The sequence below is a fragment of the Mustela nivalis genome (assembly GCF_964662115.1).
Source record: "Mustela nivalis genome assembly, contig: HAP1_SCAFFOLD_1161, whole genome shotgun sequence".
Taxonomy (NCBI): Eukaryota; Metazoa; Chordata; class Mammalia; order Carnivora; family Mustelidae; genus Mustela; species Mustela nivalis.
The window spans coordinates 106,610-178,698 of record NW_028135503.1 but is presented as its reverse complement, the minus strand read 5'-3'; the positions used below and the strand labels follow the sequence as shown (position 1 = coordinate 178,698).

Here is a 72,089-nt window from a genome sequence, read left to right as displayed (position 1 = left end):
ACCCTGGGGAAAGGACACCCTTGCCTTCTCCAGCCCTGAGTTTGCTAGGTGAGTCCCCTACTGGCTCCGAGGTTGGGCAGAGGGGGCTGTGGGTGCCCACAGTTTCACCCTGTGCCTGATGCCAGGAGGAGCAAGTCACATAGTGTTCTTTGTGGAAAGTGTCCCTGGAGGGTTCACCAGTCGTGTGTGGCCCTCTCAAGGTGAACAGGGAGCAGCTCAGCCAATCCATGTGGGGAAATAACGCGGGAGCTCAGGCTCCCGAGTAAAGTAAGGAGGACAGAGGCCCTGGGGGTCCCTCACATGCCAGCAGGGTGGCTCTGCTGGCCCCACCACCCATCCCGGAGGGCACATGGCAGCCTGGGCTCAAGTTGGCAACAAGGCAACATCCAACCCCAGCTGGGAGAGGCCCGAACCCTGGGGTTCCCTCAGCCTCTGGGGAGACCCATCGACGGCCAGGCTTACCTCATGGCACCGTTTCTCAGGTTCTATAGATTTTTCATACATACAGGGAAACCAAACAAAACACTAGAATTTGAAGGAAATTGAATGCAGTGCTAATTTGGAATATGTTAAGGAGTTAGGATTAGAAATTGTGCACAATTCAGAGACACCTGGTTGGCTCAGTCAGTTAAGCATCTGCCTTCAGCTCAGGTCATGATCCCAGGGTCCTGGGGTTGAGAGTCGTGTTGAGCCCGGAGTCGGATTCTACAGGGATACTGCCTCTCCCTTTCCCTCTGCCTGCTGTTCCCCCTGCTTGTGCTCTCTCTCTGTGAAATAAATAAAATCTTTTAAAAAATTGTGTACATTTCACATTCTACTTTTGTAAATAAAACAAATATAAGTTGTATTATATGTTAAGAAGCAGTGTCTTCTGTCACTTACCTTGCTGGAATATACTAAATCCATGAAATTATTTTTTTTTAAGACTTCTGTTTTACTTATTCATTTGAGAAAGATAGAGAGACAGGGACAGAGCGAGCACAAACAGGGGGAGAGGCCGAGGGATACAGAGAAGCAGAGTCATTGCTGAGCTGGGAGCCTGATCCCAAGACCTGGAGATCACCACCTAAGCCAAAAGCAGGTGCTTAACCATCTGAACCAGCTGGGTACTCCCCAAATTAGTGATTCTATGTGAAGCATACTGATTGTCTTTTAACTGAAAGCCATAGGCAGGGTTTGATGGCATGTTAGGGAGAAGAAGGAATATGAGCAAGGGAAGGGGGCATTTCAGGTCTCTGGTCACTGTGCCAGGGCAGGTGTCATGATGGGTTGTATTGCATGAGGGGTGGGGGGCAGGGTCACCACTCTTGGTCTCTGTTTTCAGACCTCTGGCTCCTCACAGGGCCCAGAAGGTGGGACTTGGGCTTTTTCTCCTGCAGTTACTTACATGAATTTCCCCAGTGGCAGCTTTGCATCAAGAGGAGCTTGCCTACCTTCCCCTGGGGCGGCGCTAAAGCTTTCCTTGTGCGCATCAAAGTTTCTGCACAGTAAGGTTTGATTGGATGCTGTGTTTCAGCATCTCACTTCGCAGGGGCCAATTCCTTCCTCTTGTCCCCGGACAAGTGTCACAGAACCCAGGACAGGATAGTGGCCTCACCCTGGAACTTTGCATCCTGAGTTAAAGTGGAGACTAATTCCTGTCAGGGCTCCAGGTTCCTGATCTGGACACCAGCTCCCCCAGCTGAACACTTGTCTTGATCTCACTCTTCTGAGGGACCACAGAGCAGAACAGACACAACAAACCTTCCCCATGGGGCTCCTTCTGCCATGAATTGGTGGACTTATGGCCGCAGACATAAACACACTTTAGGTACATGGGTTTCTCAAGATGACCCAGGCAGATGAGACATCTACTTCCTTCTTTAAAATGTTCAGCCAGACCCACTCTCTGTGGAAAAACTTGTAGACTGGAGTTTCCCAATGACCGAAATGACCATGAGTGCTTGGGTTCTTAATCTTCTCTACTTGCATGTCTATACATGTTATGTAGCTACTACATGTCATCCCTCTCCTAGGAAATGACACACAATATAAAGATAAATGACTCTTGGCCCCGAACTTCTGATATTTGAGATACTAATGAGAATAAAAAGCTTGGTTGGTCAATCAGCCTTGACCTGAGCTGGTGCAGTGAACCAGATCATGGGTGTCCAATACTGTAGCCACTGACCACCTGTGGCCATCGAGCACCTGGAGTTCAGCTCCTCTGAGTTGAGATGTACTCTGAGGGTAAAATGCACACTGGATTCTGAAACTAGAAGAAGGAAGAAGAAGTGAAATTATCTTATTGAGATCTCTGAAACAATTCTCATTGACATAAATACATGTGGAAGGGATACCATTTTTCCAATTATAATTATTTTTACTCATTTCCTTTTACTGTGTGTGATGTGGCTACTAGAAAATTTGTTGCTGACGTAGGTGGGACACATTAGATTTCTGTCAGGCATTGCCAGACTCAACTCCCGAGAGTCTCCAACTTGGGGAACTGGTCCCACCTGGCTGCGACTCAGAACCACAGCAGCCACTGAGGGGTCAGTGGGGAAACTCAGTGCAGCATCTCATAGAGCAGTCTGAGCTATGATCTGGTTAAGGAATAGAAAGACTTGGTCCTCTCTTCAGTGTGGGTATTGAAAATCTAGTTCTGCCCACAGCTCCTAGAGCAGAGAGCCCGAGTGTATGCAGTGTCTCTAGGTGCAGACGCTGTTTGGAATTGAGTTGGCCTCCAAAACACTTGCTGTATTAGTAAAATACTTTATTCCCTGTACTATGCTTTCTCATATTTGCTTTTTGCAGAACCCTGAGAAGTAAAAAAAAAAAAAAAAAAGTTTCACAAGATTGGATGGGTCCTCTATGAGAGTCTTCCCTGGTTTCCTACTCCCTCTGAAGGTGACTTGGTTCGGGAGTGAGATCGATCTGGATGGGATCTCTGTTAAAGGGTTCTCTTTCCACTCTACCATACCAGCATTTGCCTCTTGAATTTGATTCATTTTAAGTTAGTTCTAGGAGAGAATCAATTTACTGATGACAGAAAGGTGGCCAAAAATGTTTTTATTCAACATTGAATCAAAATTTAACATGGTGCTACACTTTCAAGAAAGTTGAATTTGAATATTTACAAATCTCAAGAATTGCCCGAGGCCAATAATTATAAATTTTTCTCATCTTTTAGACAAACTCAGACATGTGTATTTGACTTCATCAATATTTCTCCATATGTATTCCTCCATACATATTTGGAAAAAATTCATGCTTCATCTTGAAACCACACTACAGAAGGTAAAATTCCCATTTCAATTTCACTAATATTTTCTTAAGATTAAAACCTCAGCTTTACTAAGCAATACTCACCCTTCACTAATATCTATATAAGTTCTCTTTCACTTTAGCTCAACTATTTAGAGTATGTGGGCCAGGGTGATGGCCATACCACCTATTTGCTAAGGAATCATGGGGAACCAAGCCAAGGGGGATGGCATTTGGCTCTGCTTCGTTCCCATCCTATGAGATAGATGCTTCACGTTGATTTTATTGCCACTTGGTGACTAGAAAGAGGAAATCCCTTATTGCTATCACATTTTGCTTCACAGTTAAATATAAAAATACAGGCGTATCAAAACCATGAAGCGATTTTAAAATATATTTGAGAATCAAGACACGGGAGGTTCAGATCAACATTTTATAAATTATACCTATTTTAAATATTCTTATTAAGGAACCCTCGGTGATATTTGAGAGGATATTGTTGCTGTGCCTCACTCATTTTGGCCTTTATTCCTCAAATATAGACAGCTCTGATGGATTTTAGTTCTCAAGTGACTGGCAGACACTGGAACTTTTGGTGAATGGAGCAGTCGTAAATGCATCTGGCCCCTAGGTGGAGCTATGTCACAGACTATGCAAGCTCTTCCCTCTTCCCTGTCCCTACTCAGTCTAACTTCATCTGTTCTGCTCTCTGAAATGCCCACCAGAGGGCAAGGACCCATCTGAGTCTGCAAGTGCTCACAAGACAGTTAAACATCGCCCTCTCTTGATAACTAGGGTTGTCTTCACCCCTTGCTGCTCACAAGACTATTAAAAATTAGTGCAGTTTAAACTCATAGGTAAATGTTCAGCCTTCCTCCTTTCTTTATCCTCTTTTTAGGGAGGAGAGGGGCAAAGGAAGAGGGAGAGAGAGAATCTTAAGGAGACTCCAGCCCAAGGAGTAGCTACATGCAAGGGCTCCATCTCATTACCCGGAGAGCATGACCTGAGTTGAAATCGAGGGTCAGACATATAAGTGCCTGAGCTACCCAGGTGACCCATGAATCCTTAATGACACGGCAAACTCAGCTAAATCCAATCTCCCCTTAATTATTCCTTAATTATACCTGTAGGAACCTTACATTTGTTCCCAAGACAAATCATTTCTTCATGTTGCTATCCCAGGACAATTTATAAATGCTGCTGCTTCTTTCTTCTCTCTTTCTCTTTTAAAAAAATATTTTATTTATTTATTTGACAGATAGAGATCACAAGTAGGCAGAGAGAGAGAAAGAAGGAACCAATCTCCCTGCTGAGCAGAGAGCCCGATGTGGGGCTTGATTCCAGGACCCGGAGATCATGACCCAAGCCGAAGGCAGAGGTTTTAACCCACTGAGCCACCCAGGCGTTCCCCCCCCCTCTTTTTAAAGATTTTATTTGTTTTTAGAATGAGAGGATGCACAAGCAGGAGAGGAGCAAAGGGAGAGAGGGAGAGAAAAGAGAGATAGGAGCAGACTCCTTGCTGAGTGTGGAGCTACAGAGGGCTGCATCCCAGGTTCCTGAGATCATGACCTGAGCTAAAACTGAGACTCCAACCCTCAACCAAATGAGTCACCCAAGTGACCCAACTTATAAGCACTTCTAATAGAATCAGTTACTATGTTTTTGAATGGGTGTGGTCTTACATTATTTTGAATGAGACAAATTTAAGAGAGAGCTTGGTCTGTGGTCTTGATTTTGGATATCAACTACAAGGAATATCCAGTAAAAAGTAGATAACAAATAGTTTTATTAGATTGATGTATAGTTTACTTTAAATCTTGAAGTCAGTCAGATTTACCTTTTATTATCTCCTGATTTTCATGCTCCCTACACTCTCCTGCTTATCTAGGAGTATTATAAAACAATATAACATAATTGAAGGGAGAAAACTTGATTGTACCTTATGCAAAGAATAAAACAAAAGCCATTTCTTGAGTTGTGGTGCAGCATCAAGAAGGGGAAATGAGGGGCGCCAGGGTGGCTCAGTGGGTTAAGCCGCTGCCTTTGGCTCAGGTCATGATCTCAGGGTCCTGGGATCTAGTCCCACATTGGGCTCTCTGCTCAGCAGGGAGCCTGCTTCTTCCTCTCTCTCTCTGCCTGCCTGTCTGCCTACTTGTGATCTCTCTCTGTCAAATAAATAAATAAAATCTTTAAAAAAAAAGAAGAAGGGGAAATGAGAAGATGATATAGAAATTATTCATAATTTCCCATCTCAGAAGTCAAGTCTATAATTCTCATTATTCTTTTACAGTTTCAAACATTTCCAAACTTGTGGTGAACGAAAGAAAGCACATATGAAACTCGTCAGATGCAACATGGGGAAATGGTGGTGGTATTTGATTTCAAGGCACACACCCTTCTAGCAGGCTGTAAAGGCTGTGGGTTCACACTTTTGTCAGCCACCCCCAGAAGAAAAAATCATACATTTTATTAGCATTAGCAGGGGGTGAAAAATTGTGGGACATGGCTGATGAGTGCTAATGTGTCTGTGAATATGAATTTCAGTTTGGATAAAAGATGCAGGATATTCTACTGCAATTTTCAATGTCTCCTTTCTATTATACTCTCTTGCAAATTTTTCAAAAAGGAAAGGCTATTGTCCAATTTCAGGTGGTTTGGGGCATGTTCCAGTTTGTCTAACAATGCTTGGAAGTACATCTTTGTGTCATGGAGAAAAATAGTTGGGGAGAAATGACTGGGTCCACAGAGTGAGCTTTGAGAGAACACTTCTCAAAACAGTATTTGCTACTTTAAAAAATTGTGTATATCTTCTAAAAAAATGTGTATATATCCTTACATCAGTGGGGTCTATGACTAATTCCATATACATAGATATCAACCCTTTAATATTGGATTAAAAGACATCAGTAGGAATCCCCATTTTTCTTTCTTTTTTAAGAGAAATGATTTACATGTATCTTTTAGAGAGAGAGAGAGCATAAGTGGGAGGGGCAGAGAGAGAGGGAGAGAGAATCTCAAACAGGGACTCAATCCCAGGACCCCATGACCATGACCTGAGCTGAAACCAAGAGTCAGATGCCCGACTGATTGTGCCACCCAGGCATCCCTAGGAATCCCCATTTTGCTTAAAGGGACTTAACAGACATGGCTTAAGACAGGGCTTCTCAACCTCTGGGTTGTCCTTTGGGACAAGGCAACTCTTGTGGGGAGCTTCAGGGTGCCTTGTAGAATGCTGAGTAGCATCTCTGGTCTCTACCCACCAAATGCCAGTAACACCCAACCTCCCATGTACTAAGTCATTACCAAGAGTCCCCTGGGTCCAAAATCCTCCCTGGGGACAACTGGAAGCCAATGCATGTGTCCCAGAGAACTGGGAAGCTATTATTTCTGGGTACAATATTCTATTATGTACTTTAATTGAGTAAAAATACTATCGGACTAAAGAGGCATTGACAGAGTATGAATACAGGAATAGATAGAAAACTCCAATGTCAGCCTCATTGCTGTGTAAGCACCTGGAGGCCAGGTAACAAGGGGAGGAGAGGAGATCCCTAAATTAATTTATTTTAATTAATTAAAATGATTGATATTCATTCATTCTGTTCATTGGTTTCTCACATTCTCAAGAGGGTGGCTAAAGAGAGAGCAAGATGGAGAATTTAGATATTGTTGAGTAAACTGTTACTGAGCCACTACCATCCGTGCCTGGCAACGTGTATGGAATTTCCTCACACACTGACTCACTGGGGTTGGGAATCCCAGGCACAGATGTGCTTCTCAGTACTCAGTCTGAAGAAGTGGCTTATTTCAGGATGTTCATAAATCAAAGTGCAGTATAGGCTGGGATATCCTGAGAAGCACTGTCTAGTAGCATTCCCTGATGGAAATGATCTCCAGAGGCACTGTCCAATGTGGCAGCAACCAGGTCTGAGAGGCTCTTGAGCCCTTGAAAGGTGGTCACCTTTCATGTGTCACATGTGGAAATCTTCATATTTGGAGGATATTGAATTAAAAACACATGAATTTAGGGGAGCCTGGGTGACTCAGTTGGTTAAAAGACCATGTCTTGATATCAGCCCAGGTGTTGATCTCATAGTTGTGAGTTCAAGCTCTGACTTGGGCTCCACACTGGGCACGAGCCTCCTTAAAAAAACAAACAAACAAAAAAGAACCCCAAAATATCATTTATATTTACCTCACCATTTTCATTTTTCTTCTTTCCAGTGTGCTTCATAGAAAACCCCAAACCACCAAAGTGCCTTGCATGGAGTCAGCAACGATTGACATTGGCACTGTATAGGTTTATTTTTAATTAATTGTTTTTATTAACATATAATGTATTATTTACCCCAGGGGTACTGGTCTGTGAATCATCAGGCTTACACACTTCACAGCACTCAGCATAGCACATACCTTCCCCAATGTCCATAACCCAGCCCCCACTCCATACTCCCCTCCCCCTAGCCACCCACAGTTTGTTTTCTGAGATTAAGAGCCTCTTCTGGTTTGTCTCCCACTCAATCCCATTTTGTTTCATTTTGTCCTTCCTTATCCCCCAAACACTCCACTCTGCCTCTCAAATTCCCCATATCAGTGAGATCATATGATAATTGTCTTTCGCTGATTGACTTATTTTGCTCCGCATAATATACTCTAGTTCCATCCACGTTGCTTCAAATGGCAAGACTTCATTTCCTTTGATGGCTGCATAGTATTCCAGTGTGTGTGTGTGTGTGTGTGTGTGTGTGTACACACACACACACATATATACATATCACATCTTCTTTATCCATTCAACTGTTGATGGACATCTAGGTTCTTTCCAGAGTTTGGCTATTGTGAACATTGCTGCTATAAACATTTGGGTGTGCATACCCCTTCAGATCACTACATTTGTATCTTTAGGGTAAATACCCAGTTGTGCAATTTCTGGGTCATAGAGTAGCTCTATTTTCAACTTTTTGAGGAACGTCCATGCTGTTTTCCAGAGTGGCTGCACCAGCTTGCATTCCCACCAACAGTGCAGGAGGGTTCCCCTTTCTCTGCATCCTCTCCGACATCTGTCATTTCCTGACTTGTTAACTTTAGCCGTTCTGACTGGTGTGAGGTGGTATCTTACTGTGGTTTTGATTTGTATTTCCCTGATGCCCAGTCACGTTGAACACTTTTTCATGTGTCTGTTGGCCATCTGGATGTCTTCTTTGCAGAAATGTCTATTCGTGCCCTCTGCCCATTTCTTTTTTTTTTAAATTTTTTTTTATAAACACATAATATATTATTAGCCCCAGGGGTACAGGTATGTGAATCACCAGGATTACACACTTCACAGCACTCACCATAGCACATACCCTCCCCAATGTCCATAATGCCACCACCCTCTCCCTAATCTCTCCCCCCCAGCCACCCTCAGTTTGTTTTGTGACATTAAAAGTCTCCTATGGTTTGTCTCCCTCCTGATACCATCTTGTTTCATTTATTTTTTTCCTACCCCCAAAGCCCCCATATTGCATCTCCACTTCCTCATATCAGGGAGATCATATGATAGTTGTCTTTCTCTGATTGACTTATTTTGCTAGGCATAATACCCTCTAGTTCCATCCACATCATCATAAATGGCAAGATTTCACTTCTTTTGATGGCTTTATAGTACTACATTGTATATATATACCACATCTTCTTTATCCATTCATCTGTTGATGGACATCTAGGTTCTTTACATAGTTTGGCTATTGCGGACATTGCTGCTATAAACATTCGGGTGCACGTGTCCCTTTGGATAACTATGTTTGTATGTTTAGGGTAAATACCCAGTAGTGCAATTGCTGGCTTGTAGGGTAGCCATATTTTCAACTTTTTGAGGAACTTCCATGCTGTTTTCCAGAGTGATTGCACCAGCTGGCATTCCCACCAACAGTGTAGGAGGGTTCCCCTTTCTCTGCATCCTCGCCAGCCATCTGTCATTTCCTGACTTGTTAATTTTAGTCATTTGACTGGTGTGAGGTGGTATCTCACTGTGGTTTTGTTTTGTATTTCCCTGATGCCCAGTCACGTTGAACACTTTTTCATGTGTCTGTTGGCCATCTGGATGTCTTCTTTGCAGAAATGTCTGTTCATGTTCTCTGCCCATTTCTTGATTGGGTTATTTGTTCATTGGATATTGATTTTGGCAAGTTCTTTATAGATTTGGGGTACTAGCCCTTTATCTGATATGTCTTTTCTGAATATCTTCTCCCATTCTGTCAGTTGTCTTTTCATTTTGTTGACTGTTTTCTTTGCTGTGCAAAAGCTTTTGATCTTGATGAAATCCCAATAGCTCATTTTTGCCCTCGTCTCCCTTGCCTTTGGCAATGTTTCTAGAAAGAAGTTGCTGTGGCTGAGGTCGAAGAGGTTTCTGCCTGTGTTCTCCTCTATGATTCTGATGGTTTCCTGTCTCACGTTGAGGTCTTTTACTCATTTCGAGTTTATCTTTGTGTATGGTGTAAGAGAATGGTGAAGTTTCACTCTTCTACATGTAGCTGTCCAATTTTCCCAGCACCATTGATTGAAGAGACTGTCTTTTTTCCACTGTATATTTTTTCCTGCTTTATCAAAGATTATTTGACCATAGAGTTGAGGGTCCATAACTGGGCTCTCTACTCTGTTCCACTGGCCTATGTGTCTGATTTTATGCCAGTACCAAGCTGTCTCGGTGATCACAGCTTTGTGGTAAATCAGGCAATGTGAAGCCCCCTGTTTTGTGTTTCTTTTTCAACATTTCCTTAGCAATTCGGGGTCTCTTCTGATTCCATACAAATTTTAGGATTGTTTGCCCCAGCTCTTTGAAAAATGCCAGTGGAATTTTGATCAGAATGGCATTGAAAGTATAGATTGCTCTAGGCACTGTAGACATTTTAACAATGTTTATTCTTCTGATCCATGAGCATGAAATGGTCTTGCATCTGTTTGAGTCTTCTTCAATTTCTTTCATGAGTGTTCTGTAGTTTCTCGAGTACAGAACCTTTACCTCTCTGGTTAGGTTTATTCCCAGGTATCTTATGGTTCTTGGTGCTATAGTAAATGGAATCGATTCTCTAATTTCCCTTTCTGTATTTTCATTGTTAGTGTATAAGAAAGCAACAGATTTCTGTACATTGACTTTGTATCCTGCCACATTACTGAATTGTTGTATGATTTGTAGTAGTTTGTGGGTGGAGTCTTTTGGGTTTTCCATATAAAGTATCATGTCACCTGCGAAGAGAGAGAGTTGGACTTCTTCATTACCAATTTGAATACCTTTTATTTCTCTCTGTTGTCTGATTGCTGTTGCTAGGACTTCTCATACTACATTGAACAAGAGTGGTGAGAGTGGGCATCCTTGTTGTGTTCCTGATCTGAAAGGGAAGGCTGTCAGCTTTTTACCATTAAGGATGATATTCACTCTGAGTTTTTCATGGATGGATTTTATGAAGTTGTGGAATGTTCCCTCTATCCCCATACTTTGAAGCGTTTTAATCAGGAACAAATGCTAGATTTTGTCAAATGCTTTTTCTGCATCAATATAGAGGACCATGTGGTTCTTCTCTCTTCTATTATTGATCTGCTCTATCACATTGATTGATTTGTGAATGTTGAACCACACTTGCAACCCAGGGATAAGTCCCACCTGGTCATAGTGGACAATCTTTTTAATGTACTGTTGGATCCTATTTGCTAGGATCTTGTTGAGAATCATAGCATCCATATTCATCAGGGATATTGGTCTGAAATTCTCCTTTTTGGTGAGGTCTTTGCCTGGTTTGGGAATCAGGTAATGCTGGCTTCATAAAAGGAGTCTGGAAATTTTCTTTTGCTTCAATTATTTGAAACAGCTTCAGGAGGATAGGTATTATTTCTTCTTTGAAAGTTTGGTAGAAATCCCCAGGGAATCTGTCAGGTCCCGGGCTCTTGTTTATTGGGGGGGTTTTAATCACTGTTTCAATCTCATTACTAGATATCAAGTCTATTCAGGTCGTCAGTTTCTTCCTGATTCAGTTTTGGAAGTTTATAGTTTTCCAGGAATGCATCCATTTCATCTAGGCTTCTTAATTTATTGGCATGTAACTGTTGATAATAATTTCTGATGATTGTTTCTATTTCCTGAGTGTTAGTTGTGATCTTTCCCTTTTCATTGATATTTATTAATTTCGGCCTTCTCTCTTTTCTTTTGGATTAGTTTGGCCAATGGTTTATCGATCTTATTAATTCTTTCAAAAAGCAGTTTCTAGTTTCATTGATGAGTTCCACTGTATTTGTAGTTTCTATCTATTGATCTCTGCTCTAATCTTGATGATTTCCCTCCTTGTGTGTGGAGTTGGCTTAATTTGGTGTTGATTCTCCAGTTATTTAAGATGTACAGACAGCTGGTGTATTCTGGATTTTTCCATTTGGTTGAGGGAGGCTTGGATGGCTATGTATCTTCCCCTTAGGACCGCCTTTGCTGTTTCCCATAGGTTTTGGACTGAAGTGTCTTCATTCTCATTGGTTTCCGTGAATTGTTTAAGTTCCCCTTTGATTTCCTGGTTGATCCAAGCATTCTTAAGCAAGGTGGTCTTTAGCTTCCAGGTGTTTGAATTCCTTTCAAACTTTTCCTTGTGGTTGAGCTCCAGTTTCAAGGCATTGTAATCTGAGAATATGCAGGGAATAATCTCAATCTTTTGGTATCATTAAACTCTGATTTGTAACCCTGTATGTGGTCTATTCTGGAGAAGGTTCCATGTGCACTCGAGAAGAATGAGTATTCTGTTGTTTCAGGGTGGAATGTTCTGTATACATCTATGAGGTCCATCTTGTCCAATGTGTCACTCAATGCTCTTGTTTCTTTATTGATTTTCTGCTTGGATGATCTGTCTGCTACTGAGAGTGGAGTGTTAAGATCCCCCACTACTAATGTATTCATATCAAATATGTCTCTTTATCCTGATTAATAGTTTTCTTAGGTAATTGGTGCTCCCATATTGGGGGCATACATATTTACAATTGTTAGATCTTTTTGGTGGATAGACCCTTTAAGAATTATGTAGTGTCCTTCTGTATCTCTGTTTACAGTCTTTAGTTTAAAATCTAATTTATCTGATATGAGAATGCCTACCCCAGCCTTCTATTGAGGCCCATTGGCATGAAAAATTCTTCTCCACCCCTTCACTTTCAGTCTGGTTGTATCCTTAGGTTCAAAATGGATCTCCTGGAGACAACATATGGATGCGTCCTATTGTTTTAGCCAATCTGCATGCCCATGCCATTTTATGGGCATGTTTAGGCCATTCATGTGGAGAGTGATTATTGAGAGATATGTTTTTTTTGACATCGTGTTACCTGTGAAGTCTTTGTTTCTATAGATTGTGTCCATAAATTTCTGTTCAATGATATTCTTGGGATTTTTCCTCTTTTATAGAACCCTCCTTAATATTTCTTGTAGTGCCGATTTGGTGGTCACATTCTCTTTTAAAGCTTGCCGGCCTTGGAAGCTCTTTATCTCTCCATCCATTTTGAATGTCATTCTTGCTGGATAAAGTAGTCTTGGCTGCATGTTCTTCTCATTCAGTGCCCTGAATACATCTTGCCAGCCTTTTCTGGCTTGCCAGGTTTCTGTGGACAGGTCTGATGTTATTCTGATAGTGATGCCACAACTTTGGGTTTCTTTTTCAACATTCCTCTGGGTATTCATGATCATTTCTGGTTACATATAAATTTTAGGATTATTTGTTCTTTTTCTTAGAAAAAAATTTGATAGTTTTTGATAGGGTTTGCATTAAATGTGTAGATTGCTTTAGATGGCATACACATTTTCACAATATTTTTTCTTCCAATTCATGAGCATGGAATGTTTTTCCATTTCTTTGTGTCTTCTGCAATTTCTTTCATGAGTACTTTATAGTTTTCTGAGTAGAGATTCTTTGCCTCTTTGGTTAGGTTTATTCCTAGGTATCTTATGGCTTTGGGTGCAATTGTAAATGGGATCACCTCCATAATTTCTCTTTCTTCTGTCTTGTTGTTGGTGTATAGAAATGCAACTGATTTCTGTGAGTTGATTTTATATCCAGACACTTTACTGAATTCCTGTATGAGTTCTAGTAGTTTTGGAGTGCAGTCTTTGGGTTTGCCACAGAAAGTATCATATCATCTCCAAAGAGTGAGAGTTTTACTTCTTCTTTATGCCTTTTCTTTCTCTTTGTGGTCTGACTGCTGACACCAGGACTTCTAGTGCTGTGTTGACTAGCAGTGGTGATAGTGGATACCCCTGCCGTCTTCCTGACCTTAGGGCAAAAGCTCTCAGTTTTTCCCCATTTCGAATGATATTCACTATTGGATTTCATAAATGGCTTTGATGATATTGAGGTATGTACACTCTATCCCTACACTGTGAAATGTTTTGACTAAGAAAGGATGCTGTACTTTGTCAAATGCTTTTCAAGCATCTACTGAGAGTATCGTGTGGTTCTTGTTCTTTCTTTTCTTAATGTATTGTATCATATTGATTAATTTGCAGATGTTGAACCAAACTTGCATCCCAGGAATAAATCCCCCTTGGTCATGGTGAATAATCCATTTCATGAACTGTCAGATCCTATTGGCTAGCATTTTGGTGAGAATTTTTGCACCTGTGTACATCAAAGATATTGGTGTGTAATTATCCTTTTTTAAAAAAAATTATTTTCAGTGTAACAGTGTTCATTGTTTTTGCACCACACCCAGTGCTCCATGCAATACGTGCCCTCCTTAATACCCACCACCTGTCTCCCCCAACCTCCCACCCCCCCGCCCCTTCAAAACCCTCAGGTTGTTTTTCTGAGTCCATGGTCTCTCATGGTTCACCTCCCCTTCCAATTTCCCTCAACTCCCTTCTCCTCTCCATCTCCCCATGTCCTCCCATGTTATTTCTTATGCTCCACAAATGAGTGAAACCATATGATAATTGACTCTCTCTGCTTGACTTATTTCATTCAGCGTAATCTCTTCCAGTCCTGTCCATGTTGCTACAAAAGTTGGGTATTCATTCTTTCTGATGGAGGCATAATACTCCATAGTGTATATGGACCACATCTTTCTTATCCATTCATCCGTTGAAGGGCATCTTGTTTCTTTCCACAGTTTGGTGACCATGGCCATTGCTGCTATAAACATTGGGGTACAGAGGGCCTTTCTTTTCACTACATCTGTAACTTTGGGGTAAATACCCAGTAGTGCAATTGCAGTGTCATTAGGGAAGCTCTATTTTTAATTTCTTCAGGAACTCCATACTGTTCTCCAAAGAGGCTGCACCAACTTGTATTACCACCAACAGTGTAAGAGGGTTCCCCTTTCTTCACATCGTCTCCAACACACATTGTTTCCTGTCTTGCTAATTCTCCTTTTTGAAGGAGATTTTGCTTTTGGGATCAAGATCATGCTGGCCTCATAAGTTTGGAAGTTCTCCTTTCGTTTCTAGTGTTTGGAACAGTTTTGGGAGAATAGCTACTAATTCTTTTTTGAATCTTTTGTAGCATTCCCCTGGGAAGCTGTCTGGCCCTGGGCTCTTGTTTGTGAGGAGATTTTGCTGACTTTTTCAATGTCTTTACTGGCTATGGGTCTGTTCAGGTTTTCTATTTTTATTTTTTCCTGGTTCAGTTTGGGTCGTTTATACATCTCTAGGAATGCATCCATTTCTTCCAGATTGTCAAATGTGCTGGCATATAGTTGCTCATAATATGTTCTTATACTTATTTGCATTTCTTTGGTGTTGGTTGTGATCTCTCCTCTTTCATTCATGATTTTATTGATTTGGGTCCTTTCTCTTTTCTTTTTGGTAAGTCTGGCCAGGGGTTCCTCAATCTTATTAATTCTTTCAAAGAACCACCTCCTAGTTTTATGGATTTGTTCTACTGTTCTTTTGGTTTCTATTTCACCGATTTCTGCTCTGATCTTTAGGATTTTTCTTCTCCTGCTGGGTTTAGGCTTTCTTTGCTGTTCTTTCTCCAGCTCATTTAGGTGTAGGGTTAGGCTGTGTACTTGAGACCTTTCTTGTTTCTTGAGAAAGGTTTGTATCACTATATATTTTCCTTTCAGGACCATGTTTCCTGTGTCCCAAAGATTTTTACTAGTTGTGCTTTCATTTCATTTGTTTCCATGATTTTTTTCAATTCTTCTTTAATTTCCTGGTTGACCCATTCATTCTTTAGTAGGATGCTCTTTAGCCTCCATGTATTTGAGTTCTTTCCAACATTCCTCTTATGATGGTGTTCTAGCTTCAGAGCATTCTGGTCTGAAAATATGCAGGGAACGATCCCAGTCTTTTGGTACCGGTTGAGACGTGATTTGTGACCTGGGATGTGATCTATTCTGGAGAATGTTCCATGTGCACTGGAGAAGAGTGTGTATTCTGTTGCTTTGGGATGGAATGTTCTAATTATATCTGTGATATCCATCTGGTCCAGTGTCATTTAAGGCCTTTTTCCTTGTTGGTCTTTTGTTTGGATGATCTGTTCATTTCCATGAGGGGGGCATGTTAAGGTCCCCTACTATTATTGTATTATTGTCGATGTGTTTCTTTGATTTTGTCATTAATTAGTTTATATAGTTGGCTGCTCCTATGTTAGGGACATAGATATTTAAAATTGTTAGATCTTGTTGAACAGACCCTTGATATATGATATAGTGTCCTTCCTCATCTCTTATTAGTCTTTGGCTTAAAATCTAATTAATCTGATATAAGGATTGCCACTCCAGCTTTTTTTTTATGTCTATTAGCATTGTTTTCCACCTCCTCATTTTATTTATTTTCTTTTTATTTCTTTTCAGTGTGATAGTATTCATTGTTTTTGCACCACACCCAGTGCTTCATGCAATATGTGCCCTCTCTAATACCCACCACCTGGTTCCCCCAACCTCCCACCCCCCCACCCCTTCAAAACCCTCACGTTGTTTTTCTGAGTCCATAGTCTCTTATGGTTCACCTCACCTTCCAATTTCTCTCAACTCCCCTCTCCTCTCCATCTCCCCTTGTCCTACATGCTATTTGCTATGCTCCACAAATAAGTGAAACCATATAATCATTGACTCTCTCTGCTTGACTTATTTCACTTAGCATAATCTCTTCTAGTCCTGTCCATGTTGCTACAAAAGTTGGGTGTCTTTGGGTCTAAAATGTGGTTCTGCAGACAGCATATTGATGAGCTTTGGTTTCTTATCTAATCTGATACCCTTTGTCTTTTGATTGGGGCATTTAGCCCATTTGCATTCAGGGGAACTATTGAAAGAAAGGAATTGAGTGTCATTGTATTGCCTGTAAGGTGACTGTTACTGTACATTGTCTCTGTTCCTTTCTGATCTATGACATTTAGGCTCTCTCTTTGCATAGGGGATCCCTTTCAATATTTCTTGTAGGGCTGGTTTGGTGTTTGCAAATTCTTTTAGCTTTTGTTTTTCCTGGAAGTTTTTTTTTTTTTTTTAAATCTCTCCTATTTTCAATGGTAGCCTAGGTGGATATAGTATTCTTGGTTGCATATTTTTCTCCTTTAGTGCTCTGAATATATCATGCCAGTCCTTTCTGACCTGCCAGGTCTCTGTGGATAAGTCTGCTTCCAATTTAGTATTTCTACCATTGTATGCTATTGACTTCTTGTTCTGAGCTGCTATCAGGATTTTCTCTTTGTCACTAAGACTTGTAGGTTTTACTATTAGATGATGGGGTGTGGACCTATTTTACTGATTTTGAGAGGGGCTCTCTGTGCCTCCTGGATTTTGATGCTTGTTCCCTTTGCCATATTAGTGAAATTCTCTACTATAATTTGCTCCAATATACCTCTGCCCTGCTCTCTCTTTTTTCTTCTTCTGTGATCCCAGTTATTCTAACATTGTTTCAGCTTATGGTATTACTTATCTCTTGAATTATCTCCTCATGGTCCAGTAGTTGTTTGTCTCTCTTTTGCTCAACTTCTTAATTCTTTGTCATTTGGTCTTCTATATCACTAATTCTCTCTTCTGCCTCATTTATCCTAGCAGAAAGAACCTCCATTTTTTATTGCAGCTCATTACTCACTTTTTAAAATTTCAACTTCATTAGATTTTAGTTATTTTCTTTTTCCAGAAAGGGATTCTCTAATATCTTTTATTCTAATATCTTTATTAGATATTTTCTTATATTTTAGTCTAACATATTTATTTCTCTAATATCTTCCATGCCTTTTTTGAGCCCAGTTAACACCTTGAGAACCATCATTCTGAACTCTAGTTCTGACAATTGCCAATGTCCATATTGATTAGGTCCCCAGCCACCAGTATAACACCCACCCACCCACACACACACACACACACACACACATTTGGCTAGTGAATAGAACAGAGCCACCCATTTGATTTTGGGTGTATTTTGTCTCTTAGGAGAAACTACCTCCCAAAATTATAAAGAAAGAAAAACATATATATATATATATATATATATATATATATATATATATATACAAAAATAAGGTTAAACATGATGAAAGGATGGAATATGAGTGTAATGATGAAAATTTTAAAGAAATTCTTAAAAAGGAATTGATAAGTTGGTTGGAAATAGGAAAATAAAAAAAAAAAAAAAGAGGAGGGAACACGTTCTGGCTGGCAACCAGGACAAAGCCATGTGCTAGATTTGGGTATATTTTAATCAACTTGAAGAAATTGTATCGCAAAATTTTTTTAGAAAAAAAAAACCTATATGTATACAAGAAATTAGGTTAAATACAATGAAGGGATAAAATATGACTCTAACAATGAAGGTGTAAAAAGATTTTTATAAAAGAAATCTATTGTGAAGATAAACTAGTTAAAAAACACTAAAAGAGGAAAGAACAAAAGTTAAAAAATAGAGTAAGAAAAAAAGAAAATTAAAAAATAATTAATTTAACTTTGCAAGACTAAAGGATCATGGGGGAAAAGTCATGAATTCTATGCATTCCTTTCCCCTAGCTCTGGAGTTCAACTGTCCTCCTTAATCAGTGAGCTTGGTCTTCGGTGGTGTTCTTGCTGATCTGTGGGAAGGGCCTGTTGCAATGATTCTCAGTTGTCTTTGTCTGAGGTAGAATTGCACCAACCTTGCTTGGGGGTGGACCAAGTAATCTACTCGGTTTGTTCTCGGGAGTTTTGTTCCCTGAGTGCTTTCCATAGAGCTTTGGAGGATGAGAGTGAAAATGGTGGCCTCTCAATCTCTGGTCCGGAAGAGCCAAGAGATCAGGGCCCCATGCTCAGTGCACCCTCAGAGAAAACCAGCCAATCACTCCCGTCTCCCTGGTATAAAAATTGACTCTCTCTGACTTATATCATTCAGCATAATCTCCTCCAGTCCTGTCCATGTTGATACAAAAGATGGGTATTCATCCTTTCTGATGGAGGCATAATATTCCATTGTATATGTGGATCATATCTTCTTTATCCATTCGTCTGTTGAAGAACGTCTTGGCTATTTCCATAGTGGGGCAACTGTGGCCATTGCTGCTATGAATGTTGGGGTACATATGGCCCTTCTTTTCCCTACATCTATATCTTTGGGGGTAAATACCAAGTATTACTTTTGAATTCTTTCAACCTCCATAGGCTCTGTAGTGATCCTCTTGTGTCTGATATTAATGTACATTTTCTCTTTTTCTTTCATTTTTCTCCAGGCTAGAGTTCATCCTTTTCACTGATATTTACAAGAAACGAGCTTATATCTTGGTTTTGTGGATTTGGTCTGAGAATTTCCCGTGTTCCATTTCATTGGTATCTGCAATAATATTATTTTTTTCTCTTGCTTGTTTTATATGACACTATTCTCTTGCCTTGTTTTCTAAGAAGGAAGCCTAGTCACTTTATGTCTTTCTGATTTTCCAACACACATCTTTCAGTACTATCAATTCTCCCAAGCCCTACCTCTCATAAATGTTTGTCAAGATATAGTTACATCTCATTTAGCTCAAAATATTTTAACGTTTCCCTTGAAACAATTTCTTTGACCATTGTGTTATTGAGAAATATATTTTTAAATCTCCAGCTCTTTAGGGATTCTCCAAGATTTCCTCCTATTGTTGCTCTCTAGTTTAATTTCATAGAGGTCTGAGAGCAACTATTGTATGGCTCCTGCTCTTTTAAATGTGTTGGGGTGTGTTTCACAGCCCAGAATGTGGTCTCTTTTGCTGAATGTTCCATGTGAACTTTAGAAAATGGTGTGTTCTACTAAAGTCTCTGCTCCTGTGCTCCAGGAAAGCTTTATTCCCTGTGTTCCCTTTTCTGTCTCCTGAGAGCCATGGTTTGCCCTGTGTCTTCCCCTCTCCTATGGATCCCAGAGGAGTGGTTGATTTTTCAGTGTCTTCAGCCTTTCTTTTGTCCTTGGGAAGAAGAGCTGATTTCCATGCTTTTTGCACATGGAAGCCTCTCCTTTTGCGTTCATGTGCCTTCAATCTCCCTTCTCCTGGCATGTGTCTTGAGTTAAATATATGTGGGCACATGGTGCTTTCATTCATAGAACTAGTTTTCCAAAACAGCTAAGAAGAATGTGTCTAGATGTAAGCTTCTGTACTAAAACACATTTCCTTTACATCTTTTCATCGTTATCCCAAATTATAAGTGTACAAAAATATCAGCAACATGCTTTCTCTCAACCTGTTGCCCACCCCAGAGGTGTAGACTGGTGAAAAGAGAAAAAAAAAATAGATATATACCCATTGAGTATCCAGCCTTTCACACACAATAATAGACAAAGAAATCCATTGACAGAGATGGATCAAAAAGCAAGTCCATAGGGAGTTGATACCATAACAAAAAAATGAAAGGTAAATTTTTGAGATGAAAAGAGAAATAAAAAAATTATGTATATAGATCATTGCATACTTTTGCATATAGAGCACCAGCTTTAAAAAAGAACAAGTTTCTATGGATGTTGTTTTGATGTAATGCGCAAATCTGGTCCCGTGAAAGACCTAGAGCTCTTTTCAAAGGTGAGGTTAACATCATTTGCATGACTTGGAAACAGGTCTTAGTTTGACATGCCTACTTGAGAAGGAACAAATCACACGAGATGATTCGTTTCACACATTTTGGAACACCCATATGTTATGTAGGCAATCCTCTCTCCCTAGAAAACTGGTGTTCATTGTGTTTTACCAGATAGGTGTTGGGTCAGGCAACTAACACATTCTGGAAGCATGATGCACATTATTTTGGGAAATACCCACTTGGTGTATACTCAGGCAGTATACTCAACCAAAAGATTTCTGAGACCTTTGTCTGACTCCTTCAACACCGGGTCGGTTTAAGATAAAGTGGTCATGTTTAGACAGAGCAGCTGTAAGTCATGGAAAAAGCACTGCCCTGGGAGTTTGGATGCCAGGGTTTGAATGTAGCTCTGAGTTTTGTGAAGTTATAGGATCTCAGACAAGGCATCTCACCTCTAAGTAACCTTTCTGATCATTTACACGGCATGCTTTACTTATATGAACCATTCAACCCTCACCACCAATTTAGTGGTTTCCTTGCTAATGGCACTCTTCAGATGGAGAAACTGAGGCACAGAGATGAATATGCCCAGGCACACAAGCTCTTAAGTGTAAATGCCAAAATGTGAACCCCTATGCTGATCCTCTGAGATACAGAATTGCACTTACCACACTGACAAGGGTAGCTCTGAGCCATGGGTTCAGTAGAAACAATGGAAGGTCTTTCCAAGGTCTGTATAGATTTCTGAACTGCTTGAGTCTACAGAAATCCCAAACACTGTCTATCCTCATAAGGTGACCTCAGTGGTCCCATGGAGGACCAATGTCGGCATAGCCATTAGTGTGACAAGCACAGAAAAGGTCTAAACTGTCTGGCCATCTCACAGATTTTGAGATTGGGAGGCATAACATTGAGAAACCTGGTAAGTCGATCTCAGTGTTGGGTCACCTCTCAGCAGCCAGCCCCAAACAGAAATGGGGAGAAAGTTAGTACTCATTGACTGCTGAGCCCCAGAAAGCCTCAGATACTGGAAGGTACACAGCAAGCAACAAGCACAAACAAGAACTCAAAGTCACCTTTGGCTATGAACCTAGGCTCCACTCTTTTTCTTTCTTGCAACTCTCATACAGAGTTGGGTTAGATAGAGAACATTGGAAGGAACCCAGGCCTCCCATTGTAAAGAATCATCCCATGAGTGAATGACTACTGCTCACTCGGAGAGCCACCCAACTCAGTGAATACAGAGATGAGACACAGACTGGATGGAAAGATACCATGAGATTAATGATGGTTACTTGTATTAATTTCATGTTTTGAAATTTTTGGACATTCTTCTCTCTTTAGGGTTTCTTTATTTTCCTTTATTGTTTTTTAATGGAGGCCAAGTTGACATACAATGTCCCCTTAGCTTCAGGTGTAACTTTATCTTCAATGGAAAAGCCAAGACTCTGTTTCTCCCTTCTTTTCTACTCTTCTGCCTTGCATTTCCTTCCATGAAGAAGGGTGGCTCACCAAGAGCCACCTGCATGCTTGTTTTAAAAGTTTAAATTCAGATTAGGTAACAGATACTGTAGTATTGGTTTCAGAGGTAGAATTGAGTGATTCGTGTGTTCCGTCATGTACCCTCCTTCAGAGACAGAGACAGAGACAGAGAGAAGTAATAAAGTAATAAAGACACAGAGAGAGATGATAGAGAATTAAATGTGTTTCTCCGGGAGATACTGTCAGACAGAAACCACATGATATCAACCTTCTAAAAAAATATTATCACATGGCACACTTTAAAACTTACTGCTGTGGGTGGCCCAACATTGGCATTTCAGTCCATGCTTGGTACCCAACTGGCGCCATACACTCTAGGCTCACGTCCATATCAACTAACACGCCCCGGGTTACTCTTGAGCAATACCACCAACATGCTGATGGGTACTCTGTGTCCTAGATCTCTCAGAGGACTTCCTAGGAACAGCTCTGGGTGATAACATCATTACCAAAGATCTATCCGTTGTGACAGTGAGCTTGATGTTCTTTGTCCGAGGAACAAATGTTCCTTTATTGTTTTCTTTCCAATCAAATACAGATGACAATGGGACAATGTACATTTGAGTTGAGATATATATATCTCTCCTATGATTTCCCTATTGTAGAGAGTGCTGAGTGGTGCCCTCTTTTGAACCGCTAGCTGATGAGAGAGGACATTTACTATTGGTAACACCAAACCTGGTTAGAAATGCTGTGGTAGGATCCTTTCCCTCAGCAACAGTTTCTCCTGTTTGGATGAAGAATTTTGTAGTTGCCATCCTGAGTGAATGGGGCAGACACATCCCCCAGGAAAAACAACTTCCTACAGGCATCCAGGTCATGTACTTGGGGTCTTGGGCTCAACCACTGTGTTCCATATGGTTTCCTAAAGTCATCCAGAGAACTAAAGATCAGTGCAGACAGACAAGTGTACAGCATGACCTGAGCCCCATGGTGTCCTTTATTTATACCTGCAACCCCCAGAAATGTCGGGAGCAAAGGGAAAGTGGCATGTTATCTGGAATCAGTCTCTTCTGGGAAAAACTTCTAGCTGGTAAGGCAGGTGGGGCCCCCTTGGAATCTTCAGTCTGGAGAGCCTCACCAGTTGGGGGTTCCTGGTAGGACTATTGGAGGTTTGCAAGACAGGCATATTTCCCAGGTGACAAAGTATGCTCTTGTGTCTGCAAGACTAGGAAGCCAATGTATTCCGTGTGTGTGATAGGAGTTTGTGTGCATGAGACTTGGGGTTAGGGTGTCTTTTGTGGGTCTATGTAGTGTGATTGTGAGTGGGTGCTTTTGTGTGGGAGACAGGAAGAGATAAAGACAGATACAGTCACAGAGACAGAGACAGAGAGGAAGAGGGAGAGAGTGAAAGAGCAGGAGAGACAGTGTATATTTCTGCAGATCAATCCCACTGCCACTGGCCAATGTCAACCTTCTCAGAGAAAAGGAAAAAACCTCATCACGGCACACGTTCTAGCCCTATGACCGTGGGAGGCCCCACAGGTTCATTTCAGCCCCTGCCAGCCAACCAAATGACCCCAATGATCTAACACCATTTATATCAAGCAATCCTCTCCAAGCTATTCATTCTTTTTTTTAAAGGATTTTATTAACCTGAGAGAGAGAGAAAGAGAGAACACAGTCAGTTGGGAGGGGCAGAGGGTGAGAGAAAAACAGACTCTCGCTGAGCAGGGAGGCCCCACGTGTGACTCAATTTCAGGACCCTGAGATCATGACCTGAGTGGAAGGCCGATGCTGAAAGGACTGAGCCCTCCAGGAGCCCCTCCCCGAATTATTCTTGAACAGCACCACCAATGTACTGACAAGTATGTTCTTGATGTCCTTCTAGACATCCCCAAAAAAAGCTCGATCTGGGCAAGGTTTCGTCAGAATATCAAAGACAAAGACGACCAATGTGTTGCCAAGGTGAGCTTGCCTGTCCTTGCCCAAGGAACAAGTGTTGCTTTCTCGGTTTCTTTAATCAAATTCAGTTGAAAAGCATATAACATACTATATGTTGGTAAATTGAAAATAATAAAACATCGGCTAAATAAATAAATGGCTTGTATATGGAAATAAAATGTTTAAACTGTATGAGTGTTTGTGTGTATGTGTATATACACACATATATACATACACACATACACATACACACACATTTGAGAGGACACATATATAATTTCTCTTTTGGGGAGTGTGCTGAGTGGTTGTCTCTTGCCAACCATCATCTGATTTGAGAGGACATTTACTATTGGCAACACCAAACCTGGTTATAATCGCTGTGATAGGATTCTTTCCCTCAGCAACAGTTTCTCCTGCTTGAATGAAGAATTTTATAGTCACCTGGGTGGACTGGGCAGACACATCCCCCAGGAAAAACAACTTCCTATAGGCATCCTGTTTGCTTACCATGGGAGCCAAGCACTGGGTTCCCTCTGGTTTCCTATTGTCACTGACATAACTAAAGATTAGCAGACAGACAGTATACAACATGACCCGAGGCTCATTGTGCCCTCTTTTCTGTACCTGCAGGTGCCACCCAGATTGAGCAAAACAGGTATGTATTCTGGAATACGTCTCTTGTTATCTTTAGTCAGGGGCACCATCAGATCCTGGGTTCCCATTGGAATGGGGATCAGAGGTGTGTTGAAACAATGGGTTTTCCACATGGAGAACCATGGTCATGTCTTTGCGGCTGTGTAGCATTCACGTAGTGAGTTTGTGTGAATGGAGGTGGAGTGTGTCTCTGTGTGAACTGACGAGGTGTGATTGTGAGTGGGCATGTGGTTTTGTGTGTCTCTCTGTGTGTGTATATTTCCAAGAAATTATGTCTCCCTAAATAGCACAGTTGTTGGTGTGAACTTTGCCATTTAGGAAAAGAAAAAGCAAATCCTGTCCCCTGGCCTAATGGGTGCATATGTATGTCAGAACTTACGGCATTGTACGACTTAAATATGTGTGTAGTCTATCATATACCAAATAGACCTGGTTTCATCTGAAAAATCCCATTACCACACAGAAAAATGTTCCCAGGGTCCTGAGAGGAAAAAGCATTTTCAGAATTCCCCTGAGTCTGTCAGGAATGACTTCAGTTAATGATGGGTCTCACCTCTGAGCAGACAGTGGGATCGATCATGACTAAAGAGAAGGACTCCTGTGGTGTTCAGTTGGCCTCAGAGAAAAGGGAGGCTGGAGGGGGTGCTGAATGACAGCGGGGTCCTAGTGCCTGTGTTTGGGGAGCCTGGCACTGAGATGAGGCTCTTTAACCCAAAATCTCATGCACCATTTCCCACCTCTCCATTTCTAGGGGAAGACCCTACATTTTTTTGTAAAATTTTTTATTTATTTTCAGCGTAACATTATTCATTGTTTTTGCTCCACACCCAGTGCTCCATGCAATCTGTGCCCTCTCCAATACCCACCACCTGGTTCCCCCAACCTCCCACCCCCCGCCCCTTCCAAACATTCAGATTGTTTTTCAGAGTCCATAGTCTCTATGGTTCACCTCCCCTTTCAATTTTCCTCAACTCCCTTCTCCTCTCCATCTCCCCATGTCCTCCATGTTACTTCTTATGCTCCACAAATAAGTGAAACCATATGATAACTGACTTTCTCTGCTTGACTTATTTTATTCAGCATAATTTCTTCCAGTCCTGTCCATGTTGCTACAAAAGTTTGGTATTCATCCTTTCTGATGGAGGCATAATACTCCATAGTGTATATGGACCACATCTTCCTATCCATTCATCTGTTGAGGGACATCTTGGTTCTTTCCACAGTTTGGTGACCGTGGCCATTGCTGCTATAAACATTGGGGCACAGATGGCCCTTCTTTTCACTACATCTGTATCTTTATGGTAAATACCCAGTAATGCAATTGCAGAAGACCCACACATTTCTACACGGAGTTTGGAATCAAAAATACTTTTACACCTTGTTCCTGATCCTCCTACTGTGGGGTGCTTGCCAGTCATGAGACTACAGTGATCCCAGGGTCCTTGCTCTCTCACATACTTTAAGGTAAAGGGATTTTTCTCCCCATGGATTCTTTGCTTCTGCCCCTCCTCTGTTCCCACACCTTTCTGATGAAAGGAGCCTGAGAAAGAATATTCTTCCTCTTAGTGGGAGAGCTGGGTCAGGTGGTCCCAAGGGCAGATGGTTACCACACCCTGTTCTGAAGGGAATCTGAGAAGTGGGAGCCTGCAGGTTCTAGAAATCCTTTGTCTCTAGATCATGGTCACTTGGTAGTGTGAAAGAGAATGCCTGCTGGGTGCAACCCAATAGAGAAGTGAGAGCAGCAGTTAGGCTCTAAGGAATCCTGGCTCCATCAGATCCTTCTGCATTGAAGGGTGAGGGCATGATCCAGGGGCTTGGACTAGAGCTTTAGAGGGAAGAGGTAGAGGGGATGGTGTGGGGGGGGGCAGACGGACAGCACGAAGGACAGCCAGGCCATGTGAGAGAGGGAGGGCATGCCAAGATTGCAAGGATAGGTGAATCAGTACAGGATCACTGCCTGGGCCCAGCCTTGCCCACCCTGAGGATGCCACTCGGGCTCCTCCTGAGCAGGGACGAGGCAGGTCACACTGTCACGGCTGGTGTGAGCACTGTATGGACGTCTTCCTAAATCCCCAGGGAAGGGGCTTGCTTCTCGTTCCATCCTCTTCTCCGGCCACCTGTGCAACAAACCAGGCACTTTCCATCATGGAAATTAGGGAGAGCCAGAGAATGCAGTCAGGTCTCCTGTTCCCCCACCCTAGACACATCAGTGGGGATGAAACCAGGACCAGGCCAGACACACAGAGGCTCACAGCCTGAACCACCCAGGGCTAGGAGGGGCGAGTTTTTACTTTTCACCTGCTTCTGGAAGTCACTTGACAACCAGTCCTTGTCTACACGCAGTTGGCCAACGGTTATCTGGCCTGCAGACATATTTATGCTGAAGAGATCTCATACCATGTGGCTATGGCAGCTGTAGAACATTCTAGGTGCACATGAGGTGAGAGGGGCACAGACTCCAGGCATGGTGAACTTAGCAAAGTCATGGGAGCTGATCCCACGGTTGGGGTGCTTTTTGCCCCTCCCTTTTATGGCCCAGAAGACATCAGTTTGATGGTTTCTCTAAAATGATCTGAGAGTTCACACACCCAAACTCTGTGTCCTTCCACTCATGGGGACAGGAGCCCTGCACCTGGTAGCCACTGCAAGGACACGAGCAGCATCTCCCTCATTCCTTCTCCCCCAAATGGTTAGCTCTGAGCAGCCTCTCTTGATACAGTCTGGATTAAGGTCTAGTTCAGGGGCAGAAATTTCCCTCTTCAGCTTGTCGTGGTCTATGTTCACCCACATTATGCTAACTGCATGCCCAGGCTCTAGTATGGACCAGGAAGAGAAGGATGGGCTCCTGAGGACAGTGAAGTGTCCCTGCCCCTAGCAAGACATGTCTGCTCACGTGTGAGTTAATTCGAGGAAACAAAGCTAAACAGTCCCATCCTTCATCACATCAGCTAAATTACAGGTGCCCCGTAATGCATGTTTACAACACAGAACATTTTCATCCTCACAGACAGCTCCCCTGGGCACCTGTTCTGAGCCTGGCAGAGGGGCTGCTCATGGACCCCATCTAACCCAGACTGTTTCCACTACAGTTGGGATCACAGGTTGATCCGTGCACGGGTGAGAGCTATTGTAATCCCATGGAGACAGGGAAGTGCCATGTGAAGGGGCATCCTTCCTCTCCCTGAGGGTTAGCAGCTGTGCTCAAGGTCTGTTGAAGGGCTCTGACTCCAGGGAGCCCAGGGCAGGTCTGAGGATCTAGGAGGAAGAACAGGTGATGGCAGGTGAGCCAGCCTGACCTCTGCTGGAGCAGTAGGTGCAAGGGAGACCCTCTCTCTAACAACCTGCTGCTCATGCTTGTGTCTCTATAGAATGGAGCCTGGATACGATATAGGAGGTCAGCTCAGAGGAAGAAGACCCTCCAGGTAGGGAAGTACACTCAGGTAGGAAAAAAGGGGAGAGGGTTCCTGGGAATAGGCAGGTTACAGCAGCTACTTTGTAGACCAAGAGTGGGAGGTAGGAAATCAAAAAGATGAAGTATATGTATTAGAGGATTTCTTTCTGTTTTTCAGCCATGGAGAGATTTTATTTTTTTAGAGAGAGTGAAGGATTGGTGGGGAGGGGCCATGGGAGAGGGAGATGATGACTCCAGGCTGAGCCAGGAACCTAATGCAGGCCTGCTCCCAGGGATCAGAAACCCAGCAGAATGCAGACATTGAAATGACTGAGCCACCGAGATTCAGTCTCTGTTTTGTTCCTTTCCTGTAATGGTAGGTTCTTTTGAAATAATAGTAAGAAGTAGTCTGCCTCTAGGCCTTGAAGGTGCTCTGTTTGTAATCCTCTTTTCTTATTTTATATTTAAGATTCTCTTTCCTAAGGAGCTGTGAGGTTGCATTCCTCAATGCAAAACAGGAGAGCCTTTGGATATAGTCGTAGACTGGTTGGAATTCCAGAGGCATATGTGAAGGCTGCTGAGCTGGTCGCACACCCTGGTGCTCAAGGGTCCCACTGAGCTGTTTCCTGGATGACCAGGCCCAGGACAGAGGCTCTAGAAGTGGGACCATGGTCTCTGCTCCTGTCTGATCCCACTACTCCAGCCGCACCGCGATGGACCTGCTCCCCACATCATGGTCACAGACCATCCTTGGACCTTCCCTCAACCTGCTCGGGGCCTCCTCCATTCCTGCCAGGGCTTGGGGGCTTGGCATGATTGCTGTCAAGTGCTGGGGTTTATATAGCTGTGCTCACTGTGGAACCCTGTCCCCACACTGACAGCCTAGGGGAATTTGGACACGTCATTTGATCTCTCCTGTCACATTCATCTCTTCTCTAGGCTAGGACACTTAATGGCTGTAGTAACACTCAAGTATGATTCCAGTGTCTATGATCAGCCCAGGCATAGGGTAGTACCTTTATTGCTCAGTTTCCTGTCACACTCATGCCTAGCACAACCCAGGCCCATGGAAACCATCTCCATGCTGGCTGGTTTGGCTCACGGGTCAACTGAGGGACTAGGGAGGATGGCAGTAAACCCATCATCATTGCTCCACTGTTGCCATTTCACAGAATAATCAGGTTGTTGGAGGTGAGAGGAGAAGGGAAAGAAGAAATTCATGATTCGGGGAAGGATGAGGGAGCATAGCAGGAGGGAGCAGAGGAAGGCATGAAATCATGGGGACAGGAAGTCATGGGCAACACCTTGGCTGCCTCTTGAAAGAATGGGATGACAGGCATTGGTTGCAGGTTCCAGTTATGAAATGTAAGAGCTGGAAAAGGCCCAGAGACCCTGGACACCTTCGTTATCAGTGGGTTAAAGGGATCATGGTTCTGGAGCTGGTGAGGTGGGGGGACTGTAGCGCTGAGGATAGAAATTGAGTTCTGGGGTCAGGGACATGATCCTAGGAGCAGTGGCCTGAGTCCTCTTTCTCCCCTTTCCCTTCCCAAAGGAAGGCCATGTCTGTTACCATTGCTCTGCACAGAGAAGCCTATTTTGCAGACTGGGAAGACCCAGAACACTAGATCCTCAATCCGTGTGCCATTATTTCATCTCTCATTCCTTTTTACTCTTTCTTTTCTTTCTTTTTATTTTCTTTTGTTAATGAATTATTTTATTTTGAGAGAGAGTGAGATCACATGAGTTGGAGGGTGGGCGGAAGAGGGAGAGAGAATCCAAAGCAGACAGCGTGCTGAGTGCAGATCCTGACAGGGGACTCAACCCCAGGACCCTGAGACGATGGCCTAAGCTAAAACCTGGATTCAGACACTTAATCAACTGAAGAAACCAGGCACCCTTCCTCTCTCTTATTGATAAGCTACTTTTTGTAACTTTGCTTACTTTCTATTTTCGTGCTTTTTATGATTCTCATCCTGCAGGACCTGGGCTCATCCAGGAACTTGATGTTCTTAAATCTTCAAATTTATGGTCTCTCTCTTCAGCCCTGCTCAACAACTTCCTCAGCATTTTCCTGGTTTCTGGTTCCCAGTCTGCATGAAAAAGCGAGCACACAAATGGGCCGTAGGCAGTCCGTACATGAAAATAGGTTTCTGTCCACAACCAATCCAGGACCCAATCCTTGGTGTCAGCAGAGAAAGCAGGCTTACTATGTATGTCAGACTTGGAAGGAGATTAGCTGCTGTACATAGCAAATGGCCAGGGTTCTGCACCAGGTCCTTCTTAACAGTGGGCCTCAAATGGCCATAATTCTATCTGAGAGCTTCCCTAACTCTTGTCCCCACTCCCCACAAAGAACCAATTGACCATAAAACAACCAAGTATGCACCTCTAACAACCACAGAGGATGCCTCCCTTCCAGCCACCTCACTAGACCCTCTTTGTGCCAATAACCTCCCATCAGGGCATAGCTGAAGCCTTCCCTTTTTCCCACTAGCATGAGTTCTCACTCTTCTGCTTGATGTGGAGTCTCTGCCAAGTGCACATAATGGTGGCTTGACTCCCTTGCTCTAGCAAGCTCGGGGTGTTCTTTTCCTGTTGTCATTTGATTGACCTTTCTTTACTGGGCAGGTCATCCCAGAGTTCCTGCCTAGACCCTGTCTAGCTGCCTGTTGCTTCAAAACCACAGCTTTCAAGCCTGTGTGGTGCCCACCAGGCCCCTTGGCCTTGCTGCATGCAGCTTCTCAACACCTCTTCTGAGTTTCTGACTGTGGGATGTGCCATGTAGCTCTGGACCCCATGGGAAATCCCTCTGGGCAATTCAGATTTCATCAAATGAAAGGAATCACCAATACCAGAATTTCCAACTCCTGGGTGAGCTCCAAAAGGAGGCCATGTTTGGTTACTCAGGCACACAATTTGGGGGAATTACTATTCATGCCCCAAACTAGAACAATGTTCCCTTTGGTGAAAACTGCAAAAATAAGAAAGCCTATGAGTGAGCACTGAATCTGAAATTTGCTCTCTTGCAGTGAGTTCCTAGGCTGTTGATACTCAGGCTGGCACCTGGGGCTTGTTTTGGGGACCCATTTGTTTGCCTCCTTGGTGGATTCATACCATTCCTTTTTGTCCCCTTAGGCTGTCCTTTTGGTTACAATGTTGTGTTGTGCTGTGCAAAACTGTTGTGAGTTATAAGAAGAAGAATCTGAGCATAGAACCATGCATAGGCTCTTGTGAATCTTGTCTGAGCCAGCCTCACAGACAAGGAGACTAATGATCTCAGCAGACTGTCATCCACCGGGATGAACTGAGATAAAGATCCTCTATGAAACCAGCTAAAGTTCTCCCACTATGTCAATGTTGGGTCCTGGGAGTACTCTCTCTGGTTTTCCACTGGCTAGAGAGTCCATATTGATGGACCTGTGTTCAGAGGTGGCCAACTGCCATTATGGGGGCTCAAGGTATGAGATATACAAATGTTCTATTTCAACCAACCATCACCACTTCTTTGGGAATCCTCTAAACCTAAACTTTTTCTTCTCCCTAAAAAAAAAAAAAAAAATCTGCTTCTCATGTGTACTTTCATCACAATCTCAATTATTATTCCCCACAACTTCACCAATGATGACTTGGGTCTTTAAGGCCAACTCTGCACAACCTGATTTGAGCCAAATCGTTCATTTGAGAAGCAGGCATGTAACACACAAGATATTGGGTCAAGTCATCCATTTCATTCTTTTTTAATTTTCCTTTTTTTAAGATTTTATTTATTTATTTGACAGAGAGAGAGATCACAAGTAGGCAGAGAGGCAGGCAGAGAGAGAGAGGGAGGAAGCAGGCTCCCTGCTGAGCGGAGAGCCCAACGCAGGGCTCGATCCCAGGACACCGAGACCATGACCTGAGCTGAAGGCAGAGACTTTAACCCACTGAGCCACCCAGGTGCCCCTTCCTTCTTTTTTCATTTTGTATCTGCTTAGTTAAAATTATTCTTCTCATTTTACTTAAATCCCTTGCTGCCATTCACCCAGAATGACCCCTTTACTCCTTTTGTCTTATTATAATCATTATAATAATTATTATCCTTTTAAAGTCAGAACATACTCTATACCTCTTCTGTGTTTCTGACTGTGGGATGCGCCATCCAGCTCTGGTCCCTATGGGAAATCCCTCTGGGCAATTCAGATTTCATCAAATGAAAGGAATCACCAATACCAGAATTTCCAACTCCTGGGTGAGCTCCAAAAGGAGGCCATGTTTGGTTACTCAGGCACACAATTTGGGGGAATTACTATTCATGCCCCAAACTAGAGCAATGTTCCCTTTGGTGAAAACTGCAAAAATAAGAAATCCTATAAGAAACCTATCTCCAGGGGGCGCCTGGGTTGCTCAGTGGGTTAAGCCGCTGCCTTCGGCTCAGGTCATGAAATCAGGGTCCTGATATGGAGTCCTGCGTCGGGCTCTCTGCTCAGCAGGGAGCCTGCTTCCCTTCCTCTCTCTCTGCCTGCCTCTCTGCCTACTTGTGATCTCTCTCTCTGTCGAATAAATAAATAAAAATCTTAAAAAAAAAAAGAAAGAAAAACACATTATGTTTAAAAAAAAAAAAAAAAAAAAAACCTATCTCTAGGGTGCCTGGGTGGCTCAGTGGGTTAAAGCCTCTGCCTTCAGCTCAGGTCATGATCCCAGGGTCCTGGGATTGATCCCACATCGGGCTCTCTGCTCAGCATAATGCCTGCTTTCCTCTCTCTCTCTCTGCCTGCCTCTCTGTCTACCTGTGATCTCTTAAAAAAAAAAAAAAAGAAAGAAACCTATCTCTACTTTTGGCAAAATTTACTGATAATACAATTTTTGTCCGAGATGGAATATGGATCAGTCTCAGCATATTGGTGGCATTTGACAGTTGTCCCATTGCCATAGATTTCTTGTTGGCAGGATGTGGTGGCATCTGTGTTAGTGTTTACACCTTTTGTGCTTGACCCCATAAAGGAGGGCAGGTAAAACAGGTTCTCAAATGTCTTAAAGAAGAAGCTGTTTGGCATTAAGGTTGATCTTCATGCCTTATGGGATTTGTTCTCTTGGCCTGGGTTGGGCAATAGGGCTTCCTGGTTTGGAAGCACCTTATACAGACTATCAACATATTCTTTGTTTTGTTTGTCTTCATAGTGGTCATAGTGCTGGTCCATTGTGTTCTAGCCAGTGTTAGTCTTACAAGCATCTATACAGATGTTCTCTCATCACATGCATGGTCAAGAAGACCTTCCAATACAGTTGCCCATGAAGATGACTAGACCATGTCCAGCAGTGAAGTGTGGGATCTCTGGTCTTGTCTGAATAGGCCAACCTCTCCTAAGTGAGATAAGGACCAAAATGGGGGATAGACACATGGAAGACCCCAAAGAAAGTGCCCTGAATATATATAAAAATAGGACTGTGGCCTGATATGTGTAGCCCAGGAAACCAACCCATTATCTACAGTTTTCATCTTTTAAGACATCAGACCACTATCTGGGGCATCCAGTCCAGAAAGCTAACAAATAACCTCTGTAGCAATTGGCCCCGAAGGACCAGCACATGATTTGTAACAGACTGAGCCTGGTTTTTCTCCATTTTTGCACCTGAGGCCCAGCATATACAATAGCCCTGACAAAGACATGGGATGTCCTGCTGCTAGATTCCTGACTTCAGCTTCCTTATGCCAAGAGGCTTTAATCAGGCATCCCTGAAGACTTTCCTTCTGTCTCTACAATGTTTCTGCACTCTTCTCCTGCTTTTGAATCTCTGCCCAAATGCAGTGATAGTGGCTGACTCCCTTGCTCTAGCAAGTTCTGAATAAATCCCCTTTACTTGTTATCATACGGTTGGTCTTCGTTTTTATGCACATCACTACTGAATAGTGTCAAGAAACCCTGAATGGTCCAGGCAGGGAGCTGGACTGAGTCAGGTGTACTAGGCCCACCCTGCTAGAAGGAAATCCTGTAAAGTCAGGTTCTGGCCCATGTACTCCCCCACACTGCTATTTTCCTGTTTTGGGTGACTCTGGACATGCACAATTTGCCCATCAATTTCCACTCTCGAGATTGCTCCAGCAGGGGTCTGGTTCTAGAGGTTCTTTTGTCTTTGTCTTCAGCTTTGGAAATATGAAGACTGAGGCATGAGACAACTGTGTGGAATTGCTGAGTAATATTCTGGATGTCTGGGGCATGGTGTGGGCAAAATTTTAGATTTGAAGTGGGGCCATGCTAGGTCAGAAAGTTTGGAGCTGATGAGCATAGAGTTTTCCTGAGTGAAAGAGAAAATAGGAAAATATGTCTGGTTTGTGATCCTTGGTTTGTGTCCTGGGGAGGGGGTCTGCAGGTTCTGGGTATAAAGGGGGCCCTCTAAGAGGAGACAGGACATTGTCCCCTGCCCCTATAGGAACTAGTAAGGGAGAAAAGTCTGTAGAACCTGGATCTGGGGAGACTCTTTGGAAGGAAGGAGTAGGGAAGTTGCCCACTCAAGCCAGTGTTCAGACCCCCTGTTCACTCTGAGGCCATAGTCCAGGTTATTTGCACACTTTCTCAGATCAACCTATGAGACACTGAAGGTCACAGGTTTAATTTATTAAGCCACCAAAGCACCAATGCAGATGGCCACTTTCACAGTTTATTCACAGTAACTGCTCCGGCATCCTGCAGAGGCCATCTGGCATCCTGCAGAGGCATCCTGTGACAGTTGGTTTGGAATATTCCGTATTCTGAGTCAGTTAGCAGTTGAGCAGACCACTCACTGGTCACTAAGCATAGCCAACTGGTCCCTGGGAAGGCTCCAGCTCCACGTGACACAGCTGGTAATGTGCATGCTGGGGGAGGATGGCCACAGTGGGTCTTCCACCGGCACTCCAGGGGGTTTCCCTTGGGGTTAACTGCCTTGTGTTTTGGGTTATGGATTAACACCTAGAGGTGGGAGGCTGAATTAGCATCTGGTCTTTTCTGTTGGCTCAGGCACCTCCTCCAGCAGGAGCGTCCAAGAAAGAGACTTGGTTCTGGGCGACAGGGCATGATCTCTGGTGCCCTGGGCAGGTCTTGGGTGTTCAGGGATCTCTCTCCCCAGGGAAACAACTCTATTCCTGTCCTGGACCCCATCCTCATCTGTATGGTAACTCCTGGCATGTCAGTTCATCTCTGTACATTTCAGGGCCTCCCACTGTAGAATAAATGAAACAAGATGGGATTGGGAGGGAGACAAACCATAAGTGACTCTTAATCTCACAAAACAAACTAAGGATTGCTGGGAGGAGGGGGGTTGTGAGAAGGGGGGTGGGGTTATGGACATTGGGGAGGGTATGTGCTATGGTGAGTGCTGTGAAGTGTGAAAACCAGGTGATTAACAGACCTGTACCCCTGGGGATAAAAATATATGTTTATAAAAAAAAAAATAAGAATAAGGCTTACAGCCTCTGCCCTGCCCTCACCCACCTCACTAGGGCCCACCTGGGAATTACAGGAGATGGTCACATGTATTGTATTGTCCACGAGCTGTGAAACATCATTCCCATGTAAAAGCTAAGAGGGAGCTTCCTTCCTCCCTGCTGTGGAGCCATCCAAATCCGCTCTCTGGATTCAACCACTACCAAGTGTCTATTTCCTTCTTGCAGTCACTCAGGGATTGAACACTTAGGGCAATTAGGAAACACCAGTTATCTGTTTTTTTTTTTTTTTTTTTTTTTTTTTTTTTTTTTTTTTTGTAATAAGGCTTTCTTGTATTTAATTATGTTTAGGCTCTTAACATAATAGTAAAAAAGTAAGCCATATTCACATTTGAACATCTCAGAACAGGGAATTACACAGAGTGTTTTTGTCACTTTCTCAGGCACTTGTGACTTCTAAATGGAGTTTGAACCCAGGCCATCAGTCATGGATAGTGCCCTTTGCTGCATTTCTCTAATGCCTTAGTGAAATAAAAGTATTTGATCACAGGATCTGTCTATAGGGTGTTCTAAGCGTATAGCCAACCACAAGAACTCCAGAAGTCCTACTTGGATTCAGGAGGCTCTACTGAGCGGGCAGCAGGTGGATAATGGGATGAAAGGATTGAATTAGGAATAGATGATCACCCATTTCCCTGTGTTCTTCTGCCAGCAAGTTGTCCACAGTTCTCTCTATTGTGATGCATTTCCTGGGATCTTGCTTCAAGGATTAAGAAGAAATGTTCACATAAGGTGAAGAATATCAACTGGTCCTAAGCAGTGATTCAGGAAACTCTACCTCTGGCCACACAACAGAGGGCACCCTATAGATGACCCACTTGAAGGTACTGTGGAAATGGACTCATTAGGTTCATTCAAGAATAATGATTCTATTTTATTCCCTGGCCTATCTTTAAGAGAAAACCATAAAAATGTTAAGCCACATTCTTCTCTTGTGTATGCAAAGATAAATGAGCAAGCCATTCAGTATTGCTGTAGCTCTAGAATACAGGTACTTTTCAAACTCAAGAATGGGTTTCCTTTTAACAGTAAACAACATCTTTAGTTAACATATAGACTTTTAGCTGATTTTTGAACATTGGCTGAAACAGATCTTTGACTGAAAAAGTGTTTTCAGATTTTAAAAAATTAATAGGTATTATTTATAACAGGAGGTTTAGATGAATGTAAGAGTTGAACAGATAATATAGAAAGCTCCCATAACCCATGCCCCCTGATTCATCCATTAAGGACATCTTACATGAATGTGGTCCATTTGTTATAATTTGCAAAACAATATCAATACACTTCTATTAACTAGAAGTCCACGGTTTACATTAAAATTCACTCTTTGTGCTTTGACATTCTGGGGGTTGTGACAAATGTATAGTGTCGTGTATCATCACCATGCCAGGATTCTTTTTTTTTTTTTTTTTTTTACTTTGATAGATTTATTACAGACAGAAAAACAAAACCAATATAAAAAAGAGTTGAGTTAAATATTTGGCTATATCTGACGTACTTTTCCTACTAGGTTTCCTACTAGGTTTGTGAAATCAGTGAGAACATAACTGGTGACAAATGATGGCTGGTGATACAATTTATTGTCACAGATACCATTTAACACAGACATCAGTCTAATTCAATAGAAGTTTACCAAATGATTGGTCAAAAATCTATCATGACTCTACCTTCTTCCAAATTTTTGCTACTTATAGAACATTGAAACATTAAAATTTTTGTGAATTTTCACTGGCGTGTTTCTTTTTTTTTAATTTTTTTTATTTTTTATAAACATATATTTTTATCCCCAGGGGCACAGGTCTGTGAATCACCAGGTTTACACTCTTCACAGCACTCACCAAAGCACATACCCTCCCCAATGTCCATAATCCCACCCCCTTCTCCCTCCTACCAGCAACCCTCAGTTTGTTTTGCAAGATTAAGAGTCGCTTTTGGTTTATCTCCCTCCCAATCCCATCTTGTTTCATTGATTCTTCTCCTACCCACTTAAGCCCCCATGTTGCATCACCAGTTCCTCATATCAGGGAGATCATATGATAGTTGTCTTTCTCTGCTTGACTTATTTCACTAAGCATGATACGCTCTAGTTCTATCCATGTTGTCGCAAATGGCAAGATTTCATTTCTTTTGATGGCTGCATAGTATTCCATTGTGTATATATACCACATCTTCTTGATCCATTCATCTGTTGATGGACATCTAGGTTCTTTCCATAGTTTGGCTATTGTGGATATTGCTGCTATAAACCTTCGGGTGCACGTGCCCCTTTGGATCACTACGTTTGTATCTTTAGGGTAAATACCCAATAGTGCAATTGCTGGGTCATAGGGCAGTTCTATTTTCAACATTTTGAGGAACCTCCATGCTGTTTTCCAGAATGGCTTCACCAGCTTGCATTCCCACCAACAGTGTAGGAGGGTTCCCCTTTCTACGCATCCTCGCCAGCATCTGTCATTTCCTGACTTTTGATTTTAACCATTCTGACTGGGGTGAGGTGATATCTCATTGTGGTTTTGATTTGTATTTCCCTGATGCCGAGTGATATGGAGCACTTCTTCATGTGTCTGTTGGCCATCTGGATGTGTTCTTTGCAGAAATGTCTGTTCATGTCCTCTGCCCATTTCTTGATTGGATTATTTGTTCTTTGGGTGTTGAGTTTGCTAAGTTCTTTATAGATTCTGGACACTAGTCCTTTATCTGATAGGTCGTTTGCAAATATCTTCTCCCATTCTGTCAGTTGTCTTTTGATTTTGTTAACTGTTTCCTTTGCTGTGCAAAAGCTTTTGATCTTGAGGAAATCCCAATAGTTCATTTTTGCCCTTGCTTCCCTTGCCTTTGGCCTTGTTCCTAGGAAGATGTTGCTGCGGCTGAGGTCAAAGAGGTTCCATGCCAGGATTCTACAGAAATCCATACATCAGTGCTCCTGGCAGCACTATTCACATTAGTCAAAAAGTGGAATCAACCCTCAAGTCCCTCAAATGATGAATGGATCAATCACAATGTGTTATATACACACAATAAAGTACTATTCACCTATAAAAAAGAATTTGAAATATGCCCAACATGTATGGACCTTGAAGAAATATTATCCTCTATGAGATCAATCTAGCACAGAAATACCAATATTGTATGATTCCACTAATATAATGTCTTTAGAATAGGCAAACTCATAAAGACAGAGGTTATTAAGAGCCAGAAGCAGTGGGGAAGATGGAGTTATCTCTTCCTGGGTATGGAGGTTATGTTGGATAGGATGAGAGAGTTTTGGGTATAGATAGTAGTGATGAATATACATGTGTAAAGATAATTAAAACCACTGAATTGTATACAGACAAATGATTAAAAGGATGAATGTTATATATTCTTCATCACAGTAAAAAAGTTAAAAATCCAATAGACTAGTGATGAATACAGTAGCTGTGTATAAAAAGCATGGAGGCTGAAAAGGTCTTATAACATTTGAATAAGTGTAATTTTGCTGTGCTTTAAAATGGGTAGGAATCATGGGACTCCATCATTGAAACAACATACATTTTAATGTTTGCCTTTTTTAGATAGACCATTTCACATGGATTAAGTTCCCCTTAGCTAGAAAGACAAAGCCTCTATTTCTCATTTCCTTCCTGCTTCTTCTCTTCGCCTGCCTTCAACCACTGAGGAAGATGCTCCAGCAGCTGCTCAGTCCTTGCTGGTTAACCAACGATATGCATACATTCCTGCCCCATGTCCACACCAAGCAAATCTCCCTGAGTAATAAGTGAGCAGCACTTCCAATGTCCTGACAGCTTCTCTGTGCCCTAGCTCCGTCCAAAGGCCTTTTGGAGAACCTTCTTGGAGACACAAGGGAGAAAGTGGTCCCATCTACCACCAAAAGAAGCAAGCCTGTCTTTGAGATAGAAACCTTGCTTCCTTTCTTTCTTCAAAAGAAAATGAAACAATGTGCGTTATAGATGACATCCACAATTTCCTTGTTGGGCGTGGGGAGAATGTTGAGTCTATTATCAACTTATACCTGATTTCAAAGGACATGTGTTGTCTTAATGTTACAGTTAACTCAGGAAAGGTGTCCAATTAATAGGGGACATTTGTGGTCAATTAAATAAGATCAAGATATACACCGATCTATTTCACAAAATTGGTAATTGGGGATATATTTAAGGGATGTGATCATAACTTGGCAACAAATATTTTACGTTAATCCTTTTTCATGTGCTGATGCATGTACCATTTGCTGCCCATCATGACCCCCGGAGCCATACTACGAGCCCCTGGATGGAAACCTGGATAGATTTTTTTTTTTTAAGATTTTATTTATTTATTTGACACACACACACACACACACACACACACACACACACAGAGCTCACAAGTAGGGAGAGAGGCAGGCAGAGAGAGAGAGGAGGGGAATAAGATTCCCCACCAAGCAGAGAGCCCAACGTGGGGCTCGATTCCAGGACCCTGATTATGATCCAGGCCAAGGGCAGAGGCTTAACCCACTGAAATACCCAGGTGCCCCAGATTTTTTTTTAATTTTTTTATTATATTCATTTAGCCACTGTATAGGAGTACATTATTAGTTTTTGATGTAGTGCTCAATGATCTATTCTTTATATATATATAACACCCAATCTCAGCATATGCCCTCCTCAATACCCATCACCCTGTTACCCCTTCCCCCTACACTTCTCCCCTCTGAAACCCTCAGGTTGGTTCTTGGGGTCCATAGTGTCTCATGGTTCATCTCCCTTTCATCTCCCCTTTCAGATTTCCCTCCCTTCCCCTATGGCACTTCATGCTATTGCTTATGTTCCACAGATGAGTGTAACCATATGATAATTGTCTTTCTCTGCTTGACTCTTCTTTCCTTAACATATTCCCCTCCAGTTCCATCCATGTCAGTGCAAATGGTGGGTTTTCACTGTTTCTGATTTTATATATGGACCACATCTTCTTTGTTTTTTTTTTAATTTTTTAATTAATTTTCAGCATAACAGTATTCAACCAGTTAGAATGGCCAAAATTAGCAAGACAGAAAACAAGTGTTGGAGAGGAAGTGGAGAAAGGGGAACCCTCTTCCACTGTTGGTGGGAATGCAAGTTGGTGCAGCCTCTTTGGAGAACAGTGTGGAGATTCCTCAAGAAATTAAAAATAGAGCTTTGCTATGACCCTGCCATTGCACTACTGGGTATTTACCCCAAAGATATAGATGTCGTGAAAAGAAGGGCCATCTGTACCCCAATGTTTATAGCAGCAATGGCCACAGTTGCCAAACCGTGGAAAGAACCAAGATGCCCTTCAAAGGACAAATGGATAAGAAAGATGTGATCCATATACACTATGGAGTATTATGCCTCCATCAGAAAGGATGAATACCCAACTTTTGTAGCAACATGGGCGGGACTGGAAGAGATTATGCTGAGTGAAATAAGTCAAGCAGAGAGAGTCAATTATTATATGGTTTCACTTATTTGTGGAGCAAAAAAAATAGCATGGAGGACATGGGGAGATGGAGAGGAGAAGGGAGTTGGGGGAAATTGGAAGGGGAGGTGAACCATGAGAGACTATGGACTCTGAAAAACAATCCGACGGTTTTGAATGGGCCTGGGTGGGAGGCCGGGGTACCAGGTGGCGGGTATTAGAGAGGGCAAGGGTTGCATGGAGCACTGGGTGTGGTGCAAAAACAATGAATACTGTTATGCTGAAAATAAATAAAAAATAAATTTAAAAAACATTTTAAAAAAAGAATGGGACCTCTATCTATTCTCAATATGTGTTTCTTTTCCTCTCTTCACCCTAAAGATGGGCTAGTGACTCTATTTGGGGGGCAGGCCACCTCCCCTCATGTCATTTCTTTTCAAAAACAGAGGGATAATGTGTGAGACCAGACTTCAACTTTGGAAAGGAAGTGTTTCCTCTCACGTGAGACCCTTGTCTGTGAAGAGCCACCTGTCTGGACAGCAGGAGTTGGCCGCTGTGCAGCTGCGATGACTCTGAAAGGTCTATGATGACACCATCACCATGGCGACGAGAAATACACCTCTGCTGTCCTTTCCAACGGCCCCTCTTTGAGCTGAGTGAGTCATTGAGACACCTAGAGCTCTCTATATGGGGAACAAGATTGGATTGTGTGGCTGCTGTTGTGGTATGTTCTTACAGATCTCCTGACTGCTGTTTGCTGCTAATCAGATAGTTCACTCTTCCTCCAACTATTCTCTCATCTTTGAAAATTTTCTCTCTCCAACTTGTCATTCAGAGTTATACAAATGTTTTATAGTTTAGTTTTATCCCTTGATTTATATTTTTGGTTATTCTACCAAGCTAGCTGCCTTGACTTTTGTCCTCCATTTTGAAAAATGTACTCCTTCCTTTGATATCCTGCACCTCACCCTTGACAAACTAGGTTTCCCTAGGGGAGAAAACATGGCAACATCTATTTTAATTTACGCCTTTTTAACGTCCAAAATTATACATTCCCATTCCTCCTTTCTGAAAGTGAGAGTGAACCCGGAAAGGTCGATATGGAGGATATTTATGATTGTTTTATCCATGTTTTACAATGTCTTCCTGTACCGTTTATCCCAAAATGGGTATTTCAGGATTTGGGGGACATGTTGGTTTGTTCCTAGAAACAGGCGCCCCAAAGAGATCCAAAGAAGAGAAGAGTCTACATTTCACTTATGACCCCCAAGCAGATGTTTCCCTTTCTTCTTTGGCTGTTATCCAAAATTACTTTTTCTAGGTGATATGCTGTCTAGGTCATATGCTATCCCCCATCCTTTTCAGTTCCCCAGAAGTAAGTATAGTGAAACTATAAGGACATTTTGTCCTCAGTTACACAATGAATAGCCAGTCTTTCAACATATGGTGAAAGATGGCTAATTAGTTAATGAATTGTGTTAATGAGTGATTGATACCCAAGCACATAGATTGTTAGGAATGCACAAAGAACAATGGGAGGTGGAGACCATGAGTAGAGACAAACTTTACGTGTAAGTGGATAAACATGTACACTTGCCCATAGGATGGTAGCTCGAAAGCAGAAAGAGTCTTCATTAGAGTGGTTTTGATGGGATGTGTTTGTTAGTTCTCTTGACCTTTCCTCCAGATCTCTTTCCAACAGCTAAGCTATGGTTTTCTTCTGTGACAATGGCCTCAGGAACTCATATGTTGTTTGGAGGCACTTATGTTTGTGTGAGGAATACATAATGCAAGGTGGCATTGTTTCACATGCTTTAAAACACTAGACTTTGCAATAGTGACCCTGCCATCCTTTACCCTGGGATTCCTCTCATTTGGCCTGCTGACCATGAGTCAGGCAACTGGAACAATCTAGAGAATAATCATGACTATTTCTGACCAAGGGTCCCAGAGAGTGTATTCAGGGAATCAGCAATTGGTTGTTTTTTCCTTATTGACTTCTTGATACCTCTGATCCATCCAAACGAAATTGTGTTAGGGTCAAACACTTGTATTTAGGCAAAGCAGCTGTGCCACAAAGCAATGGTCTGGGAACTCAAATGCCCAGATGTGACCCAGCTCTGGAAGTTGTGAAATTGTGAGATCTCAGACAAGATCCATACCCTCCAATGAGCCTCCCAGACCATGTGACATGCATTAATTCAGTAATGCTCATCACACACATATTGGATGTTTTGTTTACTCTCCGTATTTCCCAGGTGGAGGAACGTAGGCATAGGGATGAATGTGACCAGGTTCATGGTCTCCTATGTAAAGGAGCCAGGAGGTGAACCTAGGCCTATGGTCCCAGGGTTCATGCTCTAACTACTGAACTGAACTGCACTGACTACTCAGACATGGATTCATTAGTGTCTGTGCATAGAGCTGTAGTCACAGTGTGTACATCAGGAATTACCTGAGCCAAGGGAAATCCCAAGTGCTGTTTAGCATTATGAGGTCATCTCGGGGGTCACATAGGCCACAGAAGCTCCTGAGCCCCACAAGTACAGACCTTGCCATAGTCCTTACTAGGAAAGGGACATAGAAAGCCTGGTTAGTTCAAAGATATTGAGGGTTTGGAGGCACACTTTAGGACAACCCAGTCAAACTCTGTTTCATTGCTGGGCTACACCTCAGTCCAGTCAGAACTGAGGAGACCCTTTCATCGTATTTGATGGCATTTTCAGTATGAGTAAGACCTAGTAATGCAGAAATCCTGTGAGCCCAGGGACACTCCTGGGACAATAAAATGGACTCAGAGAACCGGTTCATGATTAGCCTTCTCTCCACTGCCCTCATTGCGATTGCCTTGTAGAGCTGAGATAGAGAGTGGTCAGTGTCATGGCATGGTCCCTTTTCAGGGCATGGTACAAATAGAATAAGAATAGGGATCATAATGGGTGGTTCCTGGCTGACTCAGTCAGGGGAGCATTTGACTCTTGATCTCAGGGTCATGAGTTCAGTCTCCATGTTGGGTGTGGAGCCTACTAAAAAAAAGAAAGAAGAATTGGGGACCTAGTGTAGCATATTGGATAACATTCTCCCCCATAAGCCCTAAAAACATGCTTGAATGCCGTGAATTACACACTTTAGGGACACTGACCAATAAGAACTCAAATGCTCGTAACAGCCTGGTGTCCATCGTCTCTGTTTTGACAGGCTTATCCCTCAGGGTCAGGGAGTGTCCATGCTCCAGTGGGGACCTTGCCTTCTTAAAGAGCTCTCCCATTGTTGGCTAGTAAGTGCAAGCATGGAGAGAGTCCATGCTCAATGAATACATACACCTGGCATCACACAGCAAGACCAGAAGGAAATCAACATAGAACTAAGAGGGTGCTTGGTTTTCAATGATAGGACTTCATTATTTACATATTGTCAACAACTGATGAGATTCCTCACCAAGGACCAAGCAATTTGGTTGCTTCCTAACCAAGCAACAGAATGTCATGCCTAGATTTGAATCTAGTCTCAATGAAAGGTCACCGATTCTCAGGCTCCAACGAGTATAGAGCAGAGGAGAGATAAATGCAAACAGGTCTGGGTGATCCTCATGGAGTGTCATGAGAGGGGGAGCTTCGCGGGGCTCGGGTTTAGAAGGGTCCCTCCCTATGGGTCCTTTGTATATTCCCGGTTTTTGAAAGAAGATTTTATTTGAGGGGGAGAGAGAGAGAACGGTCATTAGTTATGAGGAAAGTGGGGAGGAGAAGAGGGACAAGTAGGCACCAAGCTGAGTGCAGAAGCAGGGGATGGGCTCGATCCCTGGACTCCAAGATCACGACATGACCCGACGTGAGACACTTAACCCACTGAGCCACACAGATGCCCCAGAGGGTTCCCCTGAAAGGAGGTGGGACATGGTCCCCTGCCACTTCAGGGTGTAGAGAAGAATGAGGAGTCTATAGAGACTGGGCCTGGGGGAGGGAGGAAGGAACAGGGAAGGTGCCCACTGAGAGCCTGTGCAGCCCCTGTTCACTCTGTGCCAGCCAGCCCTTCGTCCAGGCTGTTTGGAGACTTACTCAAATCAATAACCAAGGAGACACTGAAGGTCCCTGTCTTGATTTATTCAACCACCAAAGCACTAAGCCAGGTTGCCATTTTACCAGTTAACTGGCAGGAATGGCTCAGGGATGCTGAGTCCTTAGAAGGGAAGCAGATTCTTAGTAGAGCCATCATGGGACAGTTGGTTTGGAATGTCCTGGCTTCTGCATGAGCTTGGGATCCCAGCAGACCACTGGTCCCTGAGGGTGGTCCACTGGTCCCAGGGAAGGCTCCACATGAGAGAGCTAAGAGTATGAATGCTGTGGTTGGATGGCCCTTGGATTCCACTGGCTCTTCAGAGGGGTTTCTCACGGGGCCATCTGCATTGTGTTCCAGGTTGGGGATTGAAACTCAGTGGTGGGGGGCTGAGTTAGGATTTGGACTGTTCTGTTGGCTCAGGCACCTCCTCCAGGGCATCAAGTGTCTCCCACACTCCCACTTGGGGCAGGAGGATTTGAGAATGGGACTAAACTGAGGAAGCCCTGGTTCAGAACTGCAGGGCATGATCTCAGGTGCCCTGGGCAGATCTCAAGTATTGAGGGATCTCTCTCCCCAAGGATTCGACTCCATTCCTGTCCCAGATTTCCCACTCCTCAGTATAGTCACTCTTGGCAAGTCACCAATCCCTCACTCTCAATGACAGTGTCCTTCTGTCTTTCTCTATAGTCTCATACAGTGTCTGCTAGAGCTTTCCCCCATCTTTTCCTGTGGTAGTAAAGGACACTTAAGCTACACTTAACCTACATTCCAACATTTTACTGATTTTCAAGCCTGGAATACAGGGTTCTTAATCCCAGGCCCCATGTTGCAAGGTCCATTTCCAGACTCATTTCTTCTGTACCTTTGAAACTTTGTTCTATCATCAATATCCCCTTATTTGCTGCTCCTCCAAGCCCCTATTCTATTCTCTGCTTCTACGTATTGGACTATTGGAGGTGCCCCATATAAGTGACATGATGCCATATTTGTCTCACTGGGTCTGGCTTATTTCACTTAAGATGATGTCCTCCAGGGCCATCCAGGTTGTCACAAATGTTGACATTTCCTTCCTTTGCAGGTGAGAAATTCACCCAGCTATGGGCCCGAAGATGGAAACATCATATAAAAATACAACCCACTGATGGATCCCATGAAGGTACCATGGGAATTTATTCATGAATCGGATTCAAGAATAATTACTGTAGGAGCACCTATGTGATGTCCAAATCTTGATTTTGGCTCAGGTTATGATGCCAGGGACCAGAGCTCGGCCCCATGCGTGGCTCCGTGGTGGGTATGGAGCTGTTTAAGCTTCTCTCTCCAATTCCCATGCCCTTCCCCTGCTCACACTCTCTCTTTGTTGCTAGAAAAAAAAAAAAAAAGAAAGAAAGAAAAGAAAAAAAGAAGCTGTATCATTATACTAGCCTGTGAGTGTCCCATACTTCAGACAAAGATACCAAGCCATATTATTTTTGTGAACATTGAATTTCAGCTGGTCACTCATGAGTTTATAACCACAAGAATAAAGCTGCATTTGCACCTCGAGTTTGGTAACGTTAAATGGTAGGTATAGTGAAGCTAACATTTGGACATGAGTGTGTTGTTAAACACTAGCCAAAGAGATCTCTTCTTAATTTTTAATCAATAGACCTTAATACTTAGAGTAGGTTTAGAGTATCCTAACAAGTGAAGAGATAATCAAAAAAAGTTCCCTTATCCCCCTTATCCCATAGTGCACCTTTTCCACAAGTATCAAAACCTTCATCATTGTGGAACATTCGTCACAAATAACAAACCAGCCTAGAGATATTATTCACTGAATTCCACCATTGCTATTAAGGCCTGCTCTGTGTTGAGCAGTAGTATGGGTTTTGACAAATGGGCAAAGTCCTGTATCCACCATTTATAGGGTAGGTTCACTGCCATAAAAATCCTGTGTTTCACCTAGTAATACCTTTGCACTTTCTCTAGGAATCAGAGCAACCGCTGATGGTTTGTCATCGCTCTAGATTTCCTTTTTCCAGAATATGATAGAGTTGGAACTGTAAGCCATGTTGCTTTTCCACACTGACAGCTTTCTCCTCTATCTATACAGTTACCATTCATTGATATCTTTCTGTGACTTGACACCTGAATTATTTTTCTTTTCTTTTATTATTTTAGTTAGAGAAAGAGGGAAAGTGTGGGGGAGAGGAGGAGGAAGAAGGAGAGAGAAACTTCAGCAGGCTCCTCCTCAGCATGGAGCTTACCTGACACGGGGTTGAAATTCCTGACCCCGAGATTCTGACCTGAGCCAAAATCAAGTGTTGGGTGTTTAACTGAGAGAGCCGACTACATGCCCTGAAGTTCAGCTCTGTTTTTTACAGAATCCTATTTCATTGTATGGGGATATTGTTGGTTGTTTACCCATTCACCCTGTGAAGGACAACTTAGTTGCCTCGAGTTGTGGTGTTCCTAAAGAAAGCTGATAGAAGCACTCCTGGGCCGGTTTTCATAGGAACATAATTTTTCAGCTCAACTAGATAAATACCTAAGAGTGTGATGGCTGGATTAGACACAGCAAGGCTCTTATGCTTTGTTAGATTTGATAGAATTCACCAGTCCAGCCACCTGGGGCCGGCACCTCCTTTCTGGGAAACGTATGAACTGTGGATTCACTGTCTTTGATATATGCCAATTCAGACAATCTATTTCCTTTGCGTGGGTCTTGAGAGTTTCTGTTTTGGAAGGAATTGGCCTTTTTGCTTAAGCCATCCTAGGATTTTTCCATGTATTACTTTACTTTTTAAAATTTGATTTGATTTTTTTTTTCAGTGTTCCAAGTGTTCATTGTTTATGCACCATACCCAGTGGTCCAGGCAATACTGCCCTCTTTAATACCCACCACCAGGCTCACCCATCCCCCTCACTTCTAAAACCCTGTTTGTATCTCAGAGTCCACAGTGTCTCATGGTTCATCTACCCCTCTGATTTTCCCCAATTCACTTTTCCTTTCCTTTTCCTAATGTCCTCCAAGTTATTCCTTATGCTCCACAAGTAAGGGAAACCATACGATAATTCACACTGCTTGACTTATTTCTCTCAGCATAATCTCCTCCAGTCCTGTCCATGTTGATACAAAAGTTGGGTATTCATCCTATTTAAAACAATTTTTATTTATTTTTTTAAATTTCTTTTAACTGTTCCAGAATTCATTGTTTATGCACCACACAAGTGCTCCATGAAATACGTGCCTTTCATAATACCTACTACCAGGCTCACCCTGCCTCCCAACACAGCCCCTCCAAAACCCTCAGATTGCTTTTCAGAGACCATAGTCTCTCATGGTTCATCTCGGCTTGACTTGTTTCTCTCAGCAAAATCTGCTCCAGTCCTGTCCATGTGGATACAAAAGTTGGGTATTCATCTTTTCTGATGGAGGCATAATATTCCATTGTATATATGAACCATATCTCCTTTATCCATTCGTCTGTTGAAGAACGTCTTGGCTATTTCCACAGTTGAGCAACTGTGGCCATTGCTGCTATGAACGTCGGGGTACAGATGGCCCTTCTTTTCCCTACATCTCTATCTTTGGGAGTAAATACCCAATATTACTTTTGAATCCTTTCAACCTCCATACGATCTGTAGTGACGATGACTCTTGTGTCCCATGTTAATGTACGTCCTCTCTTATTCTTTCATTTTTCATCAGGCTACAGCTTTATCCATTTCACTGATATTTACAAGGAATGAGCTTGTGTCTTAGTTTAATGGATTAGGTCTGAGTATTTCCCATGTTCCATTTCAATGGTATCTGCAATAATATTATTTTTTTCTCTTGCTCGCTTTCTATGATACTACACTCTTGCCTTGTTTTCTAAGCAAGCCTAGGCATGTTACATCTCTCTGATTTTCTGACACACGACTTTCAGTCCTATCAGTTCCCCCAAGCCCTGCCTTTCCATAAATGTTGGTCAAGGTACATTTGCATCTCATTTGGTGAAAAATATTTTAAAGGTTCTCTTGAAATTTCTTCATTGACCACTGGGTTATTCAGAAGTGTATTTTTAAATCACAGCTCCTTGGGGATTCTCCCAAGATTTCTTCCTGTTGTTGATCTCTAGTTGAATTTCATAGAGGTCTGAGAGCGGCTGTTGTATTGAGTCTACTCTTTGATTGTGTTGGGATGTGTTTTCCGGCTGAGAATGTGGTCTCCTGCTGAATGTTCCATGGGAGGTTGAGAAAATGGTGTGTTCTGCGAGAGAGTGTCTGCTCCAGGAAAGCTCGATCCCCTGTTTTCCCTTTTTTGTCTCCTGAGGGCCATGGTTTCCCTGTGTCCTCTGTTTTCCTATGGATCCCAGAAGAGCGTGTTGATTTTTCAGTGTCTTCAGGCTCTCTCTTGTCCTTAGGAAGAAGAGGTGATCTCCATGGAAGTGTCTCTTTTTGTCTTCATGTACCTTCAAACTCCCTTCTCGTGGCCCGAGTCTTGACTTCAATACATCTGGGCACATGCTGTTTTTATTCATAGAACTAGTTTTCCAAAACAGCTGAGAAGAACGTGTCTAGATACAAGCTTTTGTACTAAAACACACATTTTCTTTTACATTACGTCTTTGATGACATCTGGCTAATTTAATTAATCTGCCTAAATTATAGGTATAGAGAAATACCAGCAGCATGCCTTCACTCAGCATTTGCCCACCCCAGAGGTATAGACTGGTGAAAATAGAAACAAGATATATTTCAATATATACCCATTGATTATCCAGCCTTACACACAATGGCAGGCAAAGAAATCTACTGATAGAGATTGATAGAAAAGCAATGACCTTACATATCTAACCCACATTCATATCAAGCAATACTCTCCGAGCTATTCATTTTTTTAAGATTTTATTTCTCAGAGAGAGAGAGTGAGAGAGAGAGAGAGAAAGCACAGTCAGGTGGGAAGGGCAGAGGGAGAGAGAAAGAGCAGGTCCTCCCTGAGGAGGGGCCCCCCACGTGGGACTGGATCATAGCATCCTGAGAGCATGACTTGACGGGAAGACCAGTGCTGAAAGGACTGAGTTTCCAGGCGCCCCTCCTCGAATTAATCTTGAACAGCACCACCAATGTGCTGATGGGTACATTCTTGATGTCCTTCCAGATGTGTCTGAGAAAATCTCAGTCTGTGAGACGCTTTGCCATAAGCCCAAAGAAGAAGAGGACCAGAGTGTTGCCAAGGTGAGGTTGCCTCTCTTTTTCCCCAAGGAGCAAGCATTGCTTTCTTGGTTTCTTTCATCAAATTCAGATGACAATCAAATTATACACTATATGTTGGTGAATTGGACATAATAAAAAAATTCATTTTCCTAATGTAAATTTTTTGTACATGGAAGTAAAATGGTTTTTTAAAGATTTTATAACTTTATTTGACAGACAGTGATCACAGTAGGCAGAGAGGCAGGCAGAGGGAGAGGTGGAAGCAAGCTCCCCGCTGAGCATAGAGCCCGATGCTGGGCTCAATCCCAGGACTCTGTAATCATGTCCAGAGCCAAGGCAGAGGCTTTAACCCACTGAGCCACACAGGCACCCCTAAAGTGAATTTCAAACTGTATGTGTGTGTGTATGTATGTGTATATATAATTTTATATACATATATATGTATAAACGTGTATATATATATGTATATGCTTATATATATATACATACATATAAATATATGTGTGTTTATATAAGTATACATATCCATATATATACACATACGTGTGTATACACACACATACACATTTGAGAGGACATATGTATAATTTCCCTTTTGCGGAGAGTCCTGAGTGGTTGTTTCCTGCCCACCATCGTCTGATTCAAGAGGTTATTTACCACTGGCAACAGCAAATCTTGTTAGAATTGCTGTGGTATGATCCTTTCCATCCACAAGAGTTTCTCTTGCTTGGATGAAGAATTTTGTAGTTGCCATCCTGAGTGGACTGGGTAGACACATCTCCCAGGAAAAATAACTTCATACAGGCATCCAGGTCCCACTCTTGGGGCCTTGGATTCAATCACTGTGTTCCATCTGGTTTCCTAATGTCATTCAGAGAACTAAAGATCAGTACAGGCAGACAAGTATACAGCACGGCCAGAGACTCATGGTGTCCTCTTTTCTGTGCCTGCAGCCTCAGGAAACATCAACAGAGGGAGGCGGTACGTATTCTGGACTCAGTCTCTTCCTGGGGAAAAACTCTAGCTGGTAAGGCAGGTGGGGCCCCCTTGCAATCTTCAGTCTGGAGAGCCTCCCTGATTGGGGGTTCTTGGTAGGACTCTTGGTGGTTTGGGGACAGGCATATTTCCCAGGTGACAAAGTATGCTCTTTTGTCTGCAAGACTAGGAAGCCAGTGGGTTCTGTGTGTGTGCTGTGAGTTTGTGTGCATGAGGTTTTTGGTTGAGGTGTCTTTTGTGGCTCTATGTAGTGTGATTGTGAGTGGGTGATTTTTTGTGGGAAACATGGAGAGACAGAGGCGGAAAGATACAGACAGAAAGACAGAGAGGGAGAGATGAATAGAGCAAGAGAGAGCGTGTATATTTCTGCAGGAGATAGATTCTACCACCACTGCCACTGGCCAAAGTCAACATTCTCAGAGAAAAGAATAAACCTCATCTAGGGCACACGTTCTAGCCGTGGGAGACCCCAAAGGGGCAGTTCAGCCCCTGCCAGCCAACCACATGACCCCACATGATCTAACCCACATTCATATCAAGCAATACTCTCCGAGCTATTCATTTTTCTTTTAAGATTTTATTTATCTGAGAGACAGAGAGAGAGAGAGAGAGAAAGCACAGTCAGGTGGGAAGGGCAGAGGGAGAGAGAAAGAGCAGGTCCTCCCTGAGGAGGGGCCCCCCACATGGGACTGGATCATAGCATCCTGAGAGCATGACTTGACGGGAAGACCAGTGCTGAAAGAACTGAGTTTCCAGGCGCCCCTCCTCGAATTAATCTTGAACAGCACCACCAATGTGCTGATGGGTACATTCTTGATGTCCTTCCAGATGTGTCTGAGAAAATCTCAGTCTGTGAGACGCTTTGCCATAAGCCCAAAGAAGAAGAGGACCAGAGTGTTGCCAAGGTGAGGTTGACTCTCTTTTTCCCCAAGGAGCAAGCATTGCTTTCTTGGTTTCTTTCATCAAATTCAGATGACAATCAAATTATACACTATATGTTGGTGAATTGGACATAATAAAAAAATTCATTTTCCTAATGTAAATTTTTTGTACATGGAAGTAAAATGGTTTTTTAAAGATTTTATAACTTTATTTGACAGACAGAGATCACAGTAGGCAGAGAGGCAGGCAGAGGGAGAGGTGGAAGCAGGCTCCCCGCTGAGCATAGAGCCCAATGCTGGGCTCAATCCCAGGACCCTGTAATCATGTCCAGAGCCAAGGCAGAGGCTTTAACCCACTGAGCCACACAGGCACCCCTAAAGTGAATTTCAAACTGTATGTGTGTGTGTATGTATGTGTATATATAATTTTATATACATATATATGTATAAACGTGTATATATATATGTATATGCTTATATATATATACATACATATAAATATATGTGTGTTTATATAAGTATATATATCCATATATATACACATACGTGTGTATACACACACATACACATTTGAGAGGACATATGTATAATTTCCCTTTTGCGGAGAGTCCTGAGTGGTTGTTTCCTGCCCACCATCGTCTGATTCAAGAGGATATTTACCACTGGCAACAGCAAATCTTGTTAGAATTGCTGTGGTATGATCCTTTCCATCCACAAGAGTTTCTCTTGCTTGGATGAAGAATTTTGTAGTTGCCATCCTGAGTGGACTGGGTAGACACATCTCCCAGGAAAAATAACTTCATACAGGCATCCAGGTCCCACTCTTGGGGCCTTGGATTCAATCACTGTGTTCCATCTGGTTTCCTAATGTCATTCAGAGAACTAAAGATCAGTACAGGCAGACAAGTATACAGCACGGCCAGAGACTCATGGTGTCCTCTTTTCTGTGCCTGCAGCCTCAGGAAACATCAACAGAGGGAGGCGGTACGTATTCTGGACTCAGTCTCTTCCTGGGGAAAAACTCTAGCTGGTAAGGCAGGTGGGGCCCCCTTGCAATCTTCAGTCTGGAGAGCCTCCCTGATTGGGGGTTCTTGGTAGGACTCTTGGTGGTTTGGGGACAGGCATATTTCCCAGGTGACAAAGTATGCTCTTTTGTCTGCAAGACTAGGAAGCCAGTGGGTTCAGTGTGTGTGCTGTGAGTTTGTGTGCATGAGGTTTTTGGTTGAGGTGTCTTTTGTGGCTCTATGTAGTGTGATTGTGAGTGGGTGATTTTTTGTGGGAAACATGGAGAGACAGAGGCGGAAAGATACAGACAGAAAGACAGAGAGGGAGAGATGAATAGAGCAAGAGAGAGCGTGTATATTTCTGCAGGAGATAGATTCTACCACCACTGCCACTGGCCAAAGTCAACATTCTCAGAGAAAAGAATAAACCTCATCTAGGGCACACGTTCTAGCCGTGGGAGACCCCAAAGGGGCAGTTCAGCCCCTGCCAGCCAACCACATGACCCCACATGATCTAACCCACATTCATATCAAGCAATACTCTCCGAGCTATTCATTTTTCTTTTAAGATTTTATTTATCTGAGAGACAGAGAGAGAGAGAGAGAGAGCCCACAGTCAAGTGGGAGCAGCGGAAGGAGAGAGAGAAGACGACCCTCGCTGAGCAGGGTGGCCCCCATGTGGGACTAGATCTCACAACCCTAAGATCATAATTCAGATGAGCAAAAGGCTGATGCTGAAAGGATTGAGCCCTCCGGGTGCCCCTCCCCGAATTATACTTGAGCAGCACCACCAATGTGCTGACAGGTACATTCTTGATGTCCGTCTAGATGTGGACATCCGCTTGGTCTGGGCGTGGCCTCGCCAGAACATTGAAGTGCAGAAACACCAGCATATTGCCAAGGTGAGCATGCCTGTCTTTACCCAAGGAACAAGCATTGTTTTCTTGGTTTCTTTCAGCAAATTCAGGTGAAAATCAGATAATATATGTTGATGAATTGAACATAATAATAAAAAATTCATTTTCCTACTATAAATTGCTTGTATATGGAAATAAAGTGATTTTTCAAATGTATATGTGTCTGAATGTGTGTGCATGTGTAATTGCATAAATGTGTAATTACACATACACACACATTTGAGAAGACATATGTATAATTTCCCTTTTGGGGAGAGTGCTGAGTGGTTTTCTCTTGCCAACCATCATCTGATTCGAGAGGACATTCACCAATGGCAACAGCAAACCTGGTTAGAATTGCGCTGGTGTACAAAAGATAAAAGAAAGAAAAATGGTGTAACATTATCATTATTTAGAAAAGGTATTGATACTATTTGTTCCAAATTATAGAAATATTATAGTATAACCTCACTTTCTTTTTTTTTTAAGATTTTATTTATTTATTTGACAGAGAGAAATCACAAGTAGGCAGAGAGGCAGGCAGAGAGAGAGAGAGGCAGAAGCAGGCTCCCTGCTGAGCAGAGAGCCTGATGGGGGACTCGATCCCAGGACCCTGAGATCATGACCTGAGCCGAAGGCAGTGGCTTAACCACTGAGCCACCCAGGTGCCCTCACTTTCTTAAAGCTAAAGAAAGTAATTTCTTATTTAGCTTTTAAATTTGGTCAACTTTTATGAGGTACCTATACAGGATACATAAAGCAGGGATCCCAAATGTCCTTGCTGAAAAGAACTTTCTATAGTTAGTAGATCATGCTTTCATTTTAGACCCACATTAGTCTACACTAGACTTTTCGAGCTTTAATATTACATTAGTTAAAATGATTTGGGGTTCTGTGAACAAACGCATTTGCTAAACACTAAGTATGTTCCTAATATGTATAGACAAATAAAGGTTGGTTGAACTTCACGAATGATACTTAAAAAAAAAAAAAAAAAAGAATTGTGGTGGTGGCATTCATTCCCTCAGCAACAGTTTCCCTTGCTTGGATGAAGAATTGGTAGGCACCATCCTGAGTGAACTGGGCACACACATCCCCTAGGACAAACAATTTCCTTCAAGTGTCCTGTTTGCTTTCCGTGGGGGCCAAACACTGGGTTCCCTCTGATTTCCTGATATCACTGAGAGAACTAAAGATCATGAAGTCAGACAGTATACAACATGACCTGAGCCTCATGGTGCTCTCTTTTCTATACCTGCAGGTGCCGCGCAGACTGAGCCAAAGAGGTGTGTATTCTGGAATCAGTCTCTTGCTGTCTGTAGTCAGGGGCACCATCAGATCCTGGGTTCCCACTGGAATGGGGATCAGAGGTGTGGTGAAACAATGGGTTTTCTATGTGCATACCCATGGTCATGTCTTTGTAATTCAGGTAGTGATTTTGTGTATGTGGAGGTGGGCTGTGTCTCAGTGTGAAATAATGAGGTGTGATTCTGAATGGGCATGTGGTTTTGTGTGTGTGTGTGTGTGTGTGTGTAACCAGGATTTATGTCTCCCTAAATAGCACAGTTGCTGGTGTGAACTTATCATTTAGGAAAAGACAAAGAAAATCCCGCCCCTTGCCTCATGGGTGTGTTGTGTGTCAGAACTTACGGCATTGTATGACTTAAAAATGTGTGCAGTCTATCGTATGCCAAATACATCTGGTTTCATCTGACAAAATCCCAACACCATGGAGGAAAGTGTTCCCAGGGTCCTGAGAGGATAATAACATTATCAGAATTCCCTTGAGTCTGTCAGGAATGACTTCAGTTCATGATGGGTCTCACCTCTGAGCAGACAGCGGGAGCGATCATGACTAAAGAAAAGGAGCCACAGCATATTCAGTTGGTGTCAGGGAAAAGGGAGGCTGGAGAGGGTGCTGAATGACAGCGAGGATGTAGTGCCTGTGTTTGGGGAGCCTAGCACCGAGATGAGGCCCTTCAACCTCAGATCTCATGATATTTTTCCCATCTCAATTTCTAGGGGAAGACCCTACATTTCTACACTGAGTGGCATTAGTAATAGCTATTTGCCTTGTTCTTGATCTTCCCTGAACGGGGCTCTCACCAAACCCAATCCCAGAGGCCATGTTCCATCAGACTCTTCAGATTAAAGGGATATTTCATCTACGACCCCTCCTCTGTTCCCACAACTTTTTGATGAAAGGAGCCTGAGAAAGAATCCTCTTCCTCGTAGGGGGAGAGCTGAGGCAGGTGGTCCCAAGGGCAGATGGTTGCCACACCCTGTTCTGAAGGGAATCTGAGAAGTGGGAGCCTGTAGGTTCTAGAAACCTTTGTCTCTAGACCATAGTCTCACGATAGTGTTGAAGGGAATGCCTGCTGGGCACAACCCAATACAGAAGTGAGAGCAGCAGCTAGGCTCTAAGGAGTCCTGACTCCATCAGATCCTTCTGCTTTGACGGGTGAGGGCATGATCCAGGGGCTTGGACTAGATCTTCAGAGGGAAGATGTAGAGGGGATGGGGGGGCAGGCAGAGGGACAGCTCAAAGGACAGCCAGGCCATGTGAGAGAGGGAGTGCATGCCAAGATTGCAAGGATAGGTGAATCAGGTGAAGCCTGGGCCCAGCCTGGCCCATGCTGAGGACGCCATTCGGGCTCTTCCTGCACAGGGACGAGGCAGGTCACACTGTCACGGCTGGTGTGAGCACTGTATGGACGTCTTCCTAAATCCCCAGGGAAGGGGCTTGCTTCTCGTTCCATCCTCTTCTCCGGCCACCTGTGCGACAAACCAGGCTCTTTCCATCATGGAAATTAGGGAGAGTCAGAGAATGCCGTCAGGTCTTCTGTTCCCCTACCCGAGACACATCAGTGTGGATGGAACAGGACCAGGCCAGACACACGGAGGCTCCCAGCCTGAACCACCCAGGGCTAGGAGGGGCGAGTTTTTACTTTTCACCTGCTTCTGGAAGTCACTTGGTAACCAGTCCTTGTCTACACGCAGTTGGCCAAGGGTTATCTGGCCTGCAGACATATTTATGCTGAAGAGATCTCACACCATGTGGCTATGGCAGCTGTAGAACATTCTAGGTGTTCATGAGGTGAGAGGGGCACAGACTCCAGGCATGGTGAACTTAGCAAAGTCATGGGAGCTGATCCCATGATTGGGGTGCTTCTTGCTCCTCCCTTTTATGGCCCAGAGGACATCAGTTTGATGGTTTCTCTGAAATGATCTGAGAGTTCGCACACCCAAACTCTGTGTCCTTCTACTCAGGGGGACAGGAGACCTGCACCTGGTAGCCACTGCAAGGGCACCAATTGCATCTCTCTCATTCCTTCTCACCCAGATGGTTTGCTCTCAGCAGCCTCTCTTGATACAGCCTGGATTAGGGTCTACTTCAGGGGCAGAAACGTCCCTCTTCACCTTGTCTGGGCCTCTGTGGCCCCACAAAATGCTAAGTGCCTGCCGAGGCTCTTGTATGGACCAGGAAGAGAAAGATGGGCTCCTGGGGACTGTGAACTGTCCCTGCCCCTAGCGAGACATGTCTGCTCATGTGTGAGTTAATTCAAGGAAACAAAGCTAAACAGTCCCATTTTCATCACATCAGCTAAATTACAGGTGCCCCGTAATGCATGTTTACAACACAGAACATTTTCATTTTCACAGACAGCTCCCCTGGGCACCTGTTCTGAGCTTGGCAGAGGGGCTGCTCACAGACCCCATCTAACCCACACTGTTTCCACCAAGTTGGGAACACAGGTTGATCCGTGCACGGGTGAGAGCTATCTTGATCCCATGGAGACAGGGAAGTGCCATGTGAAGTGGCATCGTTCCTTTTGCTGAGCGTTAGCAGCTGTGCTCAAGGTCTTGTTGAAGGGCTCTGACTCAGGGAGCCCAGGGCAGGTCTGAGGACCTGGTGGAAGAGTAGGTGTTGCCAGGCGAGCCAGCCTGGCCTCCACTGGAGCCTCAGGCGCAAGGGAACCCCTCTCTCTAACAACCCGCTGCTCATGCTTGTGTCTCTATAGAATGGAGCCTGGAGATGATAGTAGAAGTCAGCTCAGAGGAAGAAGACCCTCCAGGTAGGGAAGTACACTCAGGTAGGAACCAAGGGGAGAGGGTTCCTGGGAACAGGCAGATTACAGCAGCTACTTTGTAGATCGAGAGTGGGAGGTAGGAAATCAAAAAGATGAAGTATATGTATTAGAGGATTTCTTTCTGTTTTTCAGCCATGGAGAGATTTTATTTTTTAGAGAGAGTGAAGGATTGGCGGGGAGGGGCCATGGGAGAGGGAGATGGTGACTCCAGGCTGAGCCAGGAACCTAATGCAGGCCTGATCCCAAGGATCAGAAACCCAGCTGAATGCAGACATTGAAATGACTGAGCCATCCAGATTCAGTCTCTGTTTTGTTCTTTTCCTGTAATGGTAGGTTTTTTTTTAAATTTATTTATTTTCAGAAAAACAGTATTCATTATTTTTTCACCACACCCAGTGCTCCATGCAATCTGTGCCCTGTATAATACCAACCACCTGTTGCCCCAACCTCCCACCCCCCTGCCATTTCAAACCCCTCTGATTGTTTTTCAGAGTCCATACTCTCTCATGATTCACCTCCCCTTCCAATTTACCCCAAATCCCTTCTTTTGAAATAGAAGTAGTCTGCGTCTGGGCTTTGAAGGTGCTCTGTTTGTAATCCTCTTTTCTTATTTGATATTTATGATTCTCTCCAAAAGTGCAGTGAGGCTGCATTCCTCACTGCCAAACATAAGAGCCTTTGGAGACCCTCCTAGGCTCGTTGGAATTTCAGACCTGTGTGAAGACTGCTGAGCTGGTCGTACACCCTGGTGCTCGAGGTTCCCACTGAGCTGTTTCCTGGACGACCCGGCCCAGGACAGGGGCTCTAGAAGTGGGACCATTGTCTCTGCTCCTGTCTGATCCCACTGCTCCAGCCACACGGTAATGGACCTGCTCCCCACATCATGGTCCCAGACCACCCTTGGACCTTCCCTCAACCCGCTTGGGGCCTCCCCCAGTCTTTCCAGGGCTTGGGTGCTTGGCATGATTGCTGGCAAGTGCTGGGGTTTATATAGCTGTGCTCGCTGTGGAACCCTGTCTCCACACTGACAGCCTAGGGGAATTTGGATGTCATTTTCCCTCTCCTGTCACATTCACCTCTTCTCTGGGCTAGGACACTTGTGGGCTCTAGTAACACTCAAGTATGATTCCAGTGTCTATGATCAGCCCAGGCATAGGGCAGTACCTTTATTGCCCAGTTGCCTGTCACACTCATGCTCAGCACAAGCCAGGCCCATGAAAATCACCTCCATGCTAGCTGGTTTGACTCATGGGTCAACTGAGGTAGGACTAGGGAGGATGGCAGTAAACCCATCATCATTGCTCCACTGTTGCCATTTCACAGAGCAATCAGGTTGTCGGAGGTGAGAGGAGAAGGGAAAGAAGAAATTCATGATTCGGGGAAGGATGAGGGAGCATAGCAGGAGGGAGCCAAGGAAGGCAGGAAATCATGGGAACAGAAAGTCATGGGCAGCACCTTGGATGCCTCTTGAAAGAATGGGATGACAGGCTTTGGTTGCAGGTGCCAGTTCTGAAATGTAAGGGCCAGAAAGGGCCCAGAGACCCTGGAGGACTTCATATCAGTGGATCATGGTTCTGGGGCTGATGAGATGGGGGGACTGCAGAGCTGAGGACAGAAATTGAGTATTTGGGTCAGGGACATGATCCTGGGAGAAGTGGCCTGAGTCCTCACCTCAGCCTGACTGTCCCCTTTCCCTTCGCAAGGCATGGCCATGTCTGTTACCATCACTCTGCCCAGAGAAGACTATTTCGCAGACTTAGAAGATTCAGAACAATAGATCAATAATCCGTGTGCCATCATTTCCTCTTTCATTCCGTTATACTCTTTCATTTCTTTCTTTTTAGTTTCTTTAGGTAATGAATTATTTTCTTTTGAGACGGAGTGAGATCATGGGAGGGGGTGAGGGGCAAAAGGAGAGAGAGAGAGAGAGAATCCCAGGCAGATTACCCACTGAGTGCAGAGCCTGACAGGGGACTCGACTCCACGACCCTGAGACCATGGCCTCAGGACTCACACACTTCACCAGCTGAAGAAACCAGGCAGCCCTCCTCTCTCTTACTGATAACCTCCTTTTGGTAGCTTCGGCTACTTTCCTCTTTCCTGCTTTTTTTGATTCTCATCCTGTAGGACCTGGGCTTATGCAGGCACTTGCTCTTCTCAGATCTTCAAATCTATAGTCTCTGTCCTCAGCCCTGCTCAGCAAATTCCTCAGCATTTTCCTGGTTTCTGGTCCCCAGTCTGCATGAAAAAGCGAGTGCACAAATGGGCCATAGGCAGACCGAACATGAAGATGGGTTTCTGACCACAACCAATCCAGGACCCAATCCTTGTTGTCAGCCGAGCAAGCAGGCTTACTATGTATGTCAGACTTGGAAGGAGGTTGGCTGCTGTATCTAGCAAAAGGCCAGGAATCTGCACCAGATCCCACAGAACAATAGGCCCTAATGGCCGTAGTTCTATCTGAGAGCTTCCCTAACTCTTGTCCCCACTCCCCACCTAGGTCTGACGGACCAGAAAACATCAAGTTGGGACCCCGAACAGGCACATAGGATGCCTCACTTCTAGACAGCTCACTGAGGCTCTCTGGGCCAATAGGCTCCCATCGGGCATAGCTGAGGCCTTCCCTTTTCCCCACTAGCATGAGTTCTCACTCTTCTGCTTGATGTGGAGTCTCTGCCAAATGCACATAATGGTGGCTTGACTCCCTTGCTCTCGCTAGCTCTGATATTCTTTGCCTGTTGTCATTTGCTTGGCCTTCCTTTACAGGACAGGTCATAACAGAGGTCCCGCCAAGACCCCGTCTGAGCTGCCGTTGCTTCAAAACCACAGCTTTCCAGCCTGGCACCTGGGCCTTCTTCTTGGGTCCCCCTTTTTTTTTGGCCTCCTTGGTGGAACCAGACCATTCCTTTTTGTCCGCTTATGCTATCCTTTTGGTTACAATGTTGTATTGTTGATTCTCAGGGTCCACAGTCTTTTTTTGATCCTTTTCATGAACAGAACAAAATCATGTAGTATCCATCTATGTGCCAGAACACACACTGAACCCTACCTTTTGGGGAGTATTTAAAATACTTCATTTAGATAAGTATCGATTTTATGTATTTCCCTCCACTGGTCCACTCATACAGAAATGCTGTGTTAAAAAAACAGTGATTTGTTTCTCATAATTACTCACGAAGAGCCTGTTTTTCCCACACACAGTGACCGAGAAATTGGTCCGTGAATTCACAAAGGTTGAGAGATAACGAAGTACCTAGCCTTAGCTACACACAGAGAAAAAGCAGATCAAATACATAGATGGTGAGAGAATGACTAATTTGATTAGTATGTGCTTAGAGAAATATGACTTTGGAAAATGGAATTGGTGTTAACACTGCTTTTGATTTCATCTGGGACCCATGTTCAACTTTGTTCTAGAAATGTCTGATGACTCAGGACGGTAAAAATGGATAGGGATGGTGTTTTCAGTCAAGAATGGGACCTCTATTTATTCTCAATATGTGTTTCTTTTCCCCTCTTCACCCTAAAGTTGGGCCAGTGACTCTATGGGGGGGGGGCAGGTCACCTCCCCTCATGTCATTTCCTTTCAAAAACAGAGGGATAATGTGTGAGACAAGAGTTCAACTTTGGAAAGGAAGTCTTTCCTCTCATGTGCCACCCTTGTCTGTGACTAGGCACCTGTCTGGACAGAAGGAGTTGGCCACTGTGCAGCTCGAGTGACTCTGAAAGGTCTATGATGACACCATCACCATGGCGACGAGAGAGACACCTCTGCTGTGCTGTCCAAAGGTCCCTCTTTGGGCTGAGTGAGTCATTGAGACAGGTACAACTCTCAAGGACGGAAACAGGATTGGAAATATTTTGTGTGGCTGCTGTTGTGATATGTTCTTACAGATCTCCGGACTGCTGTTTGCTGCTAACCAGATAGTTCCCTCTTCCTCCAAATATATTTTCATCATTGAAAATTTTCTCTCTCCCAACTTGTCATTCGGAGTTATACAAATGTTTTATAGTTTAGTTTTATCCCTTGATTTCTATTTTTGGTTATTCTACCAGGCTAGCTGCGTTTTGTCCTTCGTTGTGAAAACTGTACTCCTCCCTGTGATATCCTGCACCACACCCTTGACACACTAGGTTCCCCTAGGGGAGAAAATACGGCAATGTCTATTTTCATTTCTGTCCAAAATTATATATTCCAATATATGTTCAATATATATATTCGCGATAAGCACCTCCTGAAGCCAACTTGAAACTAGGACCGGCTCCTTCTCCCCTGAACTGTGAACAGGCCTAATATGGGGAAATTCATCAATTCAATTAAAGGGGCCCACTGCCTCCAAACACCTCCACCCCCACCCCTCCTGGCTCAGCTCAGCCTGAGAAGCCTGGAGTGCCTGCCTTTGGGGACCCAGCTGGATTGCCTGCAGGAAGGACGCATGGATGAGCCTGAAAGTCCCACCCTCTGCCAGAGGAGAGAAAGTTTGTCATTTACCCGGGTGCTGGGCTGTCACCACTCCGGGTTCCTTCCTCGCCGGGCTCTGGGCGCTGAGCCCCCAGCCTGCGGGGAAGCGGCTGGACCTGGAAGCCCCGATTGGGGGCAGGAATCCTTTGGCGGCAGCTTGGCTGCCCCGCTCCCCCTACCTGAGGGGGTCTCGGCCACTTGCAAACTCTGCCAGCAGAGCCCAGCAGGCGCCAGGGTCTCCCTCGGCGACTCGCGCGTCCCGCTTGGCTCGCCCGCTCCGTGGGCGCCTTCCCCGCTGCCAGCCGCTGCAGTGGCATCCAGCAAAGCCGACTCGGGATCGCCTTTCTCGCCACCAAGCCTGCTCAGCGCCGGGTCCGGGGCGGGGGTGGGGGGCTGCTCTTCGGGGCTGGCGCAGGGGGCCACCGAGCGCGTGGCCAACGGGAAAGTGCAAGAGTGTGCGTCCTGGATTGCAGCAGCGGCGACAGCGGCGGCCGAGGACTAGGAGGCGGTGGCGACGCCAGCCGCCGAGCCGGGGAGGCGGGCAGCGGCGCGAAGTGGAAGCCGGGTTCCCGCGAGCCTGGCGCCCGGGCGGGCGGCACTGCGAGTGCCCTGCGCCGGGACGAGGTCCCGAGCGCGCGCGGCCACCGGGTCGGGGGATGGCGAGCCCGGGGCACGGCGGGCGCGGGCGGTGGCTGGGCGCCGGGCGCCGGGCTCCGGCCGCTGTGCCTCGCGCTCGCCGCCTCGCGCGCTGCCTCGCTCGCTGCCCGGACTTCCCGTCTCAGGCCCGAGCTCCCCGCCGCCGCCGCCGCCAGCAGCACGCCTCAACCGGGCGAGCGCTGACCCCGCTTAACTCCTTACGTGCCACCTGGCCCTCCCGCAGCCGTCCCCGGAGCCAGGCAACTCAGCCCCAGGCAGGCCTCCCGGCCTCGCTTTGCTTGTCTCTAAAATGGGCTCGCGGCCCGGCTCTGGGGAGTCGAGTAGAGAATTAACGGAGCGGATTAGTGATGCGAAGTGCCATCCGGCGGGCATTAAGGAAGTGCTCGATAAATGGCAGAGGATTGGTTTCTGCTGCTGCTGCTGCTGCTGCTGCTGCTGCTGTGCTGGGTTAGCAGGTTACCTTGCAGAGTAAACACCCTGAAAAGGGCGGTTTGGTTTGCTGGTGTTTACTTTGTTCTTTTTAACTGGAAATAGGTTTAAGCTGTGTGACCCTGGGCTAGTCATTTACCCTCTCTGAGCCTGTTGCAGAAGATTCCCTCTGCACTGTGTGACCTTGGGTCTCAGCACCCCCTCTGAACCTCTTGTAGTAGCCTCATCTGTAAAGTGGGGGATGATCGATGTGGCTCACCTTCAAAGGACCTCCTGCAAATCTCTGGAAAGGGAGCTGCTCTCAAGAGAACCACCATGGAGCCAGTCTCCTAAATGCCAGGCACCTGGCCAGGGTAGTTCCAAACACATCACCTCATTAAGTTATGGAAACAACCCTAAGAGGCAACTTGTTTCTTTTCTTTCTTTCTTTCTTTTTTTTTTTTTTTTTTTTAAGATTTTTTATTTCTTCATGTAACAGAGAGAGAGATCACAAGTAGGCAGAGAGGCAGGCAGGGCGGGGGAGCAGACTCCCCGCTATGCAGAGAGCCCGATGTGGGGCTCGATCCCAGGAGATCATGACCTGAGCGGAAGCCAGAGGATTAACCCGCTGAGCCACCCAGGCCTCCCGAGGCAACTTGTTTCAACTCCCCTTCGCAGGTGAGAGATTTGGCGCCCCAGGATGTTAAGTTCACCCAAGTTAGCATGCTTACAGAGGATTGGAGCTGGACCCCAGGACCTTCTGACTCCCAAACCAGTACTGTTAAGCTGGGGATTGAAGGAGAAGCTCTAATGTGGGCCAACCTTTGTTGAGGCTAGCAACCAGAATTTGCATCTGCATTTCTTTAATTAGAACATGTTGTATTTCCAATTATAAAATTAATTCTGGTCTAATGTAGGTATTTCAGAAAATACTAAAATATAGGAAGGAAAGCAAATCAACCCTATTCCTACCACCCAGAGGTAATAATGAAGATCTTGATGTAGTTCCCCCACTCTTTTTTCTATACCCACATGTAAAGGCAGTTCGCATAAGGCGAATAATCCCAAGCACACCATTCCGTATCAGGAGATAGGAAGGGTCTGGCAGATGCAATTCATGAACCCCTTGCTGAGGCTGGACCCCCCAGGTGCCCCCAGCTTCAACAAACCCAGATGACAGTTACCCTACCACTAGTCCAATAGAAACCTTACCAGGTTGGGGATTTGTGCATTTCACCCAGTTACCATTGGACAAACCCTGCTCTGATGCTTTCCCTTCTCCCACTGTTCCTGTGTCTTTTAGAAGACCAAATCATTCCTTTGCCTGGAGTACAGAGACTACAGATGTCACACACACCTTCCAGGCTGCCCAACCCCATCAGGAACAAAGCATTCCCAGAGTGAAGTCCCCAGGAGGACCGAGGCAGTGCTACGGCTTAAAGGTGCAAGCAATCTGGGTTCAAATCTGTGCTCTGTCTCAAGCAGCTGTCACCTCTCTGAGTCTGTTTCACATCTATAACATGGGACAGAAAGAACACCAACCCTCTGGAGTCGTGAGGCTTACACAAGACGAAGACCAGTAAATACTCAACTCATAGCAGCTATTGCTTTTCATTAGCGAGGAGAAGTGATCTGAATAACACTAATACTGATTGTCAACAACTGTTGAGTCCTTGCAAAGTGCAGGCACAATTCCCATTAATTCCTAACAACAACTTCAGGTGATCGGTATTAGGACTTAGTCCATTGAGAGATGGGGAAACTGAGGCCCAGAGAGATGAAATCCTCTGTCAGAGGGTACATAGTAAGCTCACAGTAGAGGTTGGGTTAGATCCCAGCTTTTCTGGCCCCTGCGGCCCAATCACCAGCACAATTCCAAATGGCAGACTTGGTACCTTTCCCATGTCCTCCTTGTCCCTCCCCAGCTCAGAACCCTCTTGCTCTGTCTGGAGGACAAACCTCCTCCTGGGAGTGATCTGAGTGATCTAGGGACTGACACCTGGCTATGGAGCCCCCTGCAAGGTGCTGGGGATCTGAGAACAGAGCTATTAATCTCCAGCAGCCAACGCCAATCCCCAGCGCCCCCTCAGGCATAGGCACTGGGCTCATGGAGAAATGGAAAAAGCCCCAGGCTGGGACTCAAGCAGGTGAAGTTCAAATGTTAGGCAAGTGTCCTGGATTGGTCACTCCCCATTTTCATCAGCCACAAAAGGACGAATAATGTTTTCCCTGCCTACTTCCTAGGGTTGTTGGGAAAATTATGGATTGGAAAACACCTTGAGGATAGAACCATGTATAAATACACAGCTGTGATGTTAGAGTCATCACAGGCATCACCATACAAGCAGTACAACAGAGCATCGTGACATTCTGTAGCCGTGGAAACTGCGGGCTCTGGAGACAGGATTGTTTTCCCCCATATAATATCCACCATGTGGAGGGAGGGGGCTGATTCTGCTTTTTCTTCCCTTGCCTAATTCTTGGGGTTGCCAGGGCACCATCCAAACACTGTGTAACCCCCTTGCTGGTCTCTGAAACCAAGAGATTGAGATTCGCTATAGAGAGTAAGGAGTAGGGGCTCCTGGGTGGCTCAGTGGGTTAAGCCTCTGCCTTCAGCTCAGGTCATGATCTCAAGGTCCTGGGATTGGGCTCACTGCTGGCCAGGGAGCCTGCTTCCCCCTCTCTCTGCCTGCCTCTCTGCCTTCTTGTGATCTGTCTGTCAAATAAATAAATTTTTTTAAAGATTTTATTTATTTATTTGTCAGAGAGAGAGGGAGAGCACACAAGCAGGCAGAGGCAGAGAGAGAAGCAGGCTCCCTGCCGAGCAAGGAGCCCGATGCGGGACTCGATCCCAGGACCTTGGGATCATGACCTGAGCCGAAGGCAGTGGCTTAACCAACTGAGACACATAGGTGTCCTGAAATAAATACATAAAATCTTAAAAAAAAAAAAAAAGTAAGGAGTAAAGTTTTAGGATTTTTGTCTAAACCGCACACACAGTCAGTTCGGGCAGAATGAGACAGTCCATTTCCTCTAGGCCTGATCATTGGAAAAACTCTAATTTTTGCTAAGGTCCTGCTCTGAGCGGGTCCTTGGCCTGGCCCTCTTTTGGGTATCAGGTTTCTGAGCCTCTTCCTCTCTCTGCTCTTGCTACTTCAGCACAGAATCTTACTGTTTCTTGGCCCAAGTCTGCTGCAGGACTCATGGAGGAGAGTGAAGAAACAAAGCCATCTTTGAAATCAATTATAAAGACCAAAACAATGATGTAAGAGAGCTTCTGTGAGTAAGATGATGTAACACCTCCAAGCTACGTTCATAGAACAAGTCACTAACCAGTACATCCCTGTCTTTGAACCACAGCGTCCTAAAATAGTATTTGCTGTAATTTCCTGAGTAGCTGGTATAAATGGAAAGAGTGTTAGAGTAGTGAGTGAGCTGTGTTGGGTGGTAACTAACTCCCCTTTGATGGTAGTTTTCTTTTTCTTTTTTAATGTCGTTTATTTTTTTTATTTGACAGAGAGAGAACACAAGCAGGGGGAGCATCAGAGCGAGAGGGAGAAGCAGGCTCCCTGAGAAGCCGGAAGCCCAACACTGGGGCTTGGTGTGGGGAGTCCCGGCTCATGACCTGAGCCAAAGGAGTCTGCCAGGAATCTCTCTCTGCTCCCCAGCCCCTCCATTCAGAATCCTCCTGTGATTTCCCCCCCACACACACCCCCCCCGCCCCGCCCCAGCCCCACCCCTCTGATGGGGGCTGGTCTGCCATGCAGAATCCCAGAGTCCAAGGGCTGTGTCTTTCAACCATTCCTCTGTCCCTGGCACTCACTCAAGACAGCGCTCTGCACACAGTAGGCTGTGTTAGTCTGCTTGGGCTTCTGTAACAAAAACACTGAAGACTGGGTGGCCTATAAGCAACGGAAATTTATTTCCCACAGTATAGGGGGCCGGGAAATGCAAGACCAAGGTGCCAACGGATTCAGTGTCTGGTGAGAGTGCACCTCCTGGTTTGCAGACAGCCATTTTCTTGCTGTGTCCTCTTAGGGTGGACAGGGCTGAGGGATTTCTCTTTGGGTCTCATTTGTAAGGGCAAGGATCCTATTCATAGGACTTCCACCCAGGTAACCTATTCACCTTCCCAAGGCCTCACCTCCTCCTACTATCACCTTACGGGTGAGGTTTTAATGTACGAATTCTGGAGGGACACATTCGGTCTAGAGCACAGGTGCTCTGAAAGAAATGAATGAATTAATAAAACTGTCCAGTATTGCCACAGATATATACAGGTGAAAAGAAAATCTGGTGTGATCCGGAGAGTTCACTCATTAAAAATTCAGTAAAAGAGGAAAAGGTATGTAAAAGTAGAAGAATGTGTACTGCAGTACCTTTTAATGGCAGAACGCCAGAAAGAATCCAAATGCCCAACAAGCGAGAGAACAGAGGGACCAATTCCAGTATATTCTTAAAGCGAAAGTACCACACGGCCGTGAAAAGTAATGAACTAGAACTCTATGCATCAGCTTGGATAAATCTCAGAAATTAGAGCATTGAGTAAAAAAGCCAAAAAGCTGGCTGCAAGATAATAAATAAGCTAATTGCAAAAGGACACATACATAATACTAGTTAATAAAATTCAGAACTATGGAAAACAATTCAGTATATTTTTATGAGCACCTACATGTACAGTAAAAGCAGAGAAACTGTGAATACCAAGTTCAGGAGAGAGTTTATGGCTGTGGGGGGAGAAAGGGGGCAGCAAAGATCCCAGAGCACTTTCATTGTGTCTTTAATGTTCTACTTCTGATGCCGTTTGGTGGATACGTAGAAGTTTTATTGTTTTTTTGGATTTTCTATTGTATGCCTGAAATATTTTATTTTATTTTTTATTTTTATTATTTTTTAAGATTTTATTTATTTATTTGATGGAGAGATCACAAGTAGGTGAGGAGGCAGGCAGGGGGTGGAGGGAAGGAGAAGGCTCCCTGCCGAGCAGAGAGGCCCATGCGGGGCTCGATCCCAGGACCCTGAGATCATGACCTGAGCTGAAGGCAGAGCCTTAACCCACTGAGTCACCTAGGTGCCCCTGTATGCCTGAAATATTTTATTAAAGAAAAAAAACCCAAGCTAGCTGTTGAGAGTGAAGGCCTAATTCCTATCTCCATTCAGATATTCGCTATGTGTCTCGAACAAGGGATTTAATCTCTGAGCTTCGGTTTCCTCAACATTACAGTAGGGATAATAAATCTTGGAAGAATTAAGTGACATCATGGGTGTAAATTGCTTAAAGCAGTGGAAGTATTCAACAAATGATAACTATTCATATCATAATTAATTATCAACAGCAGTTAGTTTCAAATTATTTGAAAACTGGAGACATCCAAGAAGATCAGCCATTTTAAAAAAGATTTTATTGTTGAGTAATCTCTACACCCAACATGGGGCTTGAACTTAAAACCCTGAGATCAAGAGTCACATGCTGCACCGACTGAGCCAGCCATGTACATCCAAGATCAACCACTTCTAACCTGTCTTCACAGATGACACCCTAAGACTTGAGAGGTTGGGAAGTTGTCTGAGGTCATGGGGGGCATGGGAGGCAGCATTGAGGATGGGAGGTGTGCAGAGGACCCCCCTCTGGGTAAGGTGCTGAGCAGGTGTCTGTTCCAAAGTGCTTCCCTCAAAACCTCACTTCCTTCTAGGGAACCAACAATGGTCACATGGGGACCTACTAAAACAGTAGGACCTACTAAAACAGGTACCTGGACAGGTTCTAATGTGGCTTCCTAATCCCAAGGCCTATTTATGTCACCATGAAAGAGATGGAGAAGAATAATGTCACAAGGGCATCCCTTTGTATTTTATATAACTATATTTTTTAATATTTTAATTATTTATTTGTCACAGAGATATCACAAGTAGGCAGAGAGGCAGGCAGAAAGAAAGGGGGAAGCAGGCTCCCCACTGAGCAGAGAGCCTGATTCGGGGCTCCACCCCAGGATCCTGAGATCACGACCCAAGCCAAAGGCAGAGGCCCAACCCACTGAGCCACCCAGTTGCCCCCTATTTTGTATTTTTTTAGTAAAAATCTGATGCCTAACACACAGAGGCATATATCTTCACAAAAATACACAAATTCAAATGCAGTTTGTTAATAGCCCCAAACTGGAGACAACACAAATGTCTATCCGTGGGAGAATGGACAGCGTTGCACTCTTTCTGCAGGATAATACTCTCCGGCAGAGAATGAACACACTACTGCTATCAGGACCACACAGACGAATGTCCCAAACAGTGTGGATGAAACAAACCAGACCCAAAGCTTTTACTTGCTGATATTTACATGAAGTTCAGCACTGGCAAAACTAACCAGGAGGCTAGATGTCAGAGTAGTGGTTGTGCTTCAGTGAGAGGTTGGAAGTGGGCTGGGGGGCCATCCGGGAATGGATAGTGTTGTGTTGGTTGGTCTGGGTCTTGGTTCCCAGGGTGTGTTCTTCGTGAGAATGCATAAGCTATACTCTTATTGCTTGTACACTTATGGCCATATATTACACTTCAATTAAAATATTGTTTAATATAAAAAAAACTTGCCAATTGCAGTATTTTAACCACTATTAGTTACTGATTGTTTATGCGGCATCACGGATGGAGTCATATGATATAGAGGGCAATTGTGGGCCTCTCAGTTAGCAACTTCTCAGAAGCCTTGACCTTGAACGGTACCAGCTGAAACCAGCTTTCGTTTCAGGCTCACTAAAAGGGGGGATTGTCTACTGAGGACCCAGCCAGGTGGAGACAAGGGCCATTACTCAGGACATCTGGTCCAGAGAGACAGGAAAATTATCTGATTTGGCAGTTTCCTGGGATCAGATGCCCCAGATAATGGTCAAACTGCCATGGAGACACCACACATTCCAGCCAAAATACCCACCAGGTGGACCCTTCTCCTGGAGCCCTAATTGTGGGCGGAGCGCAGAGAGAGGCCTGTGCCACCCCGGGGTTTCCTTTCTGCAAGAGGAGCCAAAGGAGCTCTTCCAGAATCTGCAGAGGCGCCAGAAAGGTAAGGCCAATCTGGTCCCAGCGGCGCTCCAGGCCTGTCCCCTCCAAGGACCCAGCTCTGAGCCTTTGGGCAAAGATGATCTCATTCAATCTAGCAGCCCTAGGAAAGAAGTAGCATCACAACTCCCATTTTGGGTGGAGGAAACAGGCTGGGAGGGGTTGAATGAGTCTCCCAGGAGTGAACACCAGGGGCGCTATTCCCCATTTCTTATCCAAGTTACTGGCCCATCTGGCATCCCTATGAGCTTCACTTCCACCGGATGCTCAAGGAGTTCAGGTCCCCCGCCATGCAGGCTCACAGGTGCAATTCAAAGTGCAGGGGTTCCATGGCGGAAACTGCTGCAGAGGTAAAAGACAGAGAAAGCAAGGTCGGACAGGAAGAGCCTTCAAACTGAATACAGGTCTGCCCTCTGGGAAAGGCCACGGGAAGGAAGGCAGTCTGTGCGGGGAAATCCCCATACCACAGCTCAGCTCAGAGGCAAGAACATTATCCTGTGTGTACCTTGACTTCCATGGGAAAGTCATATTCAATTATATACTGACACACCTCTCACCGACAGGAGCAGTACCGAGCAGAGACTTTTATTTTTTTGAGTTTATTTATGAGAGAGAGAGAGCGAGATCGAGAGCGCACACATGCATGAGCAGGGAGAAGGGGCAGAGGGAGAGAGAATCAGAATCCCCGTTCAGCAGAGAGCCCAATGTGGGGCTCGATGCTAGGACCTGGAATCATGATCTGAGCCGAAGGCAGACTCTTAATCGACTGGGCCACCCAGGTGCCCCTGGATGGATTTTTTTTTAAGATATTATTTGAAGTAATCTCTATATCTAATGTGGGACTTGAACCCATAACCCCGAGATCAAGAGTTGCACATTCTACCAACTGAGCCAACCAGGTGCCCAGAGTAAAGACTGTCTTAAAACACTGTTGCTTATGTATCCAGTTATCTGTGCCCCAAGCCTACCCATGGAGCCACAAGCCCTGCCTTATTTGTCAGGTGGTACCAGTGAAAGACCCTAGAGGACCCGCACCCAAGGACGCACTCACAGACCACTGGATGCAATAAGCAAGAGGATTTTATTCGGGCATGCTCGGACTCCCAGGGACACTTGACCACGAAATCCGCGAGGGATGGGTCAGTGTCCGAGAGCCCCGATCTGTTTCAGGAGTCCCTTAATATAGAATTTTACAGTCCATTACATCAGAGCCCTCACTTTTCTAGCCAGTAATTTCAGAGCATTACAGTAAGGCCTACACATAGGTAGCCAATCCTTTAAAACCAACCATACATTCTGGCCAGTCACCGTTCAGGTAGTGTACAGTAGAGGGTACGTGTTGAATTGCACGTTTCTAACCTTTATCTGTATACGTGCTGAACCGCACGTCTCCAGCTAGCGTACGTGCTGAACCGTACGTCTCCGGCCTTGGTACGGGAGGCAACCCTTATCAATTTTACTTAGTAGTAGGGGAAATTCTTAACAGGGGAAGGGTATAACTTTATTTGATTACACAGCGAACGAGGGTTTAAGCAATTTTTCATTTCTTAGCAAAGCATTAGAAGCATTATTATACAGAAGCCAGAAACAGCTGGGTTAAACACAGATTTTTGCTATTCGTTATCCTGTTATGCTGCTTGCTGACTCCCTTATCTATGGTCAGCTGGCCACAGTTTCTTAGTTAGCATAAGCTGGTTATAAAAAGAATGTTAAAACTTATAGGCTATACTATAGTTCTGACCTGGGGTCCTTCACCAGCACAGAGCAAGGCGTTCACACATTATAAGGACTAATAAATGCACATTTCTGAGCCTGAACTGGAGGCATAGCTGTGGGACCACGTGCCACATGCATTAGTTGATTTAA

General features: G+C 44.2%; 2 long non-coding RNA genes across 4 annotated transcripts; both read left to right on the top strand.

The window, feature by feature from the left end:
* The first annotated feature begins 34,410 nt into the window (after window positions 1-34,410).
* Window positions 34,411-50,760, top strand: LOC309857741. Of its 3 annotated transcripts, XR_014307887.1 has the most exons (4): window positions 41,219-41,265; window positions 45,676-45,753; window positions 49,726-49,802; window positions 50,735-50,760. It is a non-coding gene; the product is annotated as an uncharacterized lncRNA (long non-coding RNA). The 3 variants fall into 3 exon arrangements; XR_014307888.1 differs by lacking the exons at window positions 41,219-41,265; window positions 45,676-45,753; window positions 50,735-50,760 and adding exons at window positions 34,411-34,481; window positions 35,773-35,944 and having other exon boundaries at window positions 49,726-49,981; XR_014307889.1 differs by lacking the exon at window positions 50,735-50,760 and having other exon boundaries at window positions 49,726-49,981.
* A 14,836-nt stretch (window positions 50,761-65,596) lies between these two features.
* LOC309857740 lies at window positions 65,597-67,507 on the top strand. The gene is made up of 3 exons (XR_014307886.1): window positions 65,597-65,740; window positions 66,336-66,441; window positions 66,694-67,507. It is a non-coding gene; the product is annotated as an uncharacterized lncRNA (long non-coding RNA).
* The last annotated feature ends 4,582 nt before the right edge of the window (window positions 67,508-72,089 follow it).